Consider the following 72,089-nt stretch of genomic DNA (forward strand, 5'->3'; position numbering starts at 1 on the left):
GACAGTCGGTTCCCCTCACACTGGCACAGGCCACCACAGAGCTTCCCCCCTCTGGAAACACCAGCACAGCAACCACCCAGCGGGCCCATACCTCTGTCCCCAGGACACGTCAATCAGCAGTGTGTCCACCACTACAGGGAACCCAGGCTAACCCACCACCCCAACAACAACAGGGACCTGGGGGCAGTGGCAGTGGGCACACGGTCCAGGGGACGGAGGCCCAGGAACACAGGGGAACTGGGAGGGCTGCTGTGCGACAGGGGGACGACAGGCCCAGGAACCCACTCTCCACGAGGCCCTCTCCAACATCATGGGAGCCTACCACCATTCCCAGGAGACGATGGCAACGGTACTGGCCAAGTTTCAGGAGACCCAGCGGCTGCAGGAGGAACAGTATTTGGGCTTCAGGGAGGAACTCAGATCCATCAATTCCACCCTGGGCTCCATCGTAGGGGTCCTGAATGAAGTACTCAACACCAGGAGGTGCACTGTGGCACAACAAGGGGCTCCTGACACTAGCCTTGACGATGAACTACCCACCACCTCCACCGGCGCTAGTAGACAGGTGGAACCGCCACAGGACCACCACACCAGCACCCCACCCCCTGCAGAGGGAGAACCACCCCGCAAACGGTCCCTGAGATCCAGGACAAAGACAGAGAAGGATGCAAAGACCCCCGCCAAGAAATGGGACCACCCGGATTGTCATTCTTCTGTCCCACCTTGTCACCCTCTCCATCCTCAAACTGACCCAGCTCCACTTCCTATGCCCATTTGGGCAATGCACCTGTGTGAGACTAATATACTGGACTCTGCCATGGACATTCCTCCACCATCACCCCTCACCATTTTACAGCACCCTCCAATATAGAGCACTTAAATAAACACCCTTAAAGCACAAAACAATCTGGAGTCTGTCTGTGATTTCAAAATAGTGTATTAGCAATTACAGTGACAAAATGCTCTTACATTTCTAAAGTCAACATACCTATGTCACACAGCTCTAGTCCATGAGGAAACAAAGCAGATGTCACACAGTGGGACCCACACGTGTGAAATCGTAAGGGAAAGTGACAACTCAGTGACCATACACTGGGTGAAAACGACAGACAGTATAGAGATAGTAGTGTTAAAGTACATGTAGTAGGCAGGTTTGTCTTCTTACCTGTGTCTCACTGGAAGTATTGCAGGATAACCGAGTTCCTGTTGTCGATGTCCTCTTCTTCTGCTTCCTCATCTTCGCTGTCCACAGGCTCCACAGCTGCCACAACATCTCCATCTGGACCATCCTCCTGCAGAAAAAGGCACCTGGCGTCGCAAAGCTAAGTTGTGAAGCATACAGCAGGCAACGATGCTCTGGCACACCTTCTATGGTGAGTAGAAGAGGGATCCACCTGTCATATGGAGGCACCATAACCTGGTTTTCAGGAGGCCGAAGGTCCGCTCTATAATCCTCCTAGTTCGCCCAAGGGCCTCATTGTAGCGTTCCTCTGCCCTTGTCCTGGGATTCCTCACTGGGGTCAGTAGCCATGACAGGTTGGGGTAACCAGAGTCATCTGCAAATGGCGAGGGCAACTGTTAGACACACACTAACCTGTAGGGATATCCCCAGACAGCCATTCCCACTGACTTGCTTCCGAGGTGTTCACCTAATAGCCACACATGGTGCCTCTGGAGTTGACCCATCACATAAGGGATGCTGCTATTCCGCAGGATGTAAGCGTCATGCACTGAGCCAGGGAATTTGGCATTCACATGGGAGATGTACTGGTCTGCCAAACACACCATCTGCATATTCATGGAATGGTAACTCTTCCGGTTTCTGTACACCTGTTCACTCCTGCGGGGGGGGGGGTACCAAAGCCACATGTGTCCCATCAATGGCACCTATGATGTTGGGGATATGTCCCAGGGCATAGAAGGCGCCTTTCACTGTAGGCAAATCCTCCACCTGAGGGAAAATGATGTAGCTCCGCATGTATTTCAGCAGGGCAGACAACACTCTGGACAACACGTTGGAAAACATAGGCTGGGACATCCCTGATGCTATGCCCACAGTTGTTTGAAATGACCCACTTGCAAGGAAATGGAGTACTGACAGCACCTGCACTAGAGGGGGGATTCCTGTGGGATGGCGGATAGATGACATCAGGTCTGGCTCCAGCTGGGCGCACAGTTCCAGGATTGTGGCACGATCAAGCCTGTAGGTGATGATCACATGTCTTTCCTCCATTGTCGACAGGTCCACCAGCGGTCTGTACACCGGAGGATGCTGCCATCTCCTCACATGTCCCAGCGGACATTGCCTATGAAGGACAACAGCGAGCACAGTGTCAACCAACGCAGAGGTACGTACACACAGTTTACACAGAACACAAATCATAATCTGAAATTTGGCCTGTATGAGTGTGGAGGCAAGGCCTGGGGTATGTGTGACACAGTGAAAAATTAGGCCATGTGGACCCCTGAAATGGCGGATGCCTGACATGTAAAGTGGGACAATGGGATGTGAGGTAACTGCGCTGGCGTTGTACACCGTCGCGGTAGGCGGTCGAAGACCACGGTGCAATTCTGCATTGGTTAACATTGGACCCCATGGGTCTCAGGAGCCAATGACGATGTATGCCGGCGGTGACGGTACGCACCGCCGCGGACGTGACCGCCATTTTCTCTCTGTTCTCTCACTCGATACCTGATCTTCGACAGGAGAGGACCTACACTGCAAGAGCTGCTGTGACCTTGGTCTGGAAGAGACAATGGCTCATGTGTCTGGGGAAAGGGCCCCTGCCTTCACATCGGAGGAGTTGGAGAAACTCGTGGATGGGGTCCACCCCCAGTACACGCTACTCTACGGTCCTCCAAATAAACAGGTAAGTACACTGGAAGTATGCTGTATGGGCTATGCCTGTGTGGAGTGGGGTGGATGAAAGATGGTGGGGAGATTGAGGCATGCATAAAACAACAGTGAGTGCATGTGCCACATGGCAAGGGTAGGGATGGGGCAAAGCAAAACACAAACGCTGTGGGATAGCGTAATGGACGGAATGCGGAACCAATCAAACATTCACCCCCAGTCACAGATCTGGGTTTAATCCATCCATTATTTTGCTCACCATACCACCCCAGTTTGAACCCAGCCATATGCAAATCAGACTTGACCCTGTTCCTCATGGGAACAGTCCAGCCTGAACTGCCAGGCCAGGTTCTCCCTGGACCGGAAACAAGCATCCTGGGACCGGTTTCGGGGTTTCACCCCTCATCAGCCAGGCTAGCTTGAATCCAGTGGCACAGTGAGCCCGGGACCCACGTCTGGGCATACCCGGCGCACTTAGGGCGGCAAAAGCAAAGCAAAACACAAACGCTGTGGGATAGCGTAACTGGATGGACGGAATGCAGAACCAATCAAACATTCACCCCCAGTCACAGATCTGGGTTTAATCCATCCATTATTTTGCTCACCATGCCACCCCAGTTTGAACCCAGCCATATGCAAATCAGTCTTGACCCTGTTCCTCATGGGAACAGTCCAGCCCAAACTGCCAGGCCAGGTTCTCCCTGGACCGGAAACAAGCATCCTGGGACCGGTTTCAGGGTTTCACCCCTCATCAGCCAGGCTAGCTTGAATCCAGTGGCACAGTGAGCCCGGGACCCACGTCTGGGCATACCCGGCGCACTTAGGGCGGCAAAAGCAAAGCAAAACACAAACGCTGTGGGATAGAGTAACTGGATGGACGGAATGCGGAACCAATCAAACATTCACCCCAGTCACAGATCTGGGTTTAATCCATCCATTATTTTGCTCACCATGCCACCCCAGTTTGAACCCAGCCATATGCAAATCAGTCTTGACCCTGTTCCTCATGGGAACAGTCCAGCCCGAACTGCCAGGCCAGGTTCTCTCTGGACCGGAAACAAGCATCCTGGGACCGGTTTCGGGGTTTCACCCCTCATCAGCCAGGCTAGCTTGAATCCAGTGGCACAGTGAGCCCGGGACCCACGTCTGGGCATACCCGGCGCACTTAGGGCGGCAAAAGCAAAGCAAAACACAAACGCTGTGGGATAGCTGGATGGACGGAATGCGGAACCAATCAAACATTCACCCCCAGTCACAGATCTGGGTTTAATCCATCCATTATTTTGCTCACCATGCCACCCCAGTTTGAACCCAGCCATATGCAAATCAGTCTTGACCCTGTTCCTCATGGGAACAGTCCAGCCCGAACTGCCAGGCCAGGTTCTCCCTGGACCGGAAACAAGCATCCTGGGACCGGTTTCGGGGTTTCACCCCTCATCAGCCAGGCTAGCTTGAATCCAGTGGCACAGTGAGCCCGGGACCCACGTCTGGGCATACCCAGCACACTTAGGGCAGCAAAAGCAAAGCACAAACGCGATAGCGTAACTGGATGGACGGAATGCGGAACCAATCAAACATTCACCCCCAGTCACAGATCTGGGTTTAATCCATCCATTATTTTGCTCACCATGCCACCCCAGTTTGAACCCAGCCATATGCAAATCAGTCTTGACCCTGTTCCTCATGGGAACAGTCCAGCCCGAACTGCCAGGCCAGGTTCTCCCTGGACCGGAAACAAGCATCCTGGGACCGGTTTCGGGGTTTCACCCCTCATCAGCCAGGCTAGCTTGAATCCAGTGGCACAGTGAGCCCGGGACCCACGTCTGGGCATACCCGGCGCACTTAGGGCGGCAAAAGCAAAGCAAAACACAAACGCTGTGGGATAGCGTAACTGGATGGACGGAATGCGGAACCAATCAAACATTCACCCCCAGTCACAGATCTGGGTTTAATCCATCCATTATTTTGCTCACCATGCCACCCCAGTTTGAACCCAGCCATATGCAAATCAGTCTTGACCCTGTTCCTCATGGGAACAGTCCAGCCCGAACTGCCAGGCCAGGTTCTCCCTGGACCGGAAACAAGCATCCTGGGACCGGTTTCGGGGTTTCACCCCTCATCAGCCAGGGTAGGGATGGGGGCCAATGACTGATGGTGCAGTTGGTAATAACTTTTCTTTTTCCACTGTACAATTTATGTAGCTCAGCGCCCACCAGAAGAAGGATATTTGATGTGCCATTGCCAAGGATGTCCGCACCCTGGGTGTCTACCACAGACGGAGCACCCACTGCCATAAGAGATGGGAGGACATTTGCCGCTGGAGCAAGAAGATGGCGGAGGCCCAGCTGGGGATTGGCCTCCCATTGTGGGAGGGGTGCCCGTCGCACCATGACCCCCCTGATGTTCAGGATCCTGGCGGTGGCGTACCCGGAGTTGGATGGGCGCTTGAGGGCAGCAGCCACAAGGCAGTGAGTACACTCTCATTCAGCTGATTTTGCGCGCAGTGGCGGTGTCTGGATGGGGGAGGTGGGCTGTGGGTTTCCCTAGGCCAGGGCAAGTGTGCTAGTTAGGTACGCTGGTTCTGGCAGACCCTGTGGCACCCCACCCCACCTGTGTACAGTGCCAAGTACACCTAGTCAGGCTCCTATGACATCCATGTGTGCAGATGTCGGCCATAGCCTTGTAGGCCATGTCCCAGGGATTGAACAATGGACCCCAAGTGCGCGGCGTAGTGCAGGGGGCTTCTGTGTCTGTCGTGTCCGCCAACGGTAGCGGTAATGCATGCACTCAACATGTCTTTCTTCTGTCGTCCCCACCTTTTTGTGGTCTCCCTGTTCTTGCGTGCATTAGCATCATCAGGCGGAGGAGCAGTGGCACCGGAGCAGGAGGGAGCTGCATCCCACATGGCCCTGGAGGGCGACACTACGGACACGGATTTCACCAGTGGGACGGACGGCGAGGGGAGCTCCACAGCGGGGACAGGAGCTGACACCAGTGATATAGACTCGTCCTCTGATGGGAGCTCCCTTGTGGTGGCGGCTACATCTGTGCCTCCCGCATTTACAGGTACAGCCGCCAACCCCCCTACCAGCACCGCCCTCCCAGCAGCCCCTCAGCCTTTGCCCCGTGCCCGCTCACCCAGGAGGGTGGGCATCACCTTCACCCCAGGCACCTCAGCCCCTGCCCCAGTCACCCCTGCTGCCCTCAGTGAGGAGGCCATTGACCTCCTCAGGTCCCTCACTGTTGGGCAGTCTACCATTTTGAATGCCATCCAGGGTGTAGAAAGTCAGTTGCAACAGACAAATGCATTCCTGGAGGACATTAATTCTGGTCAGGCGGCCCTTCAGTGAGCTTTTCAGACTCTGGCCTCATCACTGATGGCAGCTATTGTCCCTGTCTCTAGCCTCCCCCTCCAACTCCCTCCACCCAGATCCAATCCCCTCTACCTCAGCCTATCCCAAGCACACCTTCAGACCAGCATGCACACACGTCAACACACAAGGGAAGCGCAGGCAAACATAAGCACCACACATTCCACAGGCACTCACGCAAGCATCACACACATGCAGACACACCAACATCCACTGCCTCCACTGTGTCCCCCTCCTCCTCGTCTTCCTCCTCCCTCCCTGTCTCGTCTCCACTCACACCTGCATGCACTACATCTACAGCCACTACTTCCATCACCAGCACACACACCACCACACCCCGCTCACGTGCAGTCACCACCCCCACTACCATTCACACGTCCTCTGTGTCCTCTCCCAGTGTGTCTGTGACGCCACCTCCCAAGATACACAAAAGCAGGCACACACCCACCCAACAGCCATCCACCTCATGACAGCCTACAGCGCATGCACCTTCACCCAAAGTCACCAAACGAACACCTCCTCCACTCCCAAACCCCCTCCAGCTACCCGTCGCAGTGTTCCTAAAAAACTTTTCCTGTCCAACCTTGACCTCTTTCCCTCACCTCCCCCACCCCGTCAGTCTCCTAGGGCTCGACTCTCCAGGTCCCAACCTAGCACCTCAGCCACAACATCTCCGGGACCAGTAGTGCCTGTAGTCACCGGAATCTGGAGAGCACTGGGTAGCAGGGCTGCCAGTGTGGCACGGAGCCACAGCACGGACAGTCCCCCACCTGTCACGCATCAAAAGTTGGCCAGTGCCCGGCGGGAGAGGGGAAAGACACAAGCCACCAAAGCCGCTCCCAGGGGTACAGGTGGGAGTGTGGATTCAGCTGCGACACCTTCCAAGGTGGGGAAGGGGCACAAGAAACTCAGCAAGTCTGGGAAGAGCAGCACGGCGGAGAAGACCCAGGAGGCAACCGCCAGCACCAGCCCTGCTGCCCAGGAGGCCACCGCCAGCACCAGCCCAGCTGCCCAGGACAGGACCGCCAGCACCAGCCCAACTGCCCAGGACAGGACCTCCAGCACCAGCCCCGCTGGGCCATAAAGGACCGCCAGCACCAGCCCCGATGGGCCATAAAGGACCGCCAGCACCAGCCCCGCTGGGCCCGGCAGGACCGCCAGCAGCTGAGTCACTGCGAAGGACCCAGCCGCCACAAGCACCGCTGAACAGGACACTGCCACTACAAGCACCGCTGAACAGGACACTGCCGCCACAAGCACCGCTGCCAAGGACACCGCCGCAACAAGCACCGCTGGCCCATGAGCGCCAAGGGCACTAACGCTACTGAGTCCGTCACGAGCAGGATGAAGCGCTCTGGGCACTATGCCCCCTCCACAACCAGTGGAGAGATCCATCCACTACCTCAGTCCTTGGCAGGATGCAGCACTCTGGGCACCATGCCCCCTCCAGAACCAGTGGAGAGATCCATCCACTACCTCAGTCCTTGGCAGGATGAAGCACTCTGGGCACCATGCCCCCTCCAGAACCAGTGGAGATTCACATCCACTACCTTAGTCCTTGGCAGGATGAAGCACTCTGGGCACCATGCCCCGTCCAGAACCAGTGGAGAGATCCATCCACTACCTCAGTCCTTGGCAGGATGAAGCACTCTGGGCACAAGGCCCCCTCCAGAACCAGTGGAGACAGTTATCCACTTGAGAGACTGTGGCTTTGCACTCCCCAGGATTGAACAGTGGTCAAGCCACCCACTGTAGAGACTTGAGATACTGTGGCTTTGCACTCCCCGGGATTGAACAGTGGGCAAACCACCCACTGTAGAGACTTGAGAGACTGTGGCTTTGCACTCCCCAGGATTGAACAGTGGTCATGTGGCCCCCTCGTGGATTTGGCGTTGTGCACTCAACCGGCTGAGGTGCCCCCCCATTCCCTTCCCCCTGAGGTGCCTGTTTTATTGCTATCTGATGCCCCTGCAGTGTTCTCTCTGTCATGTTCGAGTATTGAGTGTGGGCCTCGCCCATGCCGTGTGGGCCAAGTGTTCCACGGACTTCAATAGAGCACTACCTGGACTACTATTCAAGGTGTATATATTTGTTTATAGTGTATATATATTTTTGCGTACTGGAATTTAATATATTACAATGGTTACACTCATTTCCTTTTGCCATTGCATTCTTCCGTGGGGTTTGGGGGGTGTAACTGTAATGTATCATGCTGTATTAGTATGTGTGTTGTAGTGGGTGAGGGTGGGGGTGGGGGTTTTCCGTGTGTGTGTCACTGTTTTTTCCCTCCCCCCTCCCCTGTGTCGAAGGTGCAATACTCACCGTGGCCTTCGCCGCCGGCATTCGTGCTCCTGGTAGAGGAGCAAGAAGATAAGGGCTGGCAGGATCTGGAGTTCGGGTTCCATAGCGTCCTGATTCCTCGTGGGGTGTGTAGAGGTGAGCGTTTTCCCTTCGAAGTCCTGTTTCCACTGTGTTTTTGTTTGCGGTGAATCCGCCCCGGAAAAGGTGGCGGATTGGACTGTTGTGATACTGTAGGTGGTACATTGTCCTCCGCTTGTCTGTTGGCGGTGACCGCCATGCTGTTTGTTTGTACCACCGTGGCGGTCGAAGTGTCTGTCTATGTTGCGATTTCCGCTGCGGTCGTAATTCCATTTTTTTTCCACCGGCCTGTTGGCGGTCTTACCGCCGCTTTAACACCGACCGCCAGGGTTGTAATGACCACCTATATGTCTTATTAAATATGGACATTTTTTCTGAGGAAGAAGAGGCTCAGCTCTTTAAAGATAATTTGGATATATTTATTAAAGATTCTGTACAGAAGGCTGTGTCAAATTCAATGTCTGATTTTTCTAAGACATTAGAGGCTTCCATGAGAAAATTACTAGCCAAGGATACCTCAGTTACTAGTTCAAAAAAGGCCAAAAAACAGGTGGCTCACAATTCGGTTTCACCTAATGACTTTCCTTTGCTACAATCCTTTTCTGAGCCTGGCACTTCTGGTAAACAAAAGTTTCCTATTGAATTAACCCAGTTAGGAGACACAGATGATGATATGGGTGATTCCGACAATGATAAGGATGATCCAGACATATTGATCTGGTCAGGGCCGGTGGAGAAGAGAGGTAAAACTTATTTTAATGAACTGGGAGAGTCACCAAAGGCAAATATTAATAATACTGACACACTTCTTGATTGTTTGGATCAAACGATGTTTGATCCTACAGTTCTCCATCACGCAAACTCCAGAGTGGTCGCCTTATGAGCACGTAGCCATGTATGTCTAGAATAAATTAAGACAGGCTCTTGACAAATTGTCACACAGCAGACTACGTTCTGAGGACCATATTTATACTCTGTTTGCACCGAATTTGCATCATTTTTTAATGCTAATTCGGCACAAACCTAACTCCATATTTATATTTTGACGCTAGACACGTCTAACGTCAAAATATTGGCGTTAGCACCATTTTTTGGATGCGTAAACCTACCTTGCGTCAATGAGATGCATGCAAGGCGTTCACTTCCAAAAAATGGTGCATTCACCATAGCGCCATATTTATCCCCCATCTAAAATGATGCATGGGTGGGAGGAGGGGCTCAATAATGGTGCAAAGCTTACTTTGCACCATTATTTAATGCCTGGGTCAGACCAGGCGTTAGGGGACCTGTGGACCCATCCCCATGGCTAAACATCATGGAATAGGTTCACAGGTGCCCTCCCCAAGCCCAGGAACACCACCACCCCCCCGCCCCACCACAGGGACCCCATCCGAGGTAAGTAGGGTAAGTATTGGTAAGTATTTTTAAGTTGTTTTTTTAAAGTGCAATTGGGGGCCCTAACTTGGGGTCCCCTGCATGGCACAGGTTGCAATGGCCATGCCCAAGGGACACTTCTCCCCTGTGCTGGCCATTAGGTTGGTGGGCATGGCTCCTGTCTTTCCTAACACAGGAGTCATGTTTTTGGTGGTTGTGCGCATGGAAATAGCTCTAGTCTGGTTAGAGGCATGCTTTTGCCTCTAATCAAGCTAGCATCACTTTCTGACGTACAATCCCCTCCTTCCCTACCACCACCCCACCCGGCTAGTGTCTTCTTGGGCTGGTTCCCGCTTGGAGGACATTCTCAAATCAGCTGATTGGTCAAATGACAATGGCCCATAGTTATACTTTTTTAACGCCGCATTTGCATTGTTTTTTTACGCAAAATCGGCGCCACCTTACAAAAAACAATGGAATTTTGTAAGTTTGCGCCGATTTTGCGTAAAAAAACTACGCAAATGCGGCGCAAAAAAAGTATAAATATGGGCCAATGTGTTTAGAGTATTTTATTGCAAAACTCTTGACAATGTTTCTTCAACTGTGATTAATTTGCTTTAAATAAGCATAACAAGAGCCTCCGGTCTTGATATAAAATGTAGATTTTCTTAGTCATTAATGAAGGAAAGTCTTAATTTTATTAAAGACACAGAGGCGAGTATTATCCCACCACAATGTTTTAACCTCTTGTTTTTTTTCCCACCCTGACAGCGGCTCCGACTCCTTCTCAACCTTCCTCACTCATAATTCTGCTGTCAGTTCTTCTGGATTCAGATATGTTGACGGTCCTTCTCCAAACCTTCTTGGGAATCCAGTTGCTTCCGTTCCTCCAGACTAGTTACCGTTTCCTGGATTTATGAGCGTTTGTCATAAGCTTCTTTCATTTATCATGGCCCTAACTATTTTGTTGTCTATTTTGCCTTTATTTTATACTTATTAACTTCTCTACCAAGAAAAGAGAGCTGTTTGCAGTCAAGTGACGTCATTAAACTTGATAGATCATTCTGACTGGTTGTCAAATACATACTATGTTTTGTTTCCTATTGGCTTGTAACCTTCACCACGTGAGATTTGTAGTTTATTTATTTATTTTTGACTGCTGCTATTAAATTCTAGCAAGAAAAGTAAAGCATAATGGTTGCCTACTTGTCTTTAGTAAAATTAAGACTTTCCTTCATAAATTACTAGGAAAATCGACATTATCACAAAAAACTAATTCAGAGATGGTGATTTCTCCTATCTGATTAAGAGTATCCCTAATATATGTACAAAACTTCAAAGAACTTTATCTGCTTTCAATTATTTTTATACACCGATATGCAAGATTACCCAGAAGTTATAAAGTCTCAGGAGGGTTATAATATCTTTTTGACGTGATGTAAATTAACAAAAAGGTCTGCAAGCAAAATAGTGCTCTGTGAGTGGTCATGTGGTGCAAGTGATGCATGCTACAACCAAAATTCCCAATAAAGTGTGCTCAATTAAAAATGGTGAATGACAAGAAAGGCAAAAATGTCAATTTGTGAATCAATCCGAAGGAGCGTGTATGGATAATGTTCAAATTCATTCAATGCTCCCTTGTAGCCAATATGATTCCAATAAGTCTTTTTGCCATGGACTTTCAAGAAGGTTTCGACTCTTTGGGTGTTTACGGGTCAGCATCAGGGCATGAAAACTCAGTAGACACAGTAGATCCTAGGGCAGGTATTCAGCAGCAAGCATACAAAGAAACAGGGAGTCATTCCAATGCTTGTAAAGTTATAGACAAGTTTGGATTACCTTGGATTTCAAATAGTAATCCTGCCCAACCGTAAAATTAGCCAAAAGCAAGAGTCAGGTGACTGGGCCTCTACCACAATAGGTAAATGTCAAATAATGATTCCCATCAGTTTCAGGTAGAAGAAGCAAGGCTAATCCACCAGGAACACCATTCTGAATGAAGATAAATTGTGGTCAAAGTAATATGGGTACGTATTTTATCTCTGAACGGAATGATTCAAATTGGGGACCAGGGCTCGAACGAGTGACAATTAGCGTCCCCAAAAATCTGGCTGGTACAGCTACTGCTGTGTGGAGTTAATGCACTTCAGCCATGGATGTGTCTCCCAGCTGGTGTGCTGCTTTTGCCCTTCCCCTCTTGCTATGTGGTTCTTCCCCTGATGTTTTCTGTTTTTTCCAGGGGAGAGTGACTTTGTAGAGGGAGGGCTGAATGTAGGTTTTAACCTGGAAACAAGGTCATGGGATGAGATGTGGCCTAGCAGCTACAGATGCCAACTTCAGAAGTGGGGAAAAGGATCAATAAATCACTTAGGCCCATATTTATACTTTTTGACGCAAACCAGCGCCAGCGCAGGTTTGTGTCAAAAACTTTACCGCCAGCTAACTCCATTCCAATGCGCCAGCCGGGTGCCTTATTTATGGAATGATGTTAGCCGGCGCTGCGGCCTGGTTAGCGTCAAAATAAATGACTCTAGCCGGGCAGCGCAGGCGTAGGTAAGAATGGGGGTTGTGCGTCAAAGAATGGTGCAATTCAAGTTAGAGTAATAAATCCTGGCTCTAACTTGACTTGCGCCATTTTTTGACGCACAATCCCCATGGAAATGAATCCTGTATTAGCAAAGACAGGACTCATGCCCCCCTGCCCAATGGCCATGCCCAGGGGACTTCTGTCCCCTGGGCATGGACATTGGGCACAGTGGCATGTAGGAGGGCCTAAGATAGGCCCCCCTATACCACTTAAAAAAAAAAAAAAAAGATTACTTACCTCTACTTACCTGCACTTACCTAGGATGGGTTCCCCCATCCATGGGTATCCTCCAGGTTGGCGAGGGTGGCAGGGAGTGTCCCTGTGTGCAGGGAATGGCACCTGTTGACTGCTTCCATGGTCAGAGACCATGGATATGAGCCCACAGGTCCCTTAACGCCTGCCCTGATCCAGGCGTTAAAAAACAGTGCAAATCAGGCTAGGCGCCATTTTTTAAGGCCCGCCCCCTCATGTGCGTCAAAATGAACGCCTACCTTGCATGTCATTAGCGCAGGGTAGGTTTTCACGTACAGAAAATGACTCATACTCCATAAATTTGCACTGGACGGGTCCAGCGCCAAAGTATAAATATGAAGTTAACTTTGCGCCGGATTTGCATCAAAAATTTTGACGCAAATCCGGCGCAAACAGAGTATAAATATGCCCCTTAGTGCCAGATTTATGGAGCCTTGCGCTGTTCCAACTCAACATTCGCGTCATTTTTTACACTAATGTGGCATTGGAAGGGGGAAAACGCTGTGCCATATTTACAAAGTGGCGCAATGCTGGCATGGTGCCACTTTGTAACCCCTTGCTCCATATTATTCCTGCGCCAGGCATAATGTACACGAGGGGGATGTTCCGATGTTGGGGGGGCTGTAAAAATTGCGCAAAGAAATCTATGGCATTCCTTTGCGCCATTTTTATCAGAATTTTTTAATGTCTGCTAAGTGCCGGCGTTAAAACGAAGCTCCCATTGATTAAAAAGGACCTCTGGGTGCTTTGCAGGATTAGTGTCATAATTTATTATGCTAATCCTGCAAAGTGCCGGACTAGTGTAAAAAACTATCACGCTAGTCACCCTAACTACTGCCATGGTGCGCCGTATTGTAAACACGGCGCTACCATGGTGGCGTTAGGGGGTGCTAAGGGGTGCAAGAAAAGTGGCACTGCACTAAGTGCAGCGCCACTTTTCATAAATATGCCCCTAAATTTGCCCATGCCTAAAATGTGCAAAAATGTGCCATGCCTGATTCTGATTTAAAGCGCTGTGATGCCTCAGGCCACGTTTCTGCTGTATAAAGCTGCCAAAAAAGTATTGATTGGCTTCCAGAGCTCGACTCTATTTTTGTAGCTGCTTCTTGAAAGCCTTAGATTTTTTCTGGTACGATCTTGCCCGCTTGTGCCCCTGCTTTTGTGGTTTTTTTTGCCCTGCAGTACTCCATTGTCTACTCCTATGGTGTGGTGCAGGTTTGTACCCTGACAGCAAACTCCACACAAATTTCTGGGACATTATAACCCTGCTGAGACTTTATAATTTCTTGGTAATCTTGCGTCATTTAAACTTCCTCGGTTTACAAATCGATTTATTTCATGCCAGTTGATTTATTGTGAAATGTTTATGTTTAACTAGTTCGATGTGCTGAACTTGTTTCAGTATATTTATGTTTTTAATTCTGAAAACAGAACTCGGCACACAGCATTGTACTTATTGGACTAAATCTCAGCTTTCAGACTAGGAGAACTTGGAAAAACAAATGAATACCCCTCTTCTCAACGGTTTTTCACAACAATAAATTAGTAATAATTACTAGTATTTAAAAGCCATAAGAACTGCAAGATAAAAAGAAAACATATTCAAGAACAATCCAACTTCGTTAACTGTTTCTTTTTCTTACATTATACAACGTTTCAAAAGCTTTTCTTTAAGAAAAGCCTACTGGACAAATAGTAAAGAGCAATGTTAATTTGATAGGCTGTCCAATTTGATCCGAGAGTTAAGAGAATACGAATTCTGTTAGGACGTTTTTCATATATTCACGTATGTTGGAATGCGAAGGAGTTGCAGTTATAACAGAACTAACTGAATTCAGCTACTAAAACTTAGGACATTCAAACAAAAGACGAAAATGTTGTTGGACTTGTTAAATATGCAAATTTTGCGACAGCGGCCCCGCCCATCCTGAGAGATGTCACGGCCAACCAAAAACACTTCTTTAGCGGGAAATGTAGATTTTCCTAGTAATTTATGAAGGAAAGTCTTAATTTTATTAAAGACACGGAGGCGAGTATTATGCAATAGTCTTTTCGTTATTTTTAATAGCAGCTCCAGTCAAGATCAACTGCAAGTCCCATAAGGCAAACAACGAGCAGCCAATGGGAAAACAAAAGTAGTTCATAGAAATGCACCAATCACAGTCGTATCCATGAAATAATACCCATCTTGACTGAGAACAGCCCTCTTTTCTTGTGCGAAACTCAATGAGAAGTAAACAATGGTATAATAATACAAAAAATACAAAGCGCCAAACAGAGCGAGAAAACTTCTTGTAAATAGAACAAAAGTCTCTGGAGGAAGACCAGCAGGTTTTGACGATCCGTCCCTTGATAGTCCTTGAAAGGAACCACCGGAGAGGACACCGTACATAAAGAATCTCTATGAAGAGGTTTGCTGTGTTGAAGTAGAAGCTAAAAGGGGGGGGGTAACAAAATCACAGAGTTAGAATTTGTAGCGGCGGGATAATACTCGCCTCTGTGTCTTTAATAAAATTAAGACTTTCCTTCATAAATTACTAGGAAAATCTATATTTTATGACTAGACCGGAGGCTCCTATTATGCAATTTTAAAGCTATTCAATCACATTTAAAGAGGCATGTTGAATTGGTTTACAATAAAATACTTTGAAGACATTATCATTAGACCAGTCAGCCGACCTGAGAATATCCTCTAAACGAGAACCCGCCCAAAAAGCTTTGGACGCCATGGCTCCTCTAGCTGAATGCGCTCCGAAAGCCGAGGTATCAATACCAGCTAAAGACATAATCCAGCGGACCCAGCGGGCCAAAGTAGGAGAAGACACAGGATTGTAAGGTTTCCTAAAGGAGATTAACAATTGGGTAGAAGAGGAGTTTCTCAGATCGGCTGTCCGTTGTTCATAAGCTTTTAAACATTGACCCACACAGAGTTTGGGATGATCGGGAAAAAAGGGGTAAAAAACTGAAGAGAGGTTAGTTTTGGTACGTCTCAATACATTAAACAGGACTCCGGAGGGGGTAAAATAGCGAGCGGCAACATCCAGAGCTCTAACATCGGATAACCGTTTGAAAGACACCAAACATAAAAGCATAGCCAGCTTAGATGACAACTGTTTTAAAGATAACAAAGAATTGGCAGGCCAAGAGACAAACAATTTTAGTACTGCATTAACATCCCATAAAGAACTGTATTTAGGTTTTGGCGGATTAGAAAATTTTATTCCCTTTAACAGACGGCAGACCAACGGGTGTTCACCAATAGGCTTTCCTTGAAAGTAATCGTGAGCAGAAGAAATCGCCGACCTATATAAATTAATAGTACGGAAGGACTTACCTTTACTGGCTTCCGACGCCAGAAAGTTGACCATCAAAGACACATACGCTGTAAAGGGATCAACTTGTCTCCCAAACACCAGCAACACCAGAGAGACCAAGCTGATCTATAAGCCTTCTTTGTCCCAGGAGCTGTAGCCCGGTCAATGAAGGCTGCAGCTTCTGCCGAAATAGAAAAGCTAGATCGGGATTCCCCGAAATTTTCCAAGCCGATAAGATCAGGGACTCTTGAAGAATTAGACTGTGACGGAGGCCTTGGTGATTGGTCAGGAGGTCTGGTAAGGAGGGTATCAGAATCGGGGATTCGACTGACAGTTCCAGGAGTGAAGGGAACCACACCTGGGAGTGCCAGTAAGGGACTATGAGGACTATAGAAGCTTGTTGACGTCTGACTTGTGCCAGTACTCTGGGAATCAAGATAAAAGGAGATCTGAGGGATATACAGGAACTGCGAAGGATCAGAAGAATTTCGGACTTTATGGATTTGATCTTTGATGACGGTAGAAGGAGAGTAGCTGATACGGAATCTACTAAAAAACCTAGAAACTCGATTTGTTGAACCGGATCCAAGGAAGGTTTTTCGTAATTTACGATAAAACCCAGATCCTCCAACAGAGTGCAAGCAAGACGAACTTGAGACAGTAGCAAGGTGCGACTCTGGCTCATGAACAAAATGTCGTCTAAGTAAATCACCAGGCAGATGCCTCGAGCTCTGAGAAAAGCCACCACTGGCTTAATTAGCTTTGTGAAGCACCACGGGGCGGAGGAAAGGCCGAAGGGAAGAGAGGTGAAACAAAAGTTCTGACCTGCCCAGTGGAATTGAAGAAACTTCTGCGAGGCGAGATGAATGGCGACCGAAAGGTAAGCATCCTGAAGATCCAATCTTACCAACCAATCTCCTAGTAGTAGAGTATCTCTGAGATGAAGAATGGTCTCCATACTTGAAATGCTGATAAAGAACAAACTGATTGAACTGTTTCAGATTGATGACTGGACGCATCTTTTTGTTCTTTTTCTGAACTAGAAAAACGGAGCTGAGGAAACCTGAAGAATCTAGTGAACAAGGAATAATCGCCTGTTTTTGCAAAAGAGACCGGACTTCTAACGAAATTAAATTTGTCATTTGATGCAAAAATTGAAGAGGGGGAGGAAAATTCTCTTGAAAAGGTTCGGAAAAGAGTTCTATACCATAACCTTGTACTGTGTTTAAAACCCAAGGATCTTTTGTAAGATCTTCCCATTTTGACAGACATTGAGCAATGCGACCCCCACCACAGGAGTAAAGGAAGTCTGACTTACCGAGTTGTGCAGCGTTCCTGGTGTTACGGCCTCCCTTAGCCCTGAAGCCTCTGATTCTTTGGGGATAGAATTGAGGCCTGTAGTCTTGATAGGTGTTCTGATAGGGACCACGGGAACCTTGGTTGGCGTAGGATCGGCCGACAAAGCGGTTCCTACCTCTGCCGGCCCTGGTGAAAACCCGAGAGGCAAACATCTTTTTTAATGATTGCTGCGCCTTGTCCAATGAGGAGAAGGTAGTCACATACTTGCTGAGCTCCTTGATGAACGAATCACCAAACAGCAAGCCTTCCACTTTTACACCCGGATCTGAACCAGCTAGGTTAGCCAGTTTTGGGTCCAGCTTGAGTAGGAGTCCTTTCCTCCGTGCGCCTCAAGGGACCCGCAATGTCCAAAAGTTTATCTTGGCACGTGGACCAAGCTTTATCTACCCCTTTACGGGGGTCTTTGCCATATCTAGTAAAAAACGTAAGGAGTGAAGAGTCAATCGCTGGTGTCGCTGTTATTTTAGAAGACAAAGCAGGGCGGGGACACTCTGATTTCAATTTCGCCCGGACCTGTTTATCCAGGGGGGTTTGGAGTCTGGCAGTGACGTAGTCCGCCACATGATCTGAGGGGACCCACTCTGTGGAATTTGGGTGTTGAATATCACAAGGGTCAAACATAGGAACCCCCTCTGAATCAAGAATAGTGGTGGACCCTGAAGAATGTTTGGCTTTTTTGAGTGGAGGAGGGGAGAACCACTCTCCAACGTCTTTGTCGGAACTATCCGCATCCGAGTCAGGGTCGTTCATTTCGTCATCTGTGTCCAAAATGTTTGTTATTTTAATAGGGGACGAAATGTGTTGAGTTTTGACCATGCATTTCTGTACAGACTTAGCTATTAACCCCTCCTTGCTAGGAGGCCCTTGAGGAACCACATCCTCCGCCATGCGTGAAACACTGTCACTTCCAGTTAGCGTCGCTTTTGCATTTTTTGAAGGGATTTGACGCTTTCTGCTTTCCCCCGCAGAATGGGCCAGCATGGTCTTGGACACAATATTTACCACAGAGTTCTCTCAATTTTTTGAAAGTATTTGCCAAGAGGCAGCCATAGCCTGATCCACAGAAGTCTGAATAAAATCATTTAAATGCTCCTTCAGGACGTCTTCCTCCTCCTCATGAGATAATTGTGACTGAGTACTGTCCATGGTAATGGCTGAGCTGAACACACTTAGTATGGGCAGGCAAGGGTTAACCCTCTCTCAAAGAGAGGAAAAAGAGATGTCCGGCTCTGCCTACGGGCGGGGATTATTGAGAAAACTGAGCCAGGAGCTCGGGAAGCAAACAGTGAGGAGACCGGCTTCAAAGGGCGAGCACTAAAACCGGAGCGCAGCAGGAGAGTTCCGACCTCGAGCCGAGGTAAGCACGAGTGTCTTTTCAACATGCAAAGGCTGAAAAAGCCTACGTGCGCTGAAGAGAGACAAACGGTCAAAGTGACCGTTACCGAACCGCGCGCGACGCCAGCACAAATAAATGAATGCGGCTGACGAGCCGACAACAGGCACCAATAAACATGTGACACATGGAAACACCGAGCGTATGTAGGTAACGCGCTACTATATTAATTAAAGAAGAAGCAAAATAATACTTATCTTGACTGAGGAGCAGCAAGAAAAGAGAGTTGTTCTCAGTCAAGATGGGTATTATTTCATGGATACGACTGTGATTGGTGCATTTCTAGGAACTACTTTTGTTTTCCCATTGGCTGCTCGTTGTTTGCCTTATGGGACTTGTAGTTGATCTTGACTGGAGCTGCTATTAAAACTAAAGAAAAGACTATTGCATAATAGGAGTCTACGGTCTTGTCTTAAAATGGTTCGCGTTTGATTACAGCCTCCGTTATGTGCCCTTTCTGCCTCAAAGCAGACTCTACAGGGAGCCCCAGTGACAGCCTGCGGTGCTGCATCCTTTTACTGCTGACTGCACGGATGTTTGCAAGTTTGTTACTCAGCCGCGGTCTCCCCTCGCAGACTCAGCTTTTTCACCTGGACTGTAACCTATTAACACGATGGGCGCCTGAGAAAAACAAACGACCCTGCTGTTGTATGATGCTCCCCAGAGATAAGAATATGACGGGTGAGATTTACACTTTGCTCTGGGTTAGCGTCACAACGCTAACCGGCACCAAAAGGGCAGATTTACAAGTTCCTACCGTCGCCTAGCTACGTCTTAACGTTATTAATTTTTTAGGTCGAGCATAGGCAACGCGCATGCGCTATCTCTCGCCTTGCTTTAATTAGTCTGTGGGCGTTATGCCAGTCCATAGACTTGTGATTGGCTTGTTAATTTGTCACTCTGGTAAGCTTTGTTTCTATTTGTTTCTGCCATGCATTTGTCATGCCCCCTTTTATGTTTATCCGTACCCCAGTGCAGCGGCCAAGGACAATCTCTTTACAGTGGTTATCTTTACTATGTGTTTTATGGAACTTTTTTTTGCTTGTTTTTGCAGTCGCACTGCAGCGACCACCGACTAACTTCCTATGGTTGCAAACAAACATCCTACAGATGAGTATTAGGACTGTATACCACTATCCAATAACTCCAGCTAACTTGTAGCAAAATCGCTAGAGGTCGTAGTTACTTACTGTGCATGATTTGGGAGATTTCTTTGCCAGACTATTGTGTATTGCAAGAAAACCGGCGGCCCACACAAGAAAGATGTGTCAGGCCATTCGAGTCGCAAGTACAAAATGACATACTACACGCCTGTGCACTATGGTGATCGCCTGTACGGTATTTAAAAAGACCGTCCATGAATTCAGCCTAATTTTTGATGTCCGTTATTAATATTTTTGTTTCAGTACTTCTGGGTTGCACAAGAAATAAACCCACCACTAAACAATACATATTCTAGCAGCCCTCTGGGAGTGAGAAGAGCTTGTAGTTTGTAAAATGATGTAAGATTGGTGCAGCTCAGCCAATCCTATAACGCTGCACAAATTCCAAACTGCTCATTGGCTGTAGAGTTCCCCACGCGCTGCTGCAGCTGATAAATACTGTTTTAGGTGAAGTGGCTAAGCTCGAACTTGGCAATGACAGCCCGTCTGGGCCGAATAGGATGTGCTGTTGCTAACCGCAATTGTGAATTTTAATACAGGATCCAGAGCCTCCTATTATGCTATTTTTTCTTGTATTTATTTAAATAGCTGCCAAGATAAAAACTATAACTCCCAGCATTCCAAGCTGGAGAACTACAAAACGTTGTCTGTCATAAAGGTAAAACGACTAATCACATGAAGGTCCAAATATAAATGACTTGACTGGGAGCAACAAGTCCTCTTTTCTTGCTGATCAAGTCCAAATTAGTATTACCTTTTTACCACTGTTCATTATAATTGTGCATTTTGTATTGTATCACTGACATTTATATGTATTTTCAGTTTGTGGTTATTAATCTATTTTTATCAATCTTCCACTTTGAGCACAATACTTTTGAGCGGTGCGCATTCGGTTGACAGAGTGCGCTGCGCTCAGTGCTCTTCGCCTCGTTTAGAAGGTTCCTTAACATTTGCTGCGCTCTATCGTCTTCTGCATCAGCGCTTGCCTGTGAGGATTTTTCTCCTCTTATTGCCTGACCGCGTTCCTCCCGACCGTTTGTAATTGCCTTGTTTTCCTGCTCGACGACCTCTGACTCTGCGTTTTCCCTCGCTGACAACAGCCTCTATCAGGCTGTTTTCTGGATTATTCCTAAACACGCCTTGTTCGTGTGTCCCATCCTCTGGACCACCGCTTTCCCTTTGGATTGATTTAACCTGTTCGGTTCAGTTAATTTTTTCCTCTGACATTCTCTTTAACTATGTGGTGCCCTCATCCTTATTATTAATAATTATATGTCTCATTAAATATGGACATTTTTATCTGAGGAAGAAGAGGCTCAGGTCTTTAAAGATAATTTGGATACATTTATTAAAGATTCTGTACAGAAGGCTGTGTCAAATTCAATGTCTGATTTTTCTAAGACATTAGAGGCTTCCATGAGAAAATTATTGGCCAAGGATACCTCAGTTACTAGTTCAAAAAAAGGCCAAAAAACAGGTGGCTCACAATTCGGTTTCACCTAATGACTCTCCTTTTCTACAATCCTTTTCTGAGCCTGGCACTTCTGGTAAACAAAAGTTTCCTATTGAAATAACCCAGTTAGGAGACACAGATGATGATATGGGTGATTCCGACAATGATAAGGATGATCCAGACATATTGATCTGGTCAGGGCCTGTGGAGAAGAGGCGTAAAACTTATTTTAATGAACTGGGAGAGTCACCAAAGGCAAATATTAATAATACTGACACAATTCTTGATTTTTCGGGTAAAACGATGTTTACACTTCTCCATCACGCAAACTCCAGAGTGGTCTCCTTATGAGCACGTAGCCACGTATGTCTGGAATAAATTAAGACAGCCTCTTGACAAATTGTCACACAGCAGACTACGTTCTGAGGAGCATATTTGTACTCTGTTTGCGCCAAATGTGTATCTTTTTTTATGCACAAACCTAACTCCATATTTATATTTTGACGCTAGACACGTCTAACGTCACAATATCGGCGTTAGCACCATTTTTTGGATGCGTAAACCTACCTTGCGTCAATGAGATGCAAGGTAGGCGTTCACTTCCAAAAAATGGTGCTGTCCCCATAGCGCCATATTTATCCCCCATCTAAAAAGATGCATGGGTGGGAGGAGGGACTCAATAATGGTGCAAAGCTTACTTTGCAGCATTATTTAACGCCTGGGTCAGACCAGGCGTTAGGGGACCTGTGGACCCATTCCCATAGCTAAACTTCTTGGAATGGGTTCACAGGTGTCCTCCTCAAGCCCAGGAACACCACCACCCCCCCACCACAGGGACCCCATCCCAGGTAAGTAGGGTAAGTATTGGTAAGTATTTTAAGTTGTTTTTTTAAAGTGCCATTGGGGGCCCTAATTTGGGGTCCCCGCATGGCACAGGGTGCAGTGGCCATCCCCAAGGGACACTTTTCCCCTGTGCTGGCCATTAGGTTGGTGGGCATGGCTCCTGTCTTTCCTAAGACAGGAGTCATGTTTTTGGTGGTTGTGCGCATGGAAATGGCTCTAGTCTGGTTAGAGGTATTGTTTTGCCTCTAATCAAACTAGCGTCATTTTCTGACGTATACAGGCCCGTATTTATACTTTTTGACGCTAATCTGCGCTAACGCAGTTTACATCAAAAAAATTAGCGCCGGCTAACGCCATTCTGAAGCGCCATGCTGGCGCCATATTTATAGAATGGCGTTAGCCGGCGTTAGCCGACCGGCGCTGCCTGGTGTGCGTGAAAAAAACCACGTACACCAGGCAGCGCCGATGTAGGGGAAAATGGCGTATGGGCGTCTAAAAATGGTGCAAGTCAGGTCGAGGCAAAAAAATCGTCTTAACCCGATTTGCGCCATTTTTTTACGACGCCCATCCCCCATCAACATGACTCCTGTCTTAGCAAAGACAGGAGTCATGCCCCCTTGCCCAATAGCCATGCCCAGGGGACTTCTGTCCCCTGGGCATGGTCATTGGGCATAGTGGCATGTAGGGGGGCACAAATCAGGCCCCCCTATGCCACAAATTTTTTTTTTTTTAAATACTTACCCCAACTTACCTTTTCTTCCCTGGGATGGGTCCCTTCATCCTTGGGTGTCCTCCTGGGGTGGTCAAGGGTGGCAGGGGGTGTCCCTGGGGGCAGGGGAGGGCACCTCTGGGCTCCTTCAGAGCCCACAGGTCCCTTAACGCCTGCCCTGACCCAGGCGTTAAAAAGAGGCGCAAATGCGGGTTTTTTTGCCCCGCCCACTCCCGGGCGTCATTTTTGCCCGGGAGTATAAATACCACGCACATGCCTCTGAGTCATTTTTTAAGACGGGAACGCCTCCCTTGCATATCATTAACGCAAGGGAGGTGTTCACGCCAAAAAATGACGCTAACTCCATGAACTTTGGCGCTAGACGCGTCTAACGCCAAAGTATAAATATGGAGTTTTGCGTCGAATTTGCGTCGAAAAAAACAACGCAAATTCGGCGCAAACGGAGTATAAATATGCCCCACAATCCCCTCCTTCCCTACCACCACCCCCACCCGGCTAGTGTCTTCTTGGGCTGGTTCCCCCTTGGAGGACATTCTCAGATCAGCTGATTGGTCAAATTACAATGTGTTTAGAGTATTTTATTGCAAACCTCTTGACAATGTTTCTTCAACTGTGATTAATTTGCTTTAAATAAGCATAATAAGAGCCTCCGGTCTTGATATAAAATGTAGATTTTCTTAGTCATTTATGAAGGAAAGTCTTAATTTTATTAAAGACACAGAGGCAAGTATTATCCCACCACAATGTTTTCAACCTCTTGTTTTTTTTCCCACCCTGACAGCGGCTCCGACTCCTTCTCAACCTTCCTCACTCATAATTCTGCTGTCAGTTCTTCTGGATTCAGATATGTTGACGGTCCTTCTCCAAACCTTCTTGGGAATCCAGTTGCTTCCGTTCCTCCAGACTAGTTACCGTTTCCTGGATTTATGAGCGTTTGTCATAAGCTTCTTTCATTTATCATGGCCCTAACTATTTTGTTGTCTATTTTGCCTTTATTTCATACTTATTAACTTCTCTAGCAAGAAAAGAGGGCTGTTCGCAGTCAAGTGACGTCATTATACTTGATAGATCATTCTGATTGGTTGTCAAATACGTACTATGTTTTGTTTCCTATTGGCTTGTAACCTTCAGCACATGGGATTTGTAGTTTATTTATTTATTTTTGACTGCTGCTATTAAATTCTAGCAAGAAAAGTAAAGCATAATGGTTGCCTACTTGTCTTTAGTAAAATTAAGACTTATTTCAGAAATTACTAGGAAAATCTACATTATCACAAAAAATATTTAAACCAAATTCAGAGATAGTGATTTCTCCTATCTGATTAAGAGTGTCCCTAATATATGTACAAAACTTCAAAGAACTTTATCTGCTTTCAATTATTTTTATACACCTATATGCAAGATTACCAAGAAATTATAAAGTCTCAGGAGGGTTATAATATCTTTTTAACGTGATGTAAATTAACAAAAAGGTCTGCAAGCAAAATAGTGCTCTGTGAGTGGTCATGTGGTGCAAGTGATGCAAGCTACAACCAAAATTCCCAACAAAAAGTGTGATCAATTAAAAATGGTGAATGACAAGAAATGCCAAAATGTCAATTTGTGAATCAATCCAAAGGAGCGTGTATGGATAATGTTCAAATTCATTCAATGCTCCCTTGTAGCCAATATGATTCCAAGAAGTCTTTTTGCCATGGACTTTCAAAAACGTTTCGACCCTTTGGGTGTTTACGGGTCAGCATCAGGGCATGAAAATTCAGTGCACACAGTAGATCCTAGGGCAGGTATTCAGCAGCAAGCATACAGAAAAACAGGGAGTCATTCCAATGCTTGTAAAGTTATGGACAAGTTTGGAGTACCTTGGATGTGAATTTCAAATAGTAATCCTGCCCAACAGTAAAATTAGCCAAAAGCAAGAGTCAGGTGAATGGGCCTCTACCACAATAGGTAAATGTCAAATAATGATTCCCATCAGTTTGAGGTAGAAGAAGCAAGGCTAATCCACCAGGAACACCATTCTGAATGAAGATAAACTGTGGTCAAAGTAATATGGGTATATATTTTATCTCTGAACGGAATGATTCAAATTGGGGACCAGGGGTCGAACGAGTGACAATTAGCGCCCCCAAAAATCTGGCTGGTAGAGCTACTGCAGTGTGGAGTTAATGCACTTCAGCCATGGATGTGTTTCCCAGCTGGTGTGCTGCTTTTGCCCTTCCCCTCTTGCTATGTGGTTCTTTTCCTGATGTCTTCTGTTTTTTTCCAGGGGAGAGTGACTTTGTAGAGGGACGGTTGAATGTAGGTTTTAACCTGGAAACAAGGTAATGGGATGAGATGTGGCCTAGCAGCTACAGATGCCAACTTCAGAAGTGGTAAAAAGGATCAATAAATCACCTAGGCCCATATTTATACTTTTTGACGCAAACCAGCGCCAGCGCAGGTTTGCGTCAAAAACTTTACCGCCGGCTAACTCCATTCCAATGCGCCAGCCGGGTGCCTTATTTATGGAATGATGTTAGCCGGCGCTGCGGCCTGGTTAGCGTCAAAATAAATTACTCTAACCGGGCAGCGCAGGCGTAGGGAAGAATGGGGGTTGTGCGTCAAAGAATGGTGCAAGTCAGGTTAGAGTCATAAATCTTGGCTATAACCTGACTTGGGCCATTTTTTGACGCACAACCCCCATGGAAATGACTCCTGTATTAGCAAAGACAGGAGTCATGCCCCCCTGCCCAATGGCCATGCCCAGGGGACCCCTGTCCCCTGGGCATGGCCTTGGGCTCAGTGGCATGTAGAGGGGCCCAAGATAGCCCCCCCATGCCACTTAAAAAAAAACAAAGGATTACTTACCTCTACTTACCTGCACTTACCCAGGATGGGTTCCCCCATTAATGGGTATCCTCCAGGCGTGGGCGAGGGTGGCAGGGAGTGTCCCTGTGTGCAGGGAATGGCACCTGTTGACTGCTTCCATGGTCGGAGACCATGGATATGAGCCCAAAGGTCCCTTAACGCCTGCCCTGTCCCAGGTGTTAAAAAACAGCGCAAATCAGGCTGGGTGCCATTTTTTGATGCCCGCTCCCTCCTTTGCGTCAAAATGACGCGGGAGTATGAATAAGGCGCACATGCCTTAATGTCAATTTTTGCACGGGAACGCCTATCTTGCATGTCACTAGCGCAAGGTAGGTTTTCACGTTCAAAAAGTGACTAATACTCCATAAATTTGGCGTTGGACAGGTCCAGCGCTAAAGTATAAATATGAAGTTAACTTTGCGCCAGATTTGCATCAAAAATCGGGCGCAAACAGAGTATAAATATGCCCCTTAGTGCCAGATTTATGGAGCCTTGCGCTGTTCCAACTCCACATTAGCGTCATTTTTTACACTAATGTGGCATTGGAAGGGGAAAAACGCTGTGCCATATTTACAAAGTGGCGCATTGCTAGCATTGTGCCACTTTGTAACCCCTTGCGCCACATTATTCCTGTGCCAGGCATAATGTACACAAGGGGGATGTTCCGATGTTGGGGGGCTGTAAAAATTCCGCAAATAAATCTATGGCATTCCTTTGTGCCACTTTTATCAGCATTTTTTAACGTCTGCTAAGTGCCGCGTTAAAACGAAGCTCCCATTGATTAAAAAGGGCCTCTGGGTGCTTTGCAGGGTTAGCGTCATAATTTATTATGCTAATCCTGCAAAGCGCCGGACTAGTGTAAAAAACGATGACGCTAGTCACCGTAACTACTGCCATGGTGCGCCGTAATGTAAACACGGCGCTACCATGGTGGCGTTAGGGGGTGCTAAGGGGTGCAAGAAAAGTGGCTCTGCATTAATTGCAGCGCCACTTTTCATAAATATGCCCCTTAATTTGCCCATGCATAAAATGTGCAAAAATGTGCCATGCCTGATTCTCATTTAAAGTGCTCTGATGCCTCAGGCCACGTTTCTGCTATATAAAACTGCCAAAAAAGTCTTGATTGGCTTCCAGAGCTCTCCTCTATTTTTGTAGCTGCCTCTTGAAGGGCATAGATTTTTTCTGGTACGATCTTGCCCGCTTGTGCCCCTGCTTTTGTGGGTTTTTTTTGCCCTGCAGTACTCCATTGTATACTCCTATGGTGTGGTGCAGGTCTGTACCCTGACAACAAACTCCACGCAAATTTCTGGGACATTATAACCCTGCGGAGATTTTATAATTTCTTGGTAATCTTGCGTCATTTAATCATCCTCGGTTTACAAATCGATTTATTTCATGCCAGTTGATTTATTGTGAAATTTTTATGTTTAACTAGTTCGTTGTGCTGAACTTGTTTCAGTGTATTTATGTTCTTAGCTCTGAAAACAGAACTGCGCACTAGAAGAACTTGGAAAAACAAACTGATACCTCTCTTCTCAACGGTTTTTCACAACAAATTAGTAATAATTACTGGTATATAAAAACCATAAGAACTGCATTACAAAAAGAAAACATTTTCAAGAACTGTCCAACTTCATTAACTGTTTTTTTTTCTTACATTATACAACGTTTGAAAAGCTTTTGTTTTAAGAAAAGCGTACTGGACAAATAGTAAAGAGCAATGTTAGTTTAAGGGGTTGTCCAATTTTATCCGTGAGTTAAGAGACTACGGCCCGTATTTATACTCCGTTTGCGCCGAATTATCGTCGATTTTTTCGACGCAAATTCGGCGCAAAACGAACGCCATATTTATACTTTGGCGTTAGACGCGTCTAGCGCCAAAGTATGGGCAAATAGCGTCATTTTTTGGCGTGAACGCCTTCCTTGCGTTAATGAGATGCAAGGAAGGCGTTCCCGTCTAAAAAAATGACGGCGACGCAAATGCGTTGTATTTATACTCCCGGGCAAAAATCACGCCCGGGAGTTGGCGGGTCAAAAAACCCCGCATTTGCGCCACTTTTTAACGCCTGGGTCAGGGTAGGCGTTAAGGGGCCTGTGGGCTTAAAATGAGCCCACAGGTGCCCTCCCCTGCCCCCAGGGACCCCCCCTGCCACCCCTGCCCACCCCAGGAGGACACCCAAGGATGGAGGGACCCACCCCAGGGACATTCAGGTAAGTTCAGGTAAGTATACATTTTTATATTTTTTAATTTTTTGGGGTGGCATAGGGGGGCCTTATTTGTGCCCCCCTACATGCCACTATGCCCAATGACCATGCCCAGGGGACATAAGTCCCCTGGGCATGGCCATTGGGCAAGGGGGCATGACTCCTGTCTTTACTAAGACAGGAGTCATTTAAATGGCGTCTGGGCGTCGAAAATAATGGCGCAAATCGGGTTGAGGCGATTTTTTTGCCTCAACCTGACTTGCCCCATTTTAAGACGCCCTAACGCCATTTTCCCCCTACGCCGGCGCTGCCTGGTCTACGTGGTTTTTTTCCACGCACACCAGGCAGCGCCGGTCTGCTAGCGCCGGCTAACGCCATTCCATAAATACGGCGCCCGCATGGCGCTTCAGAATGGCGTTAGACGGCGCTAAATATTTTGACGCTAAACTGCGTTAGCGCAGTTTAGCGTCAAAAAGTATAAATATGGGCCTACGAATTCTCTTAGGACGTTTTTCATATATTCACGTATGTTGGAATGCGAAGGAGTTGCAGTTATAACATATAACAGAATTAACTGAATTCAGCGACTAAAACTTAGGACATTCAAACAAAAGACGAAAATGTTGTTGGACTTGTTAAATATGCAAATTTTACGACTGTGGCCCCGCCCGTCCTGAGAGATGTCACGGCCAACCAGAAACACTTCATTAGCGGGAAATGGTTCGCGTTTGATTACAGCCTTCGTTATGTGCCCTTTCTGCCTCAAAGCAGACTCTACAGGGACCCCCAGTGACAGCCTGCGGTACTGCATCCTTTTACTGCTGACTGCACGGATGTTTGCAAGTTTGTTACTCAGCCGCGGTCTCCCCTCCCGGACTCAGCTCTCTCACCTGGACTGTAACCTATTAACACGATGGGCGCCTGAGAAAAACGAATGACCTTGCTGTTGTATGATGCTCCCCAGAGACAAGAATATGACGGTGAGATTTACACTTTGCGCTGGGTTAGTGTCACAACGCTAACCAGCACCAAAAGGGCAGATTTACAAGTTCCTACCTTCGCCTAGCTACCTCTTAACGTTATTAATTTTATGGCAAGACCGGAGGCTCCTATTATGCGTTTCTTTTCTTACTTTAATCAAATAGCAGCAGTCAAGAAACATACTACGATTCCCAGAAGGCCAAACAACAACAGCCAATGGGAATCAAAAAGTAGTCATAACAGTGTACACCAATCACATGCATACTAGGGTATTATGACATCACTTGACTGCGAACAGCCCTGTTTTCTTGCTGCTCGTAGTCAAGATAAGTACCCTTTTATCTTTCTCCACACAATTTGACAGTGTTTTAATGTTGTGTCATTATTATTATTGACCTTTATTTATTTTATACTCGCGCTTTGCAAACGTGTTTGCTTTAACTTTATTTCTTTAGTTATATAGACGGCAGGTTGCCGCATTTCTCGAGCGCTTCTCGGCTCGCGCGCTCGAATTTTAACCGTTTTCCTAGCGCGCGGCGCCCCGCGCGCTCTCCTGCCATGTACCCGGTTCTTTCCTCAGGCGGCAGTTAGCCTGCTCGCGCTTGAGGAAACACTGGGCGCTCTGCCAAGCTCTATTCCCCTGAGGCCTAGCAGCTATTTTTAGACGCGCTGCTTATCGCGCCTCGCAGCAAATTGCAGGCTTTCGTTTATAAAATACCTGCTCGATTTTCTTTTGGCTTCACAGTCCTTCTTCCTCCCTCGTTTGCCTCGCAGCTGTTTTTTCAGCTCGGCAACGCCCACAAAACGTCCTCTTCCCTAATTTTAACCCCTCTCTGCCCAGTTTCATTAACATCATGAATTCAGATAATTCCCCCTCACATCATGATGTTGAGGATATTAGGCAAGAACTCTCTGCCTTCATCAAATCCTCTGTCCATCAGGCAGTATCCTCCTCTATACAAAAAATGTCTAAAAACCTAGAACATTCATTTTCTGATATGATTTCTAGGACTATGTCGGCCCAGGCTGCGGGGGAATGCAGTCAGCGCCTTTCTCCCAGTAAAAATCCTAAAAAATCCAAAAAATTGGCGCAAAAGAGAAGTGAGGTCTCCTCACATGTGGCAGAGGACGCGGTTCCGTTCCTCAAAAGGCTCCCACCAAGGAGTATAAAAATGTGGACATTGGGAAATCAAATTTAAAACATAAATCTAAAGCAAAGAAGATTATTTCTCCCTTGATTATTTCACCCATCCCTGATACGGATGACGATTTGTCGGATTTGGACTCTGATTCCAGTGTCTCGAACGACGCAGACGATGGTACTTTTTCTCCCCCGCCCCCCCAAGAAGGCCAACTTATCCTCCCTTCAAATCTCCACGCTCCTGGACCCTGAGGGTTTCCCGATGTTTGACCCTTCCAATATACTTCACCCCAACTCCACTGAGTGGGTTCCCGCAGACCATGTTGCACAATATGTCTCAGCAAAAATTAATTGCCCCTTGGACAAACAAACCAGGGCGAAATTAAAATCAGAGTGTCCCCGCCCCTCCCTGTCCCGTAATCTATCTGCTACTCCCTCTATTGACCAACCTCTCTTAACATTTTTTACAAAAATGGGCAAGGATCCACGCAAAGGGGTGGATAAAGCGTGGGCCTCTTGCCAAGATAAATTGCTGGATGTTATGGGGCCCCTAACCCGTATTTTTGACATTGCGGAGGCGGCCAGAATCGATGGTTCCTTCATTGATCCTGAGGAGCTTACTTTATGGGTCCAAAGTACCTTTTGCCTTTTAGGTAATGCGAATTCCGCCCTTACGCATGAAAGGCGCAAGGGTCTCCTCTTGAAACTTGACTCTAAGTTAGTCAACTTGGCGACTGTCAAATCCAACTCTCAGACAGATGGTGCACTGTTTGGAGAGTCCTTCATCAAAGAGCTAAGCAAGTATGTAACAACTTTTACTTCACTGGACAAGGCTCAACAATCGATGAAAAATATGTTTTCACCGCGTGTTTTTGCAAGGGCTGGCAGAGGAAGGAACTGCTTTGCCGGCCGTGCATACCACAATCAAGGTTCCAGAGGATATCATAACGCGTCCTACCAGGAATATATATACCGCAGTTTTATCCCCAAAGAAGCAGGGGCTTCCGTTCCAGAGGCTTCAGGAACTCCAGACCCTCTTCCGAACCAAGTAAGTCATATTTTTTCTTCCATTCCCATAGGAGGGCGTCTCTGTTTTTTCCTACCAAAGTGGTCAGAAATCACGGCGGACCCGTGGATTCTCAACACTATTCAGGGTTATTCCATAGAACTTTACACAAGTCCTATTCAGACTCAGTTACCCCCTCTCCCTCGTTTTTCCTCAGACATGGCTTCTCTCATAACTTCGGAAGTGCAATCTCTATTGCAAAAACAAGCAATTGTTCCTATCCTTCCCGATCCAACAGGTTTTACCACCTCAATTTTTCTGGTTCAAAAGAAAAACAAAAAGGTGCGCCCTGTGGTAAACCTCAAGTATTTCAACCATTTTGTGGTCTACCATCATTTCAAAATGGAAACTATTCTCCATCTCAGAGATACTCTTCTTCAACAGGATTGGATGGTTCGATTGGATCTTCAAGATGCGTATCTAGTAGACCCAATCCATTCTCATTTCAGGAAGTGTCTCCAATTTCAGTGGTCAAACCAGTTTTTTCATTTTACCTCTCTACCCTTCGGTCTCTCATCAGCCCCATGGTGTTTCACCAAACTCATGAAACCTGTGGTAGCTTTTCTCAGGCGCAAGGCGTCAGACTCATCATCTATCTCGACTATATTTTAATAATGATTCAGTCTCCACAGTCCCTCCTGTCTTATCTATCTCTCACGCATTCCCTGCTATCGGACCTAGGTTTCATCATAAACAGAGAAAAATCCATTCTAATTCCCTCTCAAGTTATAGAATTCTTATGATTCCAAATAATTTCAATTTCGGCCACTCTGAGGCTTCCCTCTGCAAAGATCAAGACCATAAAGTCGGAAATTCTGCAAGTCCTTCGCAGTTCTCAGATCTCACTGAGAACGTTAGAGCGAATTGTGGGTCTACTCTCCTCTTCAATTCAAGCCATATTCCCAGGTCCTCTCCATTACAGAGCCCCTCAAAGGTTAAAAAATTGTCACTTAAGGAAGGGTCTCTCGTACGCAGATATCATTCCACTGGACGTCGATTCTCGCACAGAGCTTCAATGGCGGATAGACCATTTAGATGCTTGGAACGGAAGGACTATCTTTGCATCAGCCCCAGATATAGTATTAGAATCAGATGCAAGCCAATCAGGATGGGGGGCCCGATGTGGACCAATCTCGACTGGAGGCACATGGTCGTCAGAGGAGTCCAAAATGCATATCAACTGTTTAGAGATGCTTGCCGGCTCCTTTGCAATCAGAAGCCTTGCAAAAACCAGAGTGCGCTGTGCCATTCTCCTCAGAATGGACAACATCCCTGCCGTTCGTTATATCAATCATCTTGGAGGCACAAAATCCAAACCTCTGACGGAATTAGCCAAGGGGTTTTGGGAATTCTGCCTTTTAAACCACATTTCGGTTCATGCAGAATATCTTCCGGGGTCTATCAATTCTGTGGCAGATTGGCACTCTTGTCATCTGTGAGATTCAAGCGACTGGAAACTCCACATTTCAATTTTCCAGACCATACAAAACAAATGGGGTCCCCTAGCAATAGACCTTTTTGCCTCACGCCTCAATTCCCAGCTTCCCCAATTTTACAGCTGGCGTCCAGATCCATTGGCCTTAGCATCAGATGCTTTCTTACAGGACTGGTCCCCTTCCCTCAATTATGCATTTCCCCCTTTCCTCATGATCTGCAGGGTGCTGGCCCATCTCAGGCGCCAACAAGCCACTTTAATTCTCATAACCCCCTTCAGGCAGTCACGAACTTGGCTCCCAGCTCTTTTAGAACTATCAATAGACTTCCCGGTTCTGATTCCTTCCTTCCCGAATCTATTGCTCGACCCTCTAGGACGCTCTCACCCTCTTATACTGGACAATGTGCTAACCCTCTCTGCATGGAAAGTCTCAGGCAATCCCAATCTCTACCGAGCATTTCGGCAGAAGCTTCCCAATATATCTCACAGTCTTGGGCCCCAGGTACAAAAAAGGCTTATTCATCAGCCTGGTCTATTTGGCACAGCTGGTGTTTGGGAAAACAAATTGATTTCTTTTCAGCAGATTTGATTTTTATTCTCAATTTTTTAGCAGCCGAAGCCAGTAAAGGCAAAGCCTTTCGTACTATCAGCCTATATAGATCAGCTATTTCTGCCAATCATTCCCTAGTTAATGGGAAACCTGTTGGAGAACATCCTTTGATCTGCCGCTTACTAAAGGGAGTAAAGTTTTCTAATCCTCCTTTACCTAAATACAGTCGGTTATGGGATGTTACCATTGTTTTAAAATGTCTATTGTCATGGCCTGATAATCTCATGCTTTCTCTAAAGATGTTATCTGCAAAGTTAACCATGTTATTGTGCCTTGTCTCTATAAAACGTCTTGTAGATGTTAAAGCTCTAGATATTTCTAACCGTCAATTTACACCTTCTGGGGTTTTGTTTACTGTGGTTCGTCGAACTAAAACCAATTTATCCTCAGTTTTTTATCCTGATTTTCCTGACTATCCGAAACTATGTGTGGGACAATGTTTGAAAGCGTATGAATTGAAGACTGCAGATTTAAGATCCTCTTCTCATTCCCAATTACTAATCTCATTTAGGAAACCTCACTCTCCCGTTTCGGCAGCTACCCTGGCCCGGTGGGTTCGTTGGTTGATGTCTTTGGCGGGCATAGATACCTCTATGTTTGGAGCTCACTCTTCCAGAGAGGCAATGGCTTCTAAAGCGTTCTGGACAGGCTCCCGTTTAGAAGATATTCTTAAATCTGCAGACTGGTCTAATGACAACGTATTCAAAGTTTTTTATTGTAAACCTATTGATAAGGTTTCTCTGAATATAACTAATATACTTTAAACTCGCATAATAGGAGCCTCCGGTCTTGCCATAAAATGTAGATTTTCCTAGTACTATGACGGAAAGTCTTCATTTTATTAAAGACACGGAGGCAAGTATTATCCCTCCACTTTCATTAACTTTGTTTTCTTTCCCTCCCTTTCTTCTAGTGCCATTGGCCATCACTCAACCTTCCACTTAAGTCTCCTCCTTCTGATTGGGTTTCTACTCTGCAAGCTTCCATGGCTCCGCTCAAAGCCGGACTTCCCACAGGAGTCATCTACCAGGATCTGTCTTGGTTACCTTGGATTTTGAACTATTGTCCTGATGTTTTGTCTTTTATTATGGCAATCTTCATTTTGTTCTCTATATTTCCATTGTTTGATTCTAATTGACTTTCTCGCAAGAAAAGAGGGCTGTTCGCAGTCAAGTGATGTCATAATACCCTAGTATGCATGTGATTGGTGTACACTGTTATGACTACTTTTTGATTCCCATTGGCTGTTGTTGTTTGGCCTTCTGGGAATCGTAGTATGTTTCTTGACTGCTGCTATTTGATTAAAGTAAGAAAAGAAACGCATAATACTCGCCTCCGTGTCTTTAATAAAATTAAGACTTTCCGTCATAGTACTAGGAAAATCAAAAAATTTTAGGTCGAGCATAGGCAACGCGTATGTGCTATCTCTCGCCTTGCTTTAATTAGTCTGTGGGCGTTATGCCAGTCCATAGACTTGTGATTGGCTTGTTAATTTGTCACTCTGGTAAGCTTTGTTTCTATGTGTTTCTGGCATGCATTTGTCATGCCCCCTTTTATGTTTATCCGTACCCCAGCGCAGCGGCCAAGGACAATCTCTTTACAGCAGTTATCCTTACTATGTGTTTTATGGAACTTTTTTTTGCTTGTTTTTGCAGTCCCACTGCAGTGACCACCGACTTACTTCCTATGGTTGCAAACAAACATCCTACAGATGAGTATTAGGACTGTATACCACTATCCAATAACTCCAGCTAACTCTTAGCAAAATCGCTAGAGGTCGTAGTTACTTACTGTGCATGTTTTGGGAGATTTGTTTGCCAGACTATTGTGTATTGCAAGAAAACCTGCGGCGCACACAAGAAAGATGTGTCAGGCCAATCGACATACTACATGCCTGTGCACTACGGTGATCGCCTGTACGGTATTTACACAGACCGTCCATGAATTCAGCCTAATTTTTGATCTCCGTTATTAATATTTTAGTTTCAGTACTTCTGGGTTACACAGGAAATAAACCCACCACTAAACAATACATATTCTAGCAGCCCTCTGGGAGTGAGAAGAGCTTGTAGTTTGTAAAATGATGTAAGATTGGTGCAGCTCAGCCAATCCTATAACGCTGCACAAATTCCAAACTGCTCATTGGCTGTAGAGTTCCCCACGCGCTTCTGCAGCTGATAAATACTGTTTTAGGTGAAGTGGCTAAGCTCGAACTTGGCAATGACAGCCCGTCTGGGCCGAATAGGATGTGCTGTTGCTAACCGCAATTGTGAATTTTATTACAGGATCCAGAGCCTCCTATTATGCTATTTTTTCTTGTATTTATTTCAATAGCAGCCAAGATAAAAACTATAACTCCCAGCATTCCAAGCTGGAGAACTACAAAAAGTTGTCTGTCATAAAGGTAAAACGTCTAATCACATGAAGGTCCAAATATAAATGACTTGACTGGGAGCAACAAGTCCTCTTTTCTTGCTGCTCAAATCCAAATTAGTATTACCTTTTTACCACTGTTCATTATAATTGTGCATTTTGTATTGTATCACTGACATTTATATGTATTTTACTGTAATTTATTCAGTTTGTGGTTATTAATCTATTTTTATCAATCTTCCACTTTGAGCACAATACTTTTGAGCGGAGCGCAGTCGGTTGACAGAGTGCGCTGCGCTCAGTGTTCTTCGTCTCGTTTAGAAGGTTCCTTAACATTTGCTGCGCTCTATCATCTTCTGCATCAGTGCTTGCCTGTGAGGATTTTTCTCCTCTTATTGCCTGACCGCGTTCCTCCCGACCGTTTGTAATTGCCTTGTTTTCCTGCTCGACGACCTCTGACTCGGCGTTTTCCCTCGCTGACAACAGCCTCTATCAGGCTGTTTTCTGGATTATTTCTAAACACGCCTTGTTCGTGTGTCCCATCCTCTGGACCACCTCTTTTCCTTTGTTTGGATTGATTTACCTGTTTGGTTCAGTTAATTTTTTTCTCTGACATTCTCTTGAACTATTTGGTGCCCTCATCCTTATTATTAATAATTATATGTCTTATTAAATATGGACATTTCTTCTGAGGAAGAAGAGGCTCAGGTCTTTAAAGATAATTTGGATACATTTATTAAAGATTCTGTACAGAAGGCTGTGTCAAATTCAATGTCTGATTTTTCTAAGACATTAGAGGCTTCCATGAGAAAATTATTGGCCAAGGATACCTCAGTTACTAGTTAAAAAAACAGGTGGCTCACAATTCGGTTTCACCTAATGACTCTCCTTTTCTACAATCCTTTTCTGAGCCTGGCACTTCTGGTAAACAAAAGTTTCCTATTGAAATAACCCAGTTATGAGACACAGATGATGATATGGGTGATTCCGACAATGATAAGGATGATCCAGACATATTGATCTGGTCAGGGCCTGTGGAGAAGAGGCGTAATACTTATTTTAATGAACTGGGAGAGTCACCAAAGGCAAATATTAATAATACTGACACAATTCTTGATTTTTCCGGTGAAACGATGTTTACACTTCTCCATCATGCAAACTCCAGAGTGGTCTCCTTATGAGCACGTAGCCACGTATGTCTGGAATAAATTAAGACAGCCTCTTGACAAATTGTCACACAGCTGACTACATTCTGAGGAGCATATTTATACTCTGCGCCAAATTTGCATCTTTTTTTATGCAAATTCGGCACAAACCCAACTCCATATTTATATTTTGACGCTAGACACGTCTAACGTCACAATATTGGCGTTAGCACAATTTTTTGGATGCGTAAACCTACCTTGCGTCAATGAGATGCAAGGTAGCCGTTCACTTCCAAAAAATGGTGCTGTCCCCATAGCGCCATATTTATCCCCCATCTAAAAAGATGCATGGGTAGGAGGAGGGACTCAATAATGGTGCAAAGCTTACTTTGCAGCATTATTTAACGCCTAGGTCAGACCAGGCGTTAGGGGACCTGTGGACCCATTCCCATGGCTAAACATCTTGGAATGGGTTCACAGGTGTCCTCCCCAAGCCCAGGAACACCACCACCCGCCCACCACAGGGACCCCATCCCAGGTAAGTAGGGTAAGTATTGGTAAGTATTTTAAGTTGATTTTTTAAAGTGCCATTGGGGGCCTTAATTTGGGGTCCCCTGCATGGCATAGGGTGCAGTGGCCAGGCCCAAGGGACACTTCTCCACTGTGCTGGCCATTAGGTTGGTGGGCATGGCTCCTGTCTTTCCTAAGACAGGAGTCATGTTTTTGGTGGTTGTGTGCATGGAAATGGCTCTAGTCTGATTAGAGGTATTGTTTTTCCTCTAATCAAGCTAGCGTCATTTTCTGACGTACAATCCCCTCCTTCCCTACCACCACCCCCACCCGGCTAGTGTCTTATTGGGCTGGTTACCCCTTGGAGGACATTCTCAGATCAGCTGATTGGTCAAATGACAATGTGTTTAGAGTATTTTATTGCAAACCTCTTGACAATGTTTCTTCAACTGTGATTAATTTGCTTTAAATAAGCATAATAAGAGCCTCCGGTCTTGATGTAAAATGTAGATTTTCTTAGTCATTTATGAAGGAAAGTCTTAATTTTATTAAAGACACAGAGGCGAGTATTATCCCACCACAATTTTTTAACCTCTTGTTTTTTTTTCCCACCCTGAAAGCGGCTCCGACTCCTTCTCAACCTTCCTCACTCATAATTCTGCTGTCAGTTCTTCTGGATTCAGATATGTTGACGGTCCTTCTCCAAACCTTCTTGGGAATCCAGTCGCTTCCATTCCTCCAGACTAGTTACTGTTACCTGGATTTATGAGCGTTTGTCATAAGCTTCTTTCATTTATCATGGCCCTAACTATTTTGTTGTCTATTTTGCCTTTATTTCATACTTATTAACTTCTCTAGCAAGAAAAGAGGGCTGTTTGCAGTCAGGTGACGTCATTATACTTGATAGATCATTCTGATTGGTTGTCAAATACGTACTATGTTTTGTTTCCTATTGGCTTGTAACCTTCAGCACATGGGATTTGTAGTTTATTTATTTATTTTTGACTGCTGCTATTAAATTCTAGCAAGAAAAGTAAAGCATAATGGTTGCCTACTTGTCTTTAGTAAAATTAAGACTTTCCTTCATAAATTACTAGGAAAATCTACATTATCACAAAAAATATTTAAACCAAATTCAGAGATAGTGATTTCTCCTATCTGATTAAGAGTGTCCCTAATATATGTACAAAACTTCAAAGAACTTTATCTGCTTTCAATTATTTTTATACACCTATATGGAAGATTACCAAGAAATTATAAAGTCTCAGGAGGGTTATAATATCTTTTTGACGTGATGTAAATTAACAAAAAGGTCTGCAAGCAAAATAGTGCTCTGTGAGTGGTCATGTGGTGCAAGTGATGAAAGCTACAACCAAAATTCCCAATAAAGTGTGATCAATAAAAAATAGTGAATGACAAGAAAGGCCAAAATGTCAATTTGTGAATCAATCCAAAGGAGCGTGTATGGATAATGTTCAAATTCATTCAATGCTCCCTTGTAGCCAATATGATTCCAAGAAGTATTTTTGCCATGGACTTTCAAGAACGTTTCGACCCTTTGGGTGTTTACGGTTCAACATCAGGGCATGAAAATTCAGTGCACACAGTAGATCCTAGGGCAGGTATTCAGCAGCAAGCATACAGAAAAACAGGGAGTCATTCCAATGCTTGTAAAGTTATGGACAAGTTTGGAGTACCTTGGATGTGAATTTCAAATAGTAATCCTGCCCAACCGTAAAATTAGCCAAAAGCAAGAGTCAGGTGAATGGGCCTCTACCACAATAGGTAAATGTCAAATAATGATTCCCATCAGTTTGAGGTAGAAGAAGCAAGGCTAATCCACCAGGAACACCATTCTGAATGAAGATAAACTGTGGTCAAAGTAATATGGGTACATATTTTATCTCTGAACGGAATGATTCAAATTGGGGACCATGGGTCAAACGAGTGACAATTAGCGCCCCCAAAAATCTGGCTGGTAGAGCTACTGCAGTGTGGAGTTAATGCACTTCAGCCATGGATGTGTCTCCCAACTGGTGTGCTGCTTTTGCCGTTCCCCTCTTGCTATGTGGTTCTTTTCCTGATGTCTTCTGTTTTTTCCAGGGGAGAGTGACTTTGTAGAGGGAGGGCTGAATGTAGGTTTTAACCTGGAAACAAGGTCATGGGATGAGGTGTGGCCTAGCAGCTACAAATGCCAACTTCACAAGTGGGGAAAAGGATCAATAAATCACTTAGGCCCATATTTATACTTTTTGACGCAAACCAGCTCCAACGCAGGTTTGCGTCAAAAACTTTACCGCCGGCTAACTCCATTCCAATGCGCCAGCCGGGTGCCTTATTTATGGAATGATGTTAGCCGGCACTGCGGCCTGGTTAGCGTCAAAATAAATGACTCTAACCGGGCAGCGCAGGCGTAGGGAAGAATGGGGGTTGTGCGTCAAAGAATGGTGCAAGTCAGGTTAGAGTCATACATCTTGGCTCTAACCTGACTTGCGCCATTTTTTGACGCACAACCCCCATGGAAATGACTCCTGTATTAGCAAAGACAGGAGTCATGCCCCCCTGCCCAATGGCTATGCCCAGGGGACTTCTGTCCCCTGGGCATGGCCATTGGGCACAGTGGCATGTAGGGGGGCCCAAGATAGGCCCCCCATGCCACTTAAAAAAAAAAAAAGGATTACTTACCTCTACTTACCTGCACTTACCTAGGATGGGTTCCCCCATCCATGGGTATCCTCCAGGGGTGGGCGAGGATGGCAGGAAATGGCACCTGTTGACTACTTCCATGGTCAGAGACCATGGATATGAGCCCACGGGTTCCTTAACGCCTGCCCTGACCCAGGTGTTAAAAAACAGCGCAAATCAGGCTGGGCGACATTTTTTAAGGCCCGCTCCCTCCATTGCGTCAAAATGACGCGGGAGTATGAATAAGGCGCACATGCCTTAATGTCAGTTTTTGCACGGGAACGCCTACCTTGCATGTCACTAGCGCAGGGTAGGTTTTCACGTACAAAAAGTGACTAATACTCCATAAATTTGGTGTTGGATGGGTCCGGCGCCAAAGTATAAATATGAAGTTAACTTTGCGCCAGATTTGCATCAAAAATCCGGCGCAAATAGAGTATAAATATGCCCCTTAGTGCCAGATTTATGGAGCCTTGCGCTGTTCCAACTCCACATTAGCGTAATTTTTTACACTGATGTGGCATTGGAAGGGGAAAAACGCTGTGCCATATTTACAAAGTGGCGCAATGCTAGCATTGTGCCACTTTGTAACCCCTTGCACCACATTATTCCTGCATCAGGCAAAATGTACGCAAGGGGGATGTTCCGATGTTGGGGGGGCTGTAAAAATTGCGCAAATAAATCTATGGCATTCCTTTGTGCCATTTTTATCAGCATTTTTTAACGTCTGCTAAGTGCCGGCGTTAAAACGAAGCTCCCATTGATTAAAAAGGGCCTCTGGGTGCTTTGCAGGATTAGCGTCATAATTTATTATGCTAACCCTGCAAAGCGCCGGACTAGTGTAAAAAACTATGACGCTAGTCACCCTAACTACTGCCATCGTGCACCGTATTGTAAACACAGCGCTACCATGGTGGCGTTAGGGGGTGCTAAGGGGTGCAAGAAAAGTGGCACTGCACTAATTGCAGCACCACTTCTCATAAATATGCCCCTAAATTTGCCCATGCATAAAATGTGCAAAAATGTGCCATGCCTGATTCTCATTTAAAGCGCTCTGATGCCTCAGGCCACGTTTCTGCTATATAAAACTGCCAAAAAAGTCTTGATTGGCTTCCAGAGCTCTCCTCTATTTTTGTAGCTGCCTCTTGAAAGGCATAGATTTTTTCTGGTACGATCTTGCCCGCTTGTGCCCCTGCTTTTGTGTTTTTTTTTTTGCCCTGCAGTACTCCATTGTATACTCCTATGGTGTGGTGCAGGTCTGTACCCTGACAGCAAACTCCACGCAAATTTCTGGGACATTATAACCCTGCGGAGATTTTGTAATTTCTTGGTCATTTAATCATCCTCGGTTTACAAATCGATTTATTTCATGGCAGTTGATTTTTTGCGAAATTTTTATGTTTAACTAGTTCATTGTGCTGAACTTGTTTCAGTGTATTTATGTTCTTAGCTCTGAAAACAGAACTCCGCACACAGCATTGTACTTATTGAACTAAACCTCAACTTTCAGACTAGGAGAACTTGGAAAAATCAAAGGAATACCCCTCTTCTCAACGGTTTTTCACTACAATAAATTAGTAATAATTACTAATATATAAAAAACATAAGAACTGCAAGGTAAAAAGAAAACATATTCAAGAACAGCCCAACTCCGTTAACTGTTTCTTTTTCTTACATTACACAACGGTACAACGGTTGAAAAGCTTTTCATTAAGAAAAGCCTACTGGACAAATTGTAAAGAGCAATGTTAGCTTAATAGGTTGTCCAATTTGATCCAAGAGATAAGAGAATCCGAATTCTGTTAGGACGTTTTTCATATATTCACGGATGTTGGAATGCGAAGGAGTTGCAGTTATAACAGAACTAACTGAATTCAGCGACTAAAACTTAGGACATTCAAACAAAAGACGAAAATGTTGTTGGACTTGTTAAATATGCAAATTTTGCGACTGCGGCCCCGCCCATCCTGAGAGATGTCACGGCCAACCAGAAACACTTCATTAGCGGGAAATGCTTCCATTTTCTTACGATAATGGCATTACTCCTAGTCCTACTCCCTCGCCTTCCTTTTAACCAATGAGGCCTCCCGCCTCCCCCCTAGACCCTCCCTTCCCCTTTCAAAACCCTCCCCCACCCTTATCCCCTCCTGTACAAAAACCAAGCCCAAGCTGCAACTCGGACAGTCCGTACCGGGAGGGAACGGAAAAGGAAGGCGAGGGAGTAGGACTAGGAGTAATGCCATTATCGTAAGAAAATGGAAGCATTACCTCCCGTCCCTCCCTCGCCTTCCTTTTAACCAATGAGACATAGCAAGAAAACACACAGGAGACGGACATCGAGTTGCAAGACCTTTATTTAATATCCTGCACCAAGAACATCCCCAAACATTATCTCATAGAGGATAAGACCCGGTGACCTAACACCGACTCCAAACTACCCAAGTCCGACAGCCTATAATGACGCACAAACGTCGAAGGAGAAGCCAAGTGGCGGCCCTGCAAATTTCCACCACCGAAGTCCCCTGAAGCTCTGCCACCGTAGCCGCCATGCCTCTGGTAGATCTCCCCTGAATCCCTAGAGGAGGAACCACCTCTTTCAAGGAATAGGCCAACAGAATTAAAGATCGAACCCACCGACTCAAGGAAGCCGTGGAAGGTTTCTCACCTTTGCGAGCCGGACCAAAATTAACAAACAGTGAATCCCCTTTACGAAAAGGAGCCACCACCCGCAGATACTCCAACAAAACCCTACGTACATCCAACGAATGCAAACGGACCTCCTCCCTTGATGAGGGATTCGGACAAAATGAAGGAAGGATGACCTCCTGCCTGGAATGGAACGAAGAATTGACTTTTGGAATAAAGGAAGGCACCGGAACCAGAACCACCCTATCGGGAAAAATCTTACAAAAAGGAAAGGAACATGCCAATGCCCCCAATTCCCCCAACCGACGAGCCGAAGTAATGGCGACCAAAAAGAACGTCTTCAAAGATAGATGTCGCAAATCACAGTCCCCCAATGGTTCAAAAGGGGCCTCCGTTAACACATCCAAAACCAAGGACAGATCCCATGAAGGAAAAGAACGTACCGGGCGAGGAAATAAATTAATAAGCCCTTGAAAAAATCTAGGCATCAATCGCCCTTCATCCTGAAGATTACGCCATGGTCCTCTGAATGCCTGAATAGCCGCCCACTGTACCCGAAGAGATGCCACTGACAACCCTAAATGAGCACCGTCCTGCAGGAACTGCATCACCTCAAAGATAGAAGCGCAGGTAGGATCCAACTCACGACTTAAGCACCAAGACGAAAACACCTTCCACTGTCTACCATAAGAAAGCAAAGTTGAACGTCTCCTTGAAGCCAGCAAGGTAGAACTCAAAGCCACCGGCAACCCTAGACCTGTCAACCCCCTTCGTTCAACTTCCAAGCCGTCAAGTGTAACCTCCTCAATGACCCCAATGGGAGGCAGGGAAACTCCAGAGGAGACGGACAAAGAGACAGAGGCCACATCCTCCCCTCCGCCATCAGCCTCAACAATGGGAACCAATTCGCCCTCGGCCAAAGTGGCGCAATTAGGATAACCCTGGACCCCAGATCCCTTACTCGTAACAGAAACGCCCTGAGTAGTTGAAACGGAGGGAACGCATATAAAAGGCCCTGCGGCCAAGGACATGACATCCCGTCCACCTCCCATGCTTGGGGACACCGAAACCGGGAGCAGAAGCGCTCCACTTTCGCATTCCCTACTGACGCAAACACATCCAGCACTGGAAGACCCCAAAGCCGAACCAGATGCTGAAACAGAGACTTCCGGAGAGAGAAAAGTTGAGAGGAAGGAATCACTCTGCTCAGTAGATCCGCCCGAACATTTACCACCTCCCGAATGTACGTAGCCCTGAGAGAGGGAACCCACTCCTGAGCCCACACAAAAATCTCCCTGACTAGAGTGAACAGAGCCCTCGACCTGGTCCCCCCTTGCCGATTGACATAAGCCTTGGCCACTAAGTTGTCTGTGCGAACCAGAACCGCCAACCCCCTCGGGGAATCCTGGAAATGGACCAGAGCCAGGAATATTGCCCGCAATTCGCGCCAATTTGATGACCGACTCGCCTCCCGAGGGGACCAAAACCCCTGAATCTGAGCTGACCCCATCCATGCCCCCCAACCGGAGAGGCTGGCATCCGTCGTCACCACCACGGGTCTCAGAGGCGATAAAGAAACCCCTACCCTCAGGTGGTCTGCATCCAACCACCATTGCAACTCTCTGCGAATCAATCCGGACCCTGGAACCCTGTCCTTCAGAGAACCGGACCCTGGAGCCCACCTTCTCAAGAACCATGTCATCAAGCACAGGAGATGGAAACGTGCCCAAGGAACCAGAAATATCACCGACGCCAAATGACCCTGCAGACGCAACCATAGAAGAGCTCGGGGAGCAGACAGTAACAATACCTTCTTTACCAAAGCCTGGAGTACACCCAACCTTTTTTCTGACACAGTCACCAACCCTAGAAGAGTCTGAATCCGAGCCCCTAGAAAAACCAGATCCTGGGACGGCACTAAGTCTGACTTCTCCCAATTGATTAAAAACCCGTGGTTTTGCAGGACCCCCAGAACTTGGGCCACCTGCCTCTGCAAAAGGTCTCGTGAATGGGCATGAATCAAAATGTCGTCTAGATAAGGATGCAGAAACACCCCTTCTGAATGAAGAAAAGCCACTAGAGGAGCCAGCACTTTTGTGAAAATTCGAGGAGAAGATTTTAGACCGAAAGGCAGAACGCAAAACTGAAAATGGTCCTGACCCACAGCAAACCTCAGGAACTTTTGAGAGGATCTTGCCACAGGCACGTGTAGGTAAGCATCCTGCAGATCCAGTGACACCAGAAAGTCCCCTTGTCTGACCAATGGAAAAATAGTCTGAATGGACAGCATGCGGAAATGCACTGTCCTGATCCAGGTATTCACCTCCTTTAGATTGAGCACAGGTCGAAATCCCCCTGAAACTTTCTGTACAAGAAACAAGACCGAATAAGTGCCCTGACCCCGTTCGTCTAGCGGAACGCGGGAAATGGCCCCTTTGACCAGTAAGTCTCGCACTCCGTCCAATAATGCTCTTCTCCGTGACCCCTCTGAAGGCAGAGGTGTGGGACGTACCCCTGAATCTGGAGGAACCACAACAAAATCTATGACATAACCATTGGTCACAATGTCTAGAACCCAATGATCGTTTACACTGTCCTCCCAAGCTGAAAGAAAGTGACTCAGTCTTCCCCCAACCGGCCCTCTGCCAGGCCCACAGTGATTGTCAGGACCCTTTCTTGAAACCACCCAGGGTCGCAGGAGCAGACTTCTTAGGCGAAAAACGCGGCTGAAAACGCCGTTTCCTAAATGAAAAGGATTTAGCATCCCTAGTAGGAGAAGATCTGGAATGCTTCTTCCACCCTTTACCCGAAGAAGAACCCCCTTTATAAGGTAAGGCATGCTTCCTCTCCTTAAATGCCTTGGAAAGCATGGACGGCAATTGCTCTCCAAACAGGTTACGGCCTTCAAACGGCAGTCTCAACAAGGCCGCCTTTTCCCCTGGATCAGCCTTCCAGGAACACAACCAGTGGGACCTACGAGCCCCAATCAAAGACCCAGAAGCCAGAGCCGAAGTACGGACCACATCTGAAGACACATCAGCCAACAATCTGGCCTGCTGCTCCATACCAGCCAGGAGCTCTGAACATTCCGCCCCTTCCTGTACAGCTACCGCCAGTTTATCAAAGTCTTGAACCAATGACTGTGACGCATAAGCAGAATAAATCCCTTCCTTCAGCGCCAGATTCTCCGCAGCAAAAGCCCTCTTAAGACCCGAATCCACTTTACGGTCTGTGGCATCCGTAGGCACACAATCCTCCGGATTGACTGCCGTTTTGCCAATTAGAGTAGCCAAAATAGAGTCCAGGCGTATTGAAGGAGGCAAAACCTCCTCACCCTCAAGTAAGTAAAGTTTCTGAAGGAATCGTGGAACCTGAGCCTTCTCCACATCCTTCCACTCACGAAACACCATATCCTTCACAGGTCCCTGGAAAGGCATGGCAAACTTCGAAGGTGTCTGATATTGAGGAAATAAATGAGAATCCGAGTTTGTAGGTTGAAACACTGGGAAACCCAAATTGTCCCGAACATGTGCCATTACTTCCCACATTTCTTCTCTGGAAACATATTTCCCCCCAGATGACGTTGATGGGGCCTCATCCTCACTCTCTGCTGAGGATTTCCTTGCCGCTACCGATGAGTGCGCACGCTTAGACTGACCAGACCTGGCCACGCCAGCTTGCAGTGCCCTGGTAACAGCTACCTCAATCATGTCCTGCACTTCCTCTCTAGACATGAGGGGAGTACCCCTGTCAGGTACCTGTGGGTTCTCAGGAAGAGCAATGCTATCCTCACCTCCCTCCTCCGAGGAGGAAGAAGAGACAATCCTACGTCTCTTTGCTGGAGCTTTAGACATGGTAAACCACCAAATAACACTGACTTCCATTCCAAAAAACTACCCTATATAAAGGACCCTGGTCCTCCCCCAACAGGGCTCCACCAATCCCTAAAAAGGTCAACATCCTTGTAACATTTCATAAAACCACGGGCAGAACGCCCGTCCTACCTGAAAAGCATCACAAAATTGAAGTTCCTCGGTTCCTCGCGGCTCCGCAGCGCGGAAACCCGGAAACCAACGCCCCAGCCACAGAGGGCCGGCTGACCCCGTCAGCCGGCCCCCAGTACACGCCTCTCGAGTAGCCATGCTGCTCGTTCAAGACGCGACCCAGCCGTAGCACTCCTCGCGGAGCTCCGCGTCCCGAGGAGTGCCTCCTTCGACGACCTCCAGGCCCCTCTGTGCAGGTAAGAAAAAGGGAAAGAGATACGTCTAGCGTGGGCTAGACAAAAGAACAGGAGGGGATAAGGGTGGGGGGGGGTTTTGAAAGGGGAAGGGAGGGTCTAGGGGGGAGGCGGGAGGCCTCATTGGTTAAAAGGAAGGCGAGGGAGGGACGGGATGTAATGGTTCGCGTTTGATTACAGCGTCCGTTATGGGCCCTTTCTGCCTCAAAGCAGACTCTACAGGGACCCCCAGTGACAGCTTGCGGTACTGCATCCTTTTACTGCTGACTGCACGGATGTTTGCAAGTTTGTTACTCAGCCGCGGTCTCCCCTCGCGGACTCAGCTCTTTCACCTGGACTGTAACCTATTAACACGATGGGGGCCTGAGAAAAACAAACGACCCTGCTGTTGTATGATGCTCCCCAGAGATAAGAATATGACGGTGAGATTTACACTTTGCGCTGGGTTAGCGTCACAACGCTAATCAGCACCAAAGGGCAGATTTACAAGTTCCTACCGTTGCCTAGCTACATCTTAACGTTATTATTTTTTTAGGTCGAGCATAGGCAACGCGCATGCGCTATCTCTCGCCTTGCTTTAATTAGTCTGTGGGCGTTATGCCAGTCCATAGACTTGTGATTGGCTTGTTAATTTGTCACTCTGGTAAGCTTTGTTTCTATTTGTTTCTGGCATGCATTTGTCATGCCCCCTTTTATGTTTATCCGTACCCTAGGGCAGCTGCCAAGGACAGTCTCTTTACAGTGGTTATCCTTACTATGGCCCTCATTACGACCCTGGCGGTTTGTAACCGCCAGGGCCGCTGGATGCGGAGGCACCGCCGACAGGCCGGCGGTGCCCCGCGGGGCATTCTGACCGCGGCGGCTTAGCCGCGGTCAGAGAAGGGAAACCGGCGGTCTCCCGCCGGTTTCCCGCTGCCCCCAAGGAATCCTCCAAGCCGGCGCAGCTTGCTGCGCCGTCTTGGGGATTCCGACTCCCCCTCCCGCCATCCAGGATGGCGGGAGGGGGAGTCGCGGGCCCCAAAATGTATTTCACTGTCTGCCTTGCAGACAGTGAAATACGCGACGGGTGCAACAGCACCCATCGCACCTTCCCACTCCGCCGGCTCTATTACGAGCCGGCATCCTCGTGGGAAGGGAGTTTTTCCCTGGGCTGGCGGGCGGTCTTTTGGAGACCGCCCGCCAGCCCAGGGAAAAACTCATAATACCCTCCGCGGTCTTCTGACCGCGGAGCGGTATTACGGAGGGCGGAATTCTGGCGGGCGGCCTCCGCCGCCCGCCGGAGTCATAATGAGGGCCCATGTGTTTTATGGAACTTTTTTTTGCTTGTTTTTGCAGTCGCACTGCAGCGACCACCGACTTACTTCCTATGGTTGCAAACAAACATCCTACAGATGAGTATTAGGACTGTATACCACTATCCAATAACTCCAGCTAACTCTTAGCAAAATCGCTAGAGGTCGTGGTTACTTACTGTGCATGTTTTGGGAGATTTCTTTGCCAGACTATTGTGTATTGCAAGAAAACCCGCGTCGCACACAAGAAAGATGTGTCAGGCCAATGGGGGCTTGTGGGGAGCAGAGGGCTGCCCGGTCTCCCCCCGTGCTTATCGGGCGTCAGTGGTACAGTCCACACCCCGAGTTTTATGATTGGTTTTAGGTGCAGGATGGGGCAGGAATAGGGCAGGGGGATAAAAGGCAGGGGCAGGGTGTGGGCGGCCTCTTTGGCCGTTGTCACACCCAGTAGGCGTGTTGTCCTCGTGCGTCAAAGGGTAGGCTTTGGTAGTAGGCGTTCCTTAAAGTTTTAAGGCGTTTCAGTTGGGAGGAGCTGTGATTCTAGTGGATTAGTGTGGATTAGGCTTTTCTTGAAGTCTAGGGTGTTGTTCGTTTTGCTGGGAGGAGCTAGGTTGTAGTTGGTGGTTGTTAAGTGGAATTGATACGGAGCCCAATAAAGTAGTCCAGGCCCTCAAGACGTTGCAAGATGAGTGTAGAGAGGACTTGATAAACGAAGGGGTTCTTGAGGAGGCCTGGGTGGGTTTGAAGAGGCCTAAAAGGCTTTCTTCAGGGGGTGTGAGCGCCGCGGTGATCGCGTGCTCATCGCCTCCTAAAAAATTTACAAAATTTAAAAGTAAAAGTGTGGAAGGCGGCAAGGTCATGCGCTCACCTGAGGGGCTCTGGGATTTGTTGTCTCAGGCATCAGGGTCGAATGAGGAGTTTGTGGCACGTTAGCGTGGTGCCGGGCGCTGCTCGAGGCGTTCCGGCGTCTCGCTGGCTCAGAGAGTGGCTGCTGGGGGGAGAGGGGTGGGGCGGTTGGGTGCGGTGGCAGGCGTTGAGAGGCAGGGGGCGCAGCTGTTAAGCGCGCGCATCGGATGTGGCGCGCGGCAGACGGGCAGTTAAACAAGCCCAATTGCCGCGGGAAACTATTTTGGAGTCTCGGTGGCCATTTTAGAGGAAAGAGTGTTGGGAGGCACTCTTAAAATGGCGGCGCCCGTCGGGAGGACTATTCCTTTTCCGGCTTCCTTAGAGGAAAGACCGTTGGCAGCAGTAAAGAAAATGGCGGCACGCGAGGAATTTTGCGAGGAGGTTATAAAAATCTCTGATGAGGAGCAGGAGAGGCAAGATGGCTTCAGTTTAGGTGATGTTGATGTTGCTTTGCAGTCTGTTGGTCAGTTTGATGGGGGGGCTGGTAAGGGTGTGTTACGGAAACAAAGTTTAGATAGGGTTTTGTGAAGGGAGATTATGGATGGGAGTTTTGGTTCCCAATCTGTTTTGAAGTTGGGTGAGCAGGTGGAGCTTGTAGATCAGGATGGTGTGATTATTAGGGGTAGGGTTTGTGGCCAGACAAGTAAAGGTGGTTGTAGGGGTATGGCTCAAGTCTTAATGGATTTTTGGCAACCAGGTGTTGAGGAGGATGGTGCTGGGTGTGACGCTCCTCGGTTTCCGGGCGGACTGAGTGAGGTGACGGTGCATCGGGAGGCTGGGCAGCCTTCAGGTGGTCAGAGTTTGCCAGTAAAGGTCAGGGCACCTTTAGTACACCGGAAGGAAGGGAGGGTTAAATCCAGAGCGGTTTACCCGACAGCGAGGGAATCAGTTGCGCCTGGTTCACTGGGTCACGGTGCGGGCTCAGTTTTTGATGAGCAGCCTTCCGCTAGCCGGGGCGCTGGGGCAAGGTTTGAAAGTCAGGATGAAGAATGGCTGGACTACGAAGAAGATGTTGAAGAACAAGCTATTCCTGTATCATATTTTGTTGTCAAAGAAGCGACCCCAGCGGTTCCAGAGATGGTCCAGGGCGATCGCTCTGGAAATCGTCACAAGGAAATGGCTGGCAATTTACCAAGAGGTGAGGTTGGGATGGGGATTGGTATGAGCGTTGGGAGTGCTATTGGGGGGCTCATATCACGAAAGGGTGGGGTTGACGTATCAATACAGGTGGATTCGGTTGCTGGCACTGGGGCAGGTAAGTCAGAGGTGGCTGTGGATATGGTTGTTGGTGGTGTACGGAAAGAGGAGTTACAAGATTCTGTTAAAAGCAATGGGGTTGTAAGCTCAGGAGGTACGGTTAAGGGTAAAAAATTGCCTTATATGGGGGTGGCGATGCATCTCACTCAGAGTCTAAAGGAGAAGATCTGGAAGGGTGAATTTGTGGAAGTATTTAAATTGTTGCATAGAGAAGTTCAGGCAAAGGAAGGGTCAAAAGAGGAAGAATGGGAGTTAGCTAGGAGGCCTAGGGTGCCTACGAATATTGAGAATTGGACATCAGCCTTTCTAATCTATGTGAGTGTTTATTGCGAGCATCATGTGGATTCTTGTGTGGCTTTGTTTAAGTACATGGATGTGGTGCGTCAGGCACAAATGGATTATGGTGGTTTTGGTTGGTTTCGTTACGATGAGGAATTCCGTGCAAGAAAGGCTATGGACCCATCCAAGATCTGGGGCGAAACAGACAATGAGCTGTGGATGCAGTGGTTAAGGACGGCCAGGTATGCTCCTACCACGCATATTGCCAGTGGTTTGCCGGTGCAATATAAGCCCTTTCAGGGGCGTCCCACCCATTTTGGGGTGGGGTTTGGACAGCGAAGTCAGTTGCAGGGGAATGGGTCTTGCTGTGCATTCAACAGTGGGTTCTGTAACAGGCAGCCTTACAGATTTAGACATGATTGCTCCCATTGCGGTGGCAGGCACTGAGCATCTCAGTGTTTCGGAGGCATGCAGTGGGGTTGGCAAGGGCAACAATCCAGAGGTGGTGAGAGGGGTAGGGGTCAGATGCAGCATGTTGTTGGAAAAGGGCCCTACACCTATTAATTGGGAGGTCCTTTCACATTGGTTACAGTTTTATCCTCAGGTTGAGGAAGCAAAAGTGTTGCTGTATGGTTTCAAGGAGGGTTTTCGTTTATGTTATCAAGGTCCTAGAGTGCGCAGGTGGGCTAATAACTTGAAATCTGTGAGAAGTTACCCGGAGGTGATTAAGGCTAAGTTGAGGAAGGAATTGGTCTTGGGGAGAATTGTGGGCCCCTTTTTGGAGTGGCCTTTGTCTAATTTGACGATTTCACCCCTTGGAGTTGTCCCTAAGAAACAGGCAGGTGAATTTCGACTGTTACATCATTTGTCTTGGCCGGCGGGTTGTTCGGTTAATGATTTCATTGCTGTTGAGGACACTGTTGTGCATTATGCGTCTGTGGATGAAGCCGTTGCTTTGGTGAGGAGATGTGGTCGGGGTGCAGAGATGGCAAAATCAGACATTCAGTCGGCGTTTCGATTATTGCCCGTGCATCCAGAGGATTTTTCTTTGTTGGGCATCCAGTTTGGGGGCGCAATATATGTTGATCGGCTGCTGCCAATGGGTTGTTCGGTTTCTTGTTCATTGTTCGAAATGTTTAGCACCTTTTTGCAGTGGTGTTTCCGGTATCAGAAGGGTGATAGGTTGGTGACTCATTATTTAGATGATTTATTTTTTGTGGGAAGGGCGGAGTCAGGTTCATGTGGCAGGTCGCTGTTAGAATTTGAGAAGTTGATGTCGGAGTTTGGTGTTCCACTGGCGAAGGAGAAGACAGAAGGCCCATCGACATGTATTAGTTTTCTAGGCATTGAGCTCGATTCAGTGAGGATGGAGGTGAGGTTACCTCAAGAGAAGGTGCAGCAGTTGATTTTGTTGTTGGAGGATACTGTCAAAAAACATAAGTTGGAATTGCGGCAAGCTCAGGCTTTACTGGGCCATTTGAATTTTGCTTGTAAGGTAGTGAGAGTTGGAAGAGCTTTTTGTAGGAGGCTTGGTTTTGCAATGAGGGGTGCGATTTTGCCGCATCATCATGTTCGGGTCAAGGCTCAAGTCAGAGAAGATTTGAAAATGTGGATTTGTTTTTTGAAGGAGTTCAATGGTGTGTCTATGTTGGTGGAGGATTCTGATTGGTTTTGGCAGGTTGAGATATTTTCAGATGCGTCTGGAGCGAATGGTTTCGGGCTGTTTTGGGTTGGACATTGGGTGGCGGAGGCTTGGCCAGTCAGGTGGAAGGAGGCAAAGCATAGTATTGCTTTTCTGGAGTTTTTTTCCATTGGTGGTTGCTCTGGTTGTTTGGGGCTCTTATTTGGCTAATCGGAATGTGGTGTTTAATGTGGACAATCAGACGGTTGTGGCATTGGTTAATTCGCAGAAAGCGAAAGATGAGAGAGTGCTGAAGTTATTGCGAATTTTCTTGTTGCATTGTTTGATATTCAATGTAATGTTTAAGGCAAAATACATTCCAGGCATTAATAATGATATTGCTGACGCCCTATCTCGTTTTCAGTGACAGAGGTTCCGTGGTCTGGCACCGGGAGCGGATTTGCAGAAGACTTTCGTACCGGGGGAGTTGTGGGAGATAGGAGATTGAGGATGTTGGAGCTGGTACAACAGTCTATAGCTCCATCAACGAGGAAGAGTGATTGTCAGGCCTGGTTGGAATTCTTGAATGCAGGTGCAGTGAAAATGGTTAGGGGGAGTGATGTCATTATTAGGAGAAGAGATGAGGCGGTTCGATTTATTATGCATCTCATCGATAAAGGTTTGTCTGCTGTTACGATTGTGGGTAAGTTGGCAGGGATCTCATTTTACGGTAAGTATTTTTGGGGTTATGATCCAGTAGAAGGGGAAATTTGTAGGCGGATTTTAGCAGGTTGGGCTAGGTCGGGGGGTGCAAGGTGGGATAGAAGACGGCCGATTACATCACATCTTCTACGGGCCATTTTGCAGGCATTGGAGGAGGTTTGTTTTACTGATTGGGAGGTTTGTTTGTTATCGTTATGTATGGCTTGACTATTTCATGGGGCTCTTCGCATTTCAGAGTTGCAGGGCTTGAAGGGGAGAGAGGGTTTATTGCTTTCGAATGTACAGGTAAGTGGTGGGGACATTGTTATTTGGTTGGGTAAATCAAAGGTGGATCAGTTGGGTAGGGGTCAGGAGGTGGTTTTACGACGCACCGGTTCACAAGACTGTCCCGTTGGGCTGTGGAGGGTTTTTGCAGGTAAACTGCCGGAGTCTGCAAGGTTGGTATTTTTACATCAGGATGGCTCTTCTTTAACAGCGTCCCAGGTTTTGGCTGTGTTGAAAATGTGCATTAGGAGGTTGGGCTTAGATCCGAGATGCTATGGGACTCATTCTTTTAGAATTGGGGCGGCGACAGAAGCAAAAAGGTTGGGGAGGAGTGATCAGGTAATTCAGGATTTGGGTAGGTGGAGATCACAGTGTTTTCAACGTTACGTTAGGATGTTTAAGTAGTGGGGGTTTTCTGTGGGTTTCTTAAAGGGCTTATAGGCTGTCTTTTTTTTCTATTCCTATGTCTATCCATCAAATTTTACTTTCCCTTTCTGTACTCTGCTGTTGGCTTTTGGCTTTTCTTTCTGGTTGGGATAATGGGTTAATGGGTTTGTTGGAATATAACATCTTTTTTCTTTATAGGTAGTGTTGGGGACCCGGACGGAGTATGTGCGGTTTGGATCGTCGTGCATTCATTTGTTCGCTGGGCCGAGAAGCAGGCAACTACGAGGCATTTTGGTCGCCAATTGGGTTTGGATGGGATAAGGATTAAAGTTAGTTGGGTGGGTAAGAGTAGGATGAGGTGGGGAGAATTATTGTATGTTCTTTCGCAGAGGTTGAGGCAGGGGGTTTGCCCTGATTTACTGATCATTCATTTAGATGAGAATGATTTAGTTGCACTTTCGGGTATTGGTTTATTCAAGACAATGAAGATGGATTTGTTAAGGATTAAGGAGAGGTGGTCGGGAACACACATTGTCTGGACTAGCTTGGTGCTTAGGAGGGTTTGGAGGGGGGCTAATTCCTTTAAGGGTATTGAAAAACAGCATAGGAAAGTGAATAGGGAGATGAAAACCTTTTGTAGGTTGCATGGTTTTTCTGTTTTAAGTCATGACCACATCATTGGCTCGGAGGTAGGGCTTTTCTGACAGGATGGGGTCCATCTATCTTTTTTGGGCAATGAACATTATTTGTTAGAGTTGCGTTTGGTTATTGCTGACTTGTTGGGGGAGAAACTATGGGATAGATAGAAGGGGTTGGGTGGGGCAGGAAAATGCCTACCGGGTTTTCCTGTGTGGCGGGGGTTTTTGGTCAATAAGCATTTCGGGTGGGGAAGGGGATCGATATAAAGATGAGTGGACAGGGAATTTACACAGGCAAGGGTAATTTTAGAAGGGATGGGTAATGGGTAGGTCAGGTCAAGGTGGGATGGGATAAGGGGTAGTGTTGAATGGGTTATTTAGAGGGAGGCTGAGGGGATAGGAGGAAATTGATGTATTAGTGAGGTTTCTGTAGTTTTGTGAGGCTTTATGCCAAGGTTATGTGTTTTTGCCAGAGCTGTTCTATTAAAGCAGGCTTTTACCCCTTGGAAAAACGAGTTTTGTGGTCTGTTCACTGTTATGCCCGATGGGGGCCTGGGGGAGCAGAGGGCTTGCCCGGTCTCCCCCCGGGCTTATCCGGTGTCAGTGGTACAGTCCACACCCCGAGTTTTATGATTAGTTGTAGGTGCAAGATGGGGCGGGAATAGGGTGGGACGATAAATGGCAGGGGCAGGGTGTGGGCGGCCTCTTTAGCCGTTGTCACACCCAGTAGGCGTGTTGTCCTCGTGCCCTCCCGCCCTCCCGAGTACTTGGGTTTCTTTTATATTGGGCAGGGTTTTTCTTTTTTAGGGTTTGGGGGTGGTTACGGTTTTTTATTCATTTAGCTCTCTGGGTTTTGAAGGTACGTTTGTGTCCTAAGGTTAACTTTAAAAGGGCAGGTCTGTATGGGGCCACGGGGCATTTTAGTTGTTGGAAGGGTGTGGGGGGGGGGGGGTTTATTATTTTTGCAGCTGGTAGTCAGGTCTGGCTGCGGTGGTTTTTGGTCAATAAGCATTTCGGGTGGGGAAGGGGATCGATATAAAGATGAGTGGACAGGGAATTTACACAGGCAAGGGTAATTTTAGAAGGGATGGGTAATGGGTAGGTCAAGGTGGGATGGTATAAGGGGTAGTGTTGAATGGGTTATTTAGAGGGAGGGGGAGGGGATAGGAGGAAATTGATGTATTAGTGAGGTTTCCGTAGTTTTGTGAGGCTTTATGCCAAGGTTATGTGTTTTTGCCAGAACTGTTCCATTAAAGCCGCCTTTTACACCTTGGAAAAACGAGTTTTGTGGTCTGTTCACTGTTATGCCCGATCGACATACTACACGCCTGTGCACTATGGTGATCGCCTGTACGGTATTTACACAGACCGTCCATGAATTCAGCCTAATTTGTGATGTCCGTTATTAATATTTTAGTTTCAGTACTTCTGGGTTGCACAAGAAATAAACCCACCACTAAACAATGCATATTCTAGCAGCCCTCTGGGAGTGAGAAGAGCTTGTAGTTTGTAAAATGATGTAAGATTGGTGCAGCTCAGCCAATCCTATAACGCTGCACAAATTCCAAACTGCTCATTCGCTGTAGAGTTCTCCACACGCTTCTGCAGCTGATAAATACTGTTTTAGGTGAAGTGGCTAAGCTCGAACTTGGCAATGACAGCCCATCTGGGCCGAACAGGATGTACTGTTGCTAACCGCAATTGTGAATTTTATTACAGGATCCAGAGCCTCCTATTATGCTATTTTTTCTTGTATTTATTTCAATAGCAGCCAAGATAAAAACTATAACTCCCAGCATTCCATGCTGGAGAACTACAAAAAGTTGTCTGTCATAAAGGTAAAACGACTAATCACATGAAGGTCCAAATATAAATGACTTGACTGGGAGCAACAAATCCTCTTTTCTTGCTGCTCAAGTCCAAATTACTATTACCTTTTTACCACTGTTCATTATAATTGTGCATTTTGTATTGTATCACTGACATTTATATGTATTTTACTGTAATTTATTCAGTTTGTAGTTATTAAATTATTTTGATCAATCTTCCACTTTGAGCACAATACTTTTGAGCGCAGCACAGTCGGTTGACAGACTGCGCTGCGCTCAGTGCTCTTCGTCTCGTTTAGAAGGTTCCTTAACATTTGCTGCGCTCTATCGTCTTCTACATCAGCGCTTGCCTGTGAGGATTTTTCTCCTCTTATTGCCTGACCGCGTTCCTCCCGACTGTTTGTAATTGCCTTGTTTTCCTGCTCGACGACCTCTGACTCAGTGTTTTCCCTCGCTAACAACAGCCTCTATCAGGCTGTTTTCTGGATTATTTCTAAACACGCCTTGTTCGTGTGTCCCTTCCTCTGGACCACCTCTTTCCCTTTGTTTGGATTGATTTAACCTGTTCGGTTCAGTTAATTTTTTTCTCTGACATTCTCTTTAACTATTTGGTGCCCTCATCCTTATTATTAATAATTATATGTCTTATTAAATATGGACATTTTTTCTGAGGAAGAAAAGGCTCAGCTCTTTAAAGATAATTTGGATACATTTATTAAAGATTCTGTACAGAAGGCTGTGTCAAATTCAATATCTGATTTTTCTAAGACATTAGAGGCTTCCATGAGAAAAGTATTGGCCAAGGATACCTCAGTTACTAGTTAAAAAAAGGCCAAAAAACAGGTGGCTCACAATTCGGTTTCCCCTAATGACTCTCCTTTTCTACAATCCTTTTTTGAGCCTGGCACTTCTGGTAAACAAAAGTTTCCTATTGAAATAACTCAGTTAGGAGACACAGATGATGATATGGGTGATTCCGACAATGATAAGGATGATCCAGACATATTGATCTGGTCAGGGCCTGTGGAGAAGAGGCGTAAAACTTATTTTAATGAATTGGGAGAGTCACCAAAGGCAAATATTAATAATACTGACACAATTCTTGATTTTTCGGGTCAAACGATGCTTACACTTCTCCATCACGCAAACTCCAGAGTGGTCTCCTTATGAGCACGTAGCCACGTATGTCTGGAATAAATTAAGACAGCCTCTTGACAAATTGTCACACAGCAGACTACGTTCTGAGGAGCATATTTATACTCTGTTTGCGCCAAATTTGCATCTTTTTTTATGCAAATTCGGCACAAACCGAACTCCATATTTATATTTTGACGCTAGACACGTCTAACGTCACCATATTGGCGTTAGCACAATTTTTTAGATGCGTAAACCTACCTTGCGTCAATGAGATGCAAGGTAGGCGTTCACTTCCAAAAAATTGTGCTGTCCCCATAGCGCCATATTTATCCCCATCTAAAAAGATGCATGGGTGGGAGGAGGGACTCAATAATGGTGCAAAGCTTACTTTGCAGCATTATTTAAGGCCTGGGTCAGACCAGGCGTTAGGGGACCTGTGGACCCATTCCCATGGCTAAACATCTTGGAATGGGTTCACAGGTGTCCTCCCCAAGCCCAGAAACACCACCACCCCCCCACCACAGGGACCCCATCCCAGGTAAGTAGGGTAAGTATTGGTAAGTAGTTTAAGTTGTTTTTTAAAGTGCCATTGGGGGCCCTAATTTGGGGTCCCCTGCATGGCACAGGGTGCAGTGGCCATGCCCAAGGGACACTTCTTCCCTGTGCTGGCCATTAGGTTGGTGGGCATGGCTCCTGTCTTTCCTAAGACAGGAGTCATGTTTTTGGTGGTTGTGCGCATGGAAATGGCTCTAGTCTGGTTAGAGGTATTGTTTTGCCTCTAATCAAGCTAGCGTCATTTTCTGACGTACAATCCCCTCCTTCCCTACCACCACCCCCACCCGGCTAGTGCCTTATTGGGCTGGTTCCACCTTGGAGGACATTCTCAGATCAGCTGATTGGTCAAATGACAATGTGTTTAGAGTATTTTATTGCAAACCTCTTGACAATGTTTCTTCAACTGTGATTAATTTGCCTTAAATAGGCATAATAAGAGCCTCGGGTCTTGATATAAAATGTAGATTTTCTTAGTCATTTATGAAGGAAAGTCTTAATTTTATTAAAGACACAGAGGCGAGTATTACCCCACCTCAATGTTTTTAACCTCTTGTTTTTTTTCCCACCCTGACAGCGGCTCCGACTCCTTCTCAACCTTCCTCACTCATAATTCTGCTGTCAGTTCTTCTGGATTCAGATATGTTGACGGTCCTTCTCCAAACCTTCTTGGGACTCCAGTTGCTTCCATTCCTCCAGACTAGTTACCGTTTCCTGACCTAAGGGTAGGTCGCTCCCCCTGCCGCTGCAGCTCCTCCAGCTCCTCCAGATTCCTGAGACCCACCTTGCAGTAAGTACCCCCACCTCCCAGCCCCTCGCCCTGCCCCGCGCTACTCACCCTCTCTCCTGCTCCTGCTTCTTTTCTTCCTCTCTGTTCTTCCTCCTCGCTCCTCTTCTGTAATCTTCTTCTGTACTCTTCTTCTTTTCCCCGTCTTCTCTCTTCTTCTGTGTGCTTCTCAGCCTCTCCTGTCGACTCTCTTCTTCTTCATCTTCTTCTGTGGTCTTCTGTCTTCTGTATCTTCTTCTGTGATCTTCTGTCTCCTGCTTCTTCGTCTTCTGTTCTTCTGTTCTTCTGTTCTTCTGTCTTCTGTTCTTCTGCTTTCTCCGTCCTCCGTCTTCTGTTTCTTCCTGCGCCTGCCCTCCTGCTCCTGCCTCATCCCCCTCCCTCACTCGCCTCCCCCTCTCTATCACCCCTATCTACCCCGTTCGCTATCTGCCTCCCTCACTCCTCCTATCTACCAATCTACCTATCTCTCTATCTCACTATCTAACTCCCTCACTCACCACCTCCTCCTATCTACCTATTTTTCTATCTCTCCACCTATTTCTCCATCTATCTATTTCTCTATCTTTCCCCCCTTCCCGCCACCCCCTCTGTTACCTATCTTCCTATCCTCTCACTGTACCTCTCACCCTCACCCACCTCTACAACCCCCCCTCCCCTATCTTCCCAACCCTACTCCTATCTCTCCCCCTAATCTCCTAAACCTCCTAACACTCACACCCCTCCACCCTTATACCCCCCTCCTCTAGCTCTTCTCACTCTACCTGTCCCCTCCCTCGCGCTTTCCCGCCGCGACCTCCTGCACGCCCCGCCCCCCAGCTCCCATTCGCCCCCAGCTGACCCCTCCCCCCCTCCACCCTCTTATGGCGGCCGCTGCGCGACAGTGGTAGCGACCCTTGACCCAAGGGTAGGTCGCTCCCCCTGCCGCTGCAGCTCCTCCAGCTCCTCCAGGTTCCTGAGACCCACCTCGCAGTAAGTACCCCCCACCTCCCAGCCCCTCGCCCTGCCCCGCGCTACTCACCCTCTCTCCTGCTTCTTTTCTTCCTCTCTGTTCTTCCTCCTCGCTCCTCTTCTGTAATCTTCTTTTGTACTCTTCTTCTTTTCCCCATCTTCTCTCTTCTTCTGTGTGCTTCTCAGCCTCTCCTGTCGCCTCTCTTCTTCTTCATCTTCTTCTGTGGTCTTCTGTCTTCTGTATCTTCTTCTGTGATCTTCTGTCTCCTGCTTCTTCGTCTTCTGTCTTCTGTTCTTCTGTTCTTCTGTCTTCTGTTCTTCTGCTTTCTCCGTCCTCCGTCTTCTGTTTCTTCCCGCGCCTGCCCTCCTGCCTCATCCCCCTCCCTCACTCGCCTCCCCCTCTCTATCACCCCTATCTACCCCGTTCGCTATCTGCCTCCCTCACTCCTCCTATCTACCAATCTACCTATCTCTCTATCTCACTATCTAACTCCCTCACTCACCACCTCCTCCTATCTACCTATTTTTCTATCTCTGCACCTATTTCTCCATCTGTCTATTTCTCTATTTTCCCCTCCTTCCCGCCACCCCCTCTGTTACCTATCTTCCTATCCTCTCACTCTACCTCTCACCCTCACCCACCTCTACAACCCCCCCTCCCCTATCTTCCCAACCCTACTCCTATCTCTCCCCCTAATCTCCTAAACCTCCTAACACTCACCCCCCTCCACCCTTAAACCCCCCTCACCCAGCTCTTCTCATTCTACCTGTCCCCCCTCCCTCGCGCTTTCCCGCCGCGACCTCCTGCACGCCCCCGCCCCCCAGCTCCCATTCGCCCCCAGCTGACTCCCCCCTCCTCCCTCTTATGGCGGCCGCAGCGCGACAGTGGTAGCGACCCTTGACCCAATGGTAGGTCGCTCCCCCTGCCGCTGCAGCTCCTCCAGGTTCCTGAGACCCACCTCACAGTAAGTACCCCCCACCTCCCAGCCCCTCGCCCTGCCCCGCGCTACTCACCCTCTCTCCTGCTCCTGCTTCTTTTCTTCCTCTCTGTTCTTCCTCCTCGCTCCTCTTCTGTAATCTTCTTCTGTACTCTTCTTCTTTTCCCCGTCTTCTCTCTTCTTCTGTGTGCTTCTCAGCCTCTCCTGTCGCCTCTCTACTTCTTCTTCTTCTTCTGTGGTCTTCCGTCTTCTGTATCTTCTTCTGTGATCTTCTGTCTCTTGCTTCTTCGTCTTCTGTCTTCTGTTCTTCTGTTCTTCTGTTCTTCTGTCTTCTGCTTTCTCTGTCCTCTGTCTTCTGTTCCTTCCTGCGCCTGCCCTCCTGCTCCTGCCTCATCCCCCTCCCTCACTCGCCTCCCCCTCTCTATCACCCCTATCTACCCCGTTGGCTATCTGCCTCCCTCACTCCTCCTATCTACCAATCTACCTATCTCTCTATCTCACTATCTAACTCCCTCATTCACCACCTCCTCCTATCTACCTATTTTTCTATCTCTCCACCTATTTCTCCATCTATCTATTTCTCTATCTTTCCCCCCCTTCCCGCCACCCCCTCTGTTACCTATCTTCCTATCCTCTCACTCTACCTCTCACCCTTACCCACCTCTACAACCCCCCCTCCCCTATCTTCCCAACCCTACTCCTATCTCTCCCCCTAATCTCCTAAACCTCCTAACACTCACCCCCCTCCACCCTTAAACCCCCCTCCCCCAGCTCTTCTCACTCTACCTGTCCCCCCCTCCCTCGCGTTTCCCGCCGCGACCTCCTGCACGCCCCCACCCCCCAGCTCCCATTCGCCCCCAGCTGACCCCTCCCCCCTCCTCCCTCTTATGTCGGCCGCTGCGCGACCGCGTGCTTCGGGCGCGCCAGAGGCAAGCCCGTCTGCGCCCGTCCACGCCTGGCCCGCGCCCAGCGCCACGACCCCTGGTCTCCAGCTCTCCCAAGCCCCGCTGATCCGCTACGACCCCACCACCCTCCATGCCCTCAACCCAGGGCGCTCCAACACCTGCTTCCAAGCCCACCCCAAACGCACCCATGGACCCTCCGCCTGCAAACGCATCTTCCACCACGCAAGTACCACAACCACGAGCCCACACGCCATTAACCACCTCAAGTGCATCCTGGTCAACGCTCGTTCTGTCCACAAGCACGCCATTGAACTCTGGGACCTCCTGGACTCCACAGCACCGGACGTCGCCTTCATCACGGAGACCTGGATGAACGCCTCTTCGGCCCCAGACATTGCCACTGCCATCCCCGAAGGCTACAAGATCTCCAGAAAAGACCGCACCAACCAAGTAGGAGGAGGTATCGCCATCGTCTTCAAAGACTCCATCAGCGTCACCACCTCCACCGAAGACACCCCTCTCGCCGCTGAACATCTGCATTTTCAGATTCGCACCGACCCCAGGACCACCCTCAGAGGATCCGTCGTCTACCGTCCCCCCAGACCGGGCGCCCCTTTCAGCGACTCCATCGCCGACTTCATCTCCCCGCACGCCCTCGCCTCGCCGGACTACATCCTCCTAGGCGACCTCAACTTCCATCTGGAACAAAACAACAACCCCAACACCACCGCCCTGCTCGACAACCTCGCCAACCTCGGCTTCAAGCAACTGGTGAACACCGCCACCCACATCGCCGGACACACGCTTGACCCTATCTTCTCCGCCAGCAAACACGTCTTCTTTAGCCACACCTCCGCTCTACACTGGACCGACCACAGCTGTGTCCATTTCACATTCCGATGCAAGACCCGCCACCTCCACACTCAACCCATCCCTCGTCGACAGTGGAACAAAATCCCCGAAGAGCAACTCCTCTCCGCACTCGCCGTCAACCAACCCACCCTCACCACCGACCCCAACGACGCAGCCCTCAGCCTCTCAAACTGGATCTCCAACTGCGCAGACAACCTTGCTCCCCTCAGACGCACACATCAACAGGCCATCACCAAAAAACTTCTCTGGTTCTCTGACACCCTTAAAGAATCGAAGAAAACTTGTTGTGCCCTTGAGAATGCCTGGCGCAAGGACCAAACCGCCGACAACATGACCGCCCTCAAAAACGCAAAACGCGAACACCACCACCTGATCCGCGCTGCCAAAAGGAACTTTTTCACCGACAGACTGGACAAAAACAGCCACAACAGCAGAGAACTTTTTAGCCTCGTCAAAGAGTTCTCCAACCCCAACGCCAACGCCGTCACGCCCTCACAAGACTTCTGCAACTCCCTCACCACCTTCTTCCATCGCAAGATCAGCGACCTCCACGACAGCTTCGGACACCAGACCCAACCAAGCATCACCGAACCCACACCCCCGACCATCACCCTCAACGACTGGACCCACATCAACACTGAAGAAACCAAAACCACCATGAACTCTATCCACTCCGGCGCCCCATCGGGCCCCTGCCCTCACTTCATCTTCAATAAAGCCGACGGCATCATCGCCCCGCACCTCCAGGCCGTCATCAACTCTTCATTTTCTTCTGCTACCTTCCCCGAATGCTGGAAACACGCCGAAGTCAACGGCCTTCTAAAGAAACCTACGGCTGACCCGAGCGACCTGAAAAACTTCCGCCCCATCTCGCTCCTCCCCTTCCCCACCAAGGTAATAGAGAAGACTGTCAACAAACAGCTGACCACCTTCCTGGAAGACAACAACCTACTCGACCCTTCACAAACCGGATTCCGAACCAACCACAGCACAGAAACCGCCCTCATCTCAGTCACAGACGACATCAGAACCCTGATGGACAACGGTGAAACAGTCGCCCTCATCCTCCTCGACCTCTCGGCTGCCTTCGACACTGTCTGTCACCGCACCCTAATTACCCACCTCCGCTCCACCGGGATCCAAGGCCAGGCTCTGGACTGGATCGCCTCCTTCCTCTCAAACCGATCTCAAAGAGTTTACCTCCCACCGTTTCGCTCAGACCCCACCGAGATCATCTGCGGCATACCTCAAGGATCATCGCTCAGCCCGACACTCTTCAATGTCTACATGAGCCCCCTCGCCGACATCGTACGCAAGCACATCATCATCATCACCTCCTACACCGACGACACCCAACTTATACTCTCCCTCACCAAGGACCCCGCCAGCGCCAAGACCAACCTACAAGAGGGCATGAAGGACGTCGCAGATTGGATGACGCTCAGCCGCCTAAAGCTGAACTCTGACAAAACGGAAGTCCTCATCCTCGGCAACACCCCGTCCGCTTGGGACGACTCCTGGTGGCCCACGGCCCTCGGCACCGCACCGACCCCCGCAGACCACGCCCGCAACCTCGGCTTCATCTTGGACCCTCTTCTCACCATGACCAAGCAAGTCAACGCCGTCTCCTCCGCCTGCTTCCTCACCCTCCGCATTCTGCACAAGATCTTCCGCTGGATCCCCGCCGACACCAGAAAAACAGTGACCCACACCCTCGCCACGAGCCGTCTGGACTACGGCAACACCCTCTATGCTGGGACCACCGCCAAACTCCAAAAACGCCTGCAACTTATTCAAAACGCCTCGGCCCGCCTCATCCTCGACGTACCCCGCAACAGCCACATCTCTGCACACCTGAGACACCTGCATTGGCTCCCAGTCAGCAAAAGGATCACCTTCCGACTTCTCACCCACGCACACAAAGCCCTCCACAACAAGGGACCGGAATACCTCAACCGTCGCCTCAGCTTCTACGCCCCCACCCGTCTCCTCCGTTCCTCTGGCCTCGCGCTCGCTGCCGTCCCTCGCATCCGCCGCTCCACGGCGGGTGGGAGGTCCTTCTCCTTTCTGGCAGCCAAGACCTGGAACACCCTCCCCGCCAGCCTCAGGACCATCCAGGACCACTCCGCATTCCAGAGACTCCTCAAAACCTGGCTTTTCGAGCAGCAGTAACCCACCTTCCCCCTTGCGCCTTGAGACCCGCACGGGTGAGTAGCGCGCTTTATAAATGTTAATGATTTGATTTGATTTGATTTGATTTATGAGCGTTTGTCATAAGCATCTTTCATTTATCATGGCCCTAGCTATTTTGTTGTCTATTTTGCCTTTATTTCATACTTATTAACTTCTCTAGCAAGAAAAGAGGGCTGTTCGCAGTCAAGTGACGTCATTATACTTGATAGATCATTTTGATTGGTTGTCAAATACGTACTATGTTTTGTTTCCTATTGGCTTGTAACCTTCAGCACATGGGATTTGTAGTTTATTTATTTATTTTTGACTGCTGCTATTAAATTCTAGCAAGAAAAGTAAAGCATAATGGTTGCCTACTTGTCTTTAGTAAAATTAAGACTTTCCTTCATAAATTACTAGGAAAATCTACATTATCACAAAAAATATTTAAACCAAATTCAGAGATAGTGATTTCTCCTATCTGATTAAGAGTGTCCCTAATATATGTACAAAACTTCAAAGAACTTTATCTGCTTTCAATTATTTTTATACACCTATATGCAAGATTACCAAGAAATTATAAAGTCTCAGGAGGGTTATAATATCTTTTTGACGTGATGTAAATTAACAAAAAGGTCTGCAAGCAAAATAGTGCTCTGTGAGTGGTCATGTGGTGCAAGTGATGCAAGCTACTACCAAAATTCCCAATAAAGTGTGATCAATTAAAAATGGTGAATGACAAGAAAGGCCAAAATGTCAATTTGTGAATCAATCCAAAGGAGCGTGTATGGATAATGTTCAAATTCATTCAATGCTCCCTTGTAGCCAATATGATTCCAAGAAGTCTTTTTGCCATGGACTTTCAAGAACGTTTCGACCCTTTGGGTGTTTACGGGTCAGCATCAGAGCATGAAAATTCAGTGCACACAGTAGATCCTAGGGCAGGTATTCAGCAGCAAGCATACAGAAAAACAGGGAGTCATTCCAATGCTTGTAAAGTTATGGACAAGTTTGGAGTACCTTGGATGTGAATTTCAAATAGTAATCCTGCCCAACCGTAAAATTAGCCAAAAGCAAGAGTCAGGTGAATGGGCCTCTACCACAATAGGTAAATGTCAAATAATGATTCCCATCAGTTTGAGGTAGAAGAAGCAAGGCTAATCCACCAGGAACACCATTCTGAATGAAGATAAACTGTGGTCAAAGTAATATGGGTACATATTTTATGTCTGAACGGAATGATTCAAATTGGGGACCAGGGGTCGAACGAGTGACAATTAGCGCCCCCAAAAATCTGGCTGGTAGAGCTACTGCAGTGTGGAGTTAATGCACTTCAGCCATGGATGTGTCTCCCAGCTGGTGTGGTGCTTTTGCCGTTCCCCTCTTGCTATGTGGTTCTTTTCCTGATGTCTTCTGTTTTTTCCAGGGGAGAGTGACTTTGTAGAGGGAGGGCTGAATGTAGGTTTTAACCTGGAAACTAGGTCCTGGGATGAGATGTGGCCTAGCAGCTACAGATGCCAACTTCAGAAGTGGGGAAAAGGATCAAGTTTGCGTCAAAAACGTTACCGCCGGCTAACTCCATTCTAATGCGCCAGCCGGGTGCCTTATTTATGGAATGATGTTAGCCGGCGCTGCGGCCTGGTTAGCGTCAAAATAAATTACTCTAACCGGGCAGCGCAGGCGTAGGGAAGAATGGGGGTTGTGCGTTAAAGAATGGTGCAAGTCAGGTTAGAGTCATAAATCTTGGCTCTAACCTGACTTGCGCCATTTTTTGACACACAGCCCCCATGGAAATGACTCCTGTATTAGCAAAGACAGGAGTCATGCCCCCCTGCCCAATGGCCATGCCCACGGGACTTCTGTCACCTGGGCATGGCCATTGGGCACAGTGGCATGTAGGGAGGCCCAAGATAGGCCCCCCATGCCACTTAAAAAAAAAAGGATTACTTACCTCTACTTACCTGCACTTACCTAGGATGGGTTCCCCCATCCATGGGTATCCTCCAGGGCTGGGCGAGGGTGGCAGGGAGTGTCCCTGTGTGCAGGGAATGGCAACTGTTGACTGCTTCCATGGTCGGAGACCATGGATATGAGCCCACAGGTCCCTTAACGCCTGCCCTGACCCAGGTGTTAAAAAAACAGCGCAAATCAGGCTGGGCGCCATTTTTTAAGTCCCGCTCCCTCCTTTGCGTCAAAATGACGCGGGAGTATGAATAAGGCGCACATGCCTTAATGTCAGTTTTTGCACGGGAACGCCTATCTTGCATGTCACTAGCGCAAGGTAGGTTTTCACGTACAAAAAGTGACTAATACTCCATAAATTTGGCGTTGGACGGGTCCAGCGCCAAAGTATAAATATGAAGTTAACTTTGCGCCAGATTTGCATCAAAAATCAGGCGCAATCAGAGTATAAATATGCCCCTTAGTGCCAGAATTATGGAGCCTTGCGCTGTTCCAACTCCACATTAGCGTCATTTTTTACACTAATGTGGCATTGGAAGGGGAAAAACGCTGTGCCATATTTACAAAGTGGCACAATGCTAGCATTGTGCCACTTTGTAACCCCTTGCACCACATTATTCCTTTGGCAGGCATAATGTACGCAAGGGGGATGTTCTGATGTTGGGGGGGCTGTAAAAATTGCGCAAATAAATCTATGGCATTCCTTTGTGCCATTTTTATCAGCATTTTTTAACGTCTGCTAAGTGCCGGCGTTAAAATGAAGCTCCCATTGATTAATAAAAAGGGCCTCTGGGTGCTTTGCAGGATTAGCGTCATAATTTATTATGCTAATCCTGCAAAGCGCCGGACTAGTGTAAAAAACTATGACGCTAGTCACCCTAACTACTGCCATGGTGCGCCGTATTTTAAACACGGCGCTACCATGGTGGTGTTAGGGGGTGCTAAGGGGTACAAGAAAAGTGGCACTGCACTAATTGCAGCGCCACTTTTCATAAATATGCCCCTAAATTTGCCCATGCATAAAATGTGCAAAAATGTGCCATGCCTGATTCTCATTTAAAGCGCTCTGATGCCTCAGGCCACGTTTCTGCTATATAAAACTGCCAAAAAAGTCTTGATTGGCTTCCAGAGCTCTCCTCTATTTTTGTAGCTGCCTCTTGAAAGGCATAGATTTTTTCTGGTACGATCTTGCCCGCTTGTGCCCCTGCTTTTGTGTTTTTTTTCCCCTGCAGTACTCCATTGTATACTCGTATGGTGTGGTGCAAGTCTGTACCCTGACAGCAAACTCCACGCAAATTTCTGGGACATTATAACCCTGCGGAGACTTTATAATTTCTTGGTAATCTTGCGTCATTTAATCATCCTCGGTTTACAAGTTGATTTATTTCATGCCAGTTGAATTATTGTGAAATTTTTATGTTTAACTAGGTCGTTGTGCTGAACTTGTTTCAGTGTATTTATATTCTTAGTTCTGAAAACAGAACTCCGCACACAGCATTGTACTTATTAGACTAAATGAAAACCCTCTTCTCAACGATTTTTCACAACAATAAATTAGTAAAAATTACTATTATTTAAAAACTGCAAAATAAAAAAAAACATATTCAAGAAAAGTCTAACTTCTTTAACTGTTTCTTTTTCTTACATTATACAACGTTTGAAAAGCTTTTCTTTAAGAAAAGCCTACTGGACAATTAGTAAAGAGCAAGGTTAATTTGATCGGCTGTCCAATTTGATCCGAGAGATAAGAGAATCCGAATTCTATTAGGACGGTTTTCATATATTCACGTATGTTGGAATGCGAAGGAGTTGCAGTTATAACAGAACTAACTGAATTCAGCAACAAAAACTTAGGACATTCAAACAAAAGACGAAAATGTTGTTGGACTTGTTAAATATGCAAATTTTTCGACTGCGGCCCCGCCCATCCTGAGAGATGTCGCGGCCAACCAGAAACACTTCGGGGCATATTTATACTCCGTTTGCGCCGAATTTGCGTCGTTTTTTTTTACGCAAATTCGACGCAAAACTAACTCCATATTTATACTTTGGCGTTAGATGCGTCTAGCGCCAAAGTTCATGGAGTCAGCGTCATTTTTTGGTGTGAACACCTTCCTTGCGTTAATGATATGCAAGGTAGGCGTTCCCGTCTAAAAAAAATGACTCCCAGGCATGTGCGTGGTATTTATACTCCCGGGCAGAAATGACGCCCGGGAGTGGGCGGGGCAAAAAACCCTGCATTTGCGCCTGAATTTAACGCCTGGGTCAGGGCAGGCGTTAAGGGACCTGTGGGCTCAGAATGAGCCCAGAGGTGCCCTCCCATGCCCCCAGGGACACCCCCTGCCACCCTTGCCCACCCCAGGAGGACACCCAAGGATGGAGGGACCCACCCCAGGGACATTAAGGTAAGTTCCGGTAAGTATTTTTTTTAAAAAAAATTGTGGCATAGGGGGGCCTGATTTGTGCCCCCCTACATGCCACTATGCCCAATGACCATGCCCAGGGGACAGAAGTCCCCTGGGCATGGCCATTGGGCAAGGGGGCATGACTCCTGTCTTTGCTAAGACAGGAGTCATTTCAATGGGGGATGGGCGTCGTAAAAAAATGGCGTAAATCGGGTTAAGGCGATTTTTTTACCTCAACCTGACTTGCCCCATTTTGAGACGCCCATACGCCATTTTCCCCTACGTCGGCGCTGCCTGGTGTACGTGGTTTTTTTTCACGCACACCAGGCAGCGCCGGTCGGCTAACGCCGGCTAACGCCATTCTATAAATACGGCCCCGCATGGCGCTTCAGAATGGCGTTAGACGGCGCTAATTTTTTTGACGCTAAACTGCGTTAGCGCAGTTTAGCGTCAAAAAGTATAAATACGGGCCTTCATTAGCGGGAAATCGTTCGCGTTTGATTACAGCCTCCGTTATGTGCCCTTTCTGCCTCAAAGCAGACTCTACAGGGACCCCCAGTGACAGCCTGCGGTACTGCATCCTTTTACTGCTGACGGCACGGATGTTTGCAAGTTTGTTACTCAGCCGCGGTCTCCCCTCGCGGACTCAGCTCTTTCACCTGGACTGTCACCTATTAACACGATGGGCGCCTGAGAAAAACAAACGACCCTGCTGTTGTATGATGCTCCCCAGAGATAAGAATATGACGGGTGAGATTTACACTTTGCGCTGGGTTAGCGTCACAACGCTAACCAGCACCAAAGGGGCAGATTTACAAGTCCCTACTGTCGCCTAGCTACGTCTTCACGTTATTAATTTTTTAGATCGAGCATAGGCAACGCGCATGCGCTATCTCTCGCCTTGCTTTAATTAGTCTGTAGGCGTTATGCCAGTCCATAGACTTGTGATTGGCTTGTTAATTTGTCACTCTGGTAAGCTTTGTTTCTATTTGTTTCTGGCATGCATTTGTCATGCCCCCTTTTATGTTTATCCGTACCCCAGGGCAGTTGCCAAGGACAGTCTCTTTACAGTGGTTATCCTTACTATGTGTTTTATGGAACTTTTGTTTGCTTGTTTTTGCAGTCGAACTGCAGCGACCACCGACTTACTTCCTATGGTTACAAACAAACATCCTACAGATGAGTATTAGGACTGTATACCACTATCCAATAACTCCAGCTAACTCTTAGCAAAATCGCTAGAGGTCGTGGTTACTTACTGTGCATGTTTTGGGAGATTTCTTTGCCAGACTATTGTGTATTGCAAGAAAAACGGCGGCGCACACAAGAAAGATGTGTCAGGCCAATCAACATCCTACACACCTGTGCACTATGGTGATCGCCTGTAAGGTATTCACACAGACCGTCCATGAATTCAGCCTAATCTTTGATCTCCGTTATTAATATTTTAGTTTCAGTACTTATGGGTTGCACAAGAAATAAACCCACCACTAAACAATACATATTCTAGCAGCCCTCTGGGAGTGAGAAGAGCTTGCAGTTTGTAAAATGATGTAAGACCGGTGCAGCTCAGCCAATCCTATAACGCTGCACAAATTCCAAACTGCTCATTGGCTGTAGAGTTCCCCACGCGCTTCTGCAGCTGATAAATACTGTTTTAGGTGAAGTGGCTAAGCTTGAACTTGGCAATGACAGCCCGTCTGGGCCGAATAGGATGTGCTGTTGCCAACCGCAATTGTGAATTTTATTACAGGATCCAGAGCCTCCTATTATGCTATGTTTTCTTGTATTTATTTCAATAGCAGCCAAGATAAAAACTATAACTCCCAGCATTCCAAGCTGGAGAACTACAAAAAGTTGTCTGTCATAATGGTAAAACGACTAATCACATGAAGGTCCAAATATAAATGACTTGACTGGGAGCAACAAGTCCTCTTTTCTTGCTGCTCAAGTCCAAATTAGTATTACCTTTTTACCACTGTTCATTATAATTGTGCATTTTGTATTGTATCACTGACATTTATATGTATTTTACCGTAATTTATTCAGTTTGTGGTTATTAATCTATTTTTATCAATCTTCCACTTTGAGCACAATACTTTTGAGCGGAGCGCAGTCGGTTGACAGAGTGCGCTGCGCTCAGTGCTCTTCATCTCGTTTAGAAGGTTCCTTAACATTTGCTGCACTCTATCGTCTTCAGCATCAGCGCTGGCCTGTGAGGATTTTTCTCCTCTTATTGCCTGACCGCGTTCCTCCCGACCGTTTGTAATTGCCTTGTTTTCCTGCTTGACGACCTCTGACTCAGTGTTTTCCCTCGCTGACAACAGCCTCTATCAGGCTGTTTTCTGGATTATTTCTAAACACGCCTTGTTCGTGTGTCCCATCCTCTGGACCACCTCTTTCCCTTTGTTTGGATTGATTTAACCGGTTCGGTTCAGTTAATTTTTAGCTCTGACATTCTCTTTAACTATTTGGTGCCCTCATCCTTATTATTAATAATTATATGTCTTATTAAATATGGACATTTTTTCTGAGGAAGAAGAGGCTCAGCTCTTTAAAGATAATTTTTATACATTTATTAAAGATTCTGTACAGAAGGCTGTGTCAAATTCAATGTCTGATTTTTCTAAGACATTAGAGGCTTCCATGAGAAAATTATTGGCCAAGGATACCTCAGTTACTAGTTCAGAAAAAGGCCAAAAAACAGGTGGCTCACAATTCGGTTTCACCTAATGACTGTCCTTTTCTACAATCCTTTTCTGAGCCTGGCACTTCTGGTAAACACACGTTTCCTATTGAAATAACCCAGTTAGGAGACACAGATGATGATATGGGTGATTCCGACAATGATAAGGATGATCCAGACATATTGATCTGGTCAGGGCCTGTGGAGAAGAGGCGTAAAACTTATTTTAATGAACTGGGAGAGTCACCAAAGGCAAATATTAATAATCATAACACAATTCTTGATTTTTCAGGTCAAACAATGTTTACACTTCTCCATCACGCAAACTCCAGAGTGGTCTCCTTATGAGCACGTAGCCACGTATGTCTGGAATAAATTAAGACAGCCTCTTGACAAATTGTCACACAGCAGACTACGTTCTGAGGAGCATATTTATACTCTGTTTGCGCCAAATTTGCATCTTTTTTTATGCAAATTCGGCACAAACCTAACTCCATATTTATATTTTGACGCTAGACACGTCTAACGTCACAATATTGGCGTTAGCACCATTTTTTGGATGCGTAAACCTACCT

The 72,089-nt window shown here is 47.2% G+C and overlaps 1 non-coding gene and 1 pseudogene across 1 annotated transcript; both read right to left on the bottom strand.

The window, feature by feature from the left end:
* Positions 1–14,475: 14,475 nt before the first annotated feature.
* On the bottom strand, positions 14,476–14,532 carry LOC138294337 (U7 small nuclear RNA). Its single transcript, XR_011203354.1, has one exon. It is a non-coding gene; the product is annotated as a U7 small nuclear RNA (small nuclear RNA).
* A 27,236-nt stretch (positions 14,533–41,768) lies between these two features.
* Positions 41,769–41,821, bottom strand: LOC138294334 (U7 small nuclear RNA; annotated as a pseudogene).
* Positions 41,822–72,089: the final 30,268 nt, after the last annotated feature.

The sequence above is a fragment of the Pleurodeles waltl genome, chromosome 4_2 (genome assembly GCF_031143425.1).
Source record: "Pleurodeles waltl isolate 20211129_DDA chromosome 4_2, aPleWal1.hap1.20221129, whole genome shotgun sequence".
Taxonomy (NCBI): Eukaryota; Metazoa; Chordata; class Amphibia; order Caudata; family Salamandridae; genus Pleurodeles; species Pleurodeles waltl.